The sequence below is a fragment of the Salvelinus fontinalis genome, chromosome 3 (genome assembly GCF_029448725.1).
Source record: "Salvelinus fontinalis isolate EN_2023a chromosome 3, ASM2944872v1, whole genome shotgun sequence".
Taxonomy (NCBI): domain Eukaryota; kingdom Metazoa; phylum Chordata; class Actinopteri; order Salmoniformes; family Salmonidae; genus Salvelinus; species Salvelinus fontinalis.
The window spans coordinates 52,423,604-52,495,440 of record NC_074667.1 but is presented as its reverse complement, the minus strand read 5'-3'; the positions used below and the strand labels follow the sequence as shown (position 1 = coordinate 52,495,440).

General features: G+C 44.3%; 3 protein-coding genes and 1 long non-coding RNA gene across 4 annotated transcripts; all 4 read right to left on the bottom strand.

Moving 5' to 3' along the window:
* Positions 1-5,768: 5,768 nt before the first annotated feature.
* LOC129851100 (red-sensitive opsin) lies at positions 5,769-7,839 on the bottom strand. Its single transcript, XM_055917345.1, has 6 exons — positions 7,721-7,839; positions 7,140-7,436; positions 6,797-6,965; positions 6,542-6,707; positions 6,164-6,403; positions 5,769-5,943 (listed from the first exon to the last, which is right to left on the bottom strand). The coding sequence occupies exons 1-6, from the start codon at positions 7,821-7,823 to the stop codon at positions 5,845-5,847; spliced, it is 1,074 nt and encodes a 357-aa protein (XP_055773320.1). The 5' UTR covers positions 7,824-7,839; the 3' UTR covers positions 5,769-5,844.
* A 779-nt stretch (positions 7,840-8,618) lies between these two features.
* LOC129851101 (red-sensitive opsin-2) lies at positions 8,619-11,795 on the bottom strand. Its single transcript, XM_055917347.1, has 5 exons — positions 11,334-11,795; positions 10,963-11,131; positions 10,727-10,892; positions 10,353-10,592; positions 8,619-9,324 (listed from the first exon to the last, which is right to left on the bottom strand). The coding sequence occupies exons 1-5, from the start codon at positions 11,563-11,565 to the stop codon at positions 9,226-9,228; spliced, it is 906 nt and encodes a 301-aa protein (XP_055773322.1). The 5' UTR covers positions 11,566-11,795; the 3' UTR covers positions 8,619-9,225.
* A 26,238-nt stretch (positions 11,796-38,033) lies between these two features.
* On the bottom strand, positions 38,034-40,408 carry opn1sw2 (opsin 1 (cone pigments), short-wave-sensitive 2). Its single transcript, XM_055917344.1, has 5 exons — positions 40,018-40,408; positions 39,546-39,714; positions 39,200-39,365; positions 38,479-38,718; positions 38,034-38,313 (listed from the first exon to the last, which is right to left on the bottom strand). Exons 1-5 carry the CDS (start codon positions 40,406-40,408, stop codon positions 38,215-38,217), a joined length of 1,065 nt encoding a protein of 354 aa, XP_055773319.1. The 3' UTR covers positions 38,034-38,214.
* Positions 40,409-56,913: 16,505 nt separating this feature from the next.
* On the bottom strand, positions 56,914-66,242 carry LOC129851098 (uncharacterized). The gene is made up of 3 exons (XR_008758934.1): positions 62,617-66,242; positions 61,594-61,643; positions 56,914-61,002 (listed from the first exon to the last, which is right to left on the bottom strand). It is a non-coding gene; the product is annotated as an uncharacterized LOC129851098 (long non-coding RNA).
* Positions 66,243-71,837: the final 5,595 nt, after the last annotated feature.

The following is a 71,837-nucleotide window of genomic DNA, read 5'->3' as shown; positions in this document are numbered from 1 at the left end:
ACACACACATAAACTTAAATTATGCTGACCCGGAAGAACTGAATCCAATGTTTGAATTTAAGGTTAATCCTTCTTGGATGAGAAGTGCTTTTGGGGTCATGTTACTCAGCAGTCAGGTGAAATTGCTTATCCTCTTCATGCTTAAAAAAGTAAATAGTTGACTTAAAAATTATTCTAATTACTTGTACATAAAGAAAATGCATTTTTACAATTAAAATTATTTTACTATAAAACAGTCAACAGGGAAGTATTTTTTATGGGGATAATCAGACGTTGATTTAATTTACTTCATTCTATGTTCTAGCTTTTCCTCATGTCACAACTTCCGCCGAAGTCAGTCCCTCTCCTTGTTTGGGCGTTCGGGGGCGGTCGACCTCACCGGCTTTCTAGCCACCGGCCGATCCACTTTTCATTTTCCATTTGTTCTGTCTTTGTCTTATCACACCTGGCTTCACTCACCAATCACTTGTTTATTATTTAACCCTCTGTTCCCCATGTTGTATTTGTGAGTGATTGTTATTTGTTACGTGGATGATTGTCAGGCTTTTGTTTTAGACTGTGTTTTTTGGCACTTGTGTTCGTTCTGTGCTGTCATTTGGTAACCGGTATTAAAGTGCGCCTGTTTATTATACTCCGCTCTCCTGCACTTGACTTCGCCTCCCATATACACGCAGTACAGAATCACTCACCTCAAGAATGGAGTCAGCAGGAGCAGAAGACCTCCCAGTTGCAGTGGAGGAGCACGTTCAGCAGACTATAGATCGTTGGGAGAGAGGAGGAGGTTTTTCAGTGCCTCCACTAGCCCCACTACAACAGGTCCCACTATCCACCCCTCTTTCACCTGGTCCCAGCGGGATTCGACTCACGCTCTCGAGGGAGTATGACAGGACGGATGCCAGGGGTTTCTACTACAGCTGGAGCTCTACCTGGCGACCGTCCACCCGGCTCCTTCGGGGCGTGAGAGTGTGTCCGCCCTCGTCTCCTGCCTCTCAGGCAAAGCCCTGGAGTGGGCCAACTCCGTATGGAGTAAGGGAGACGCGGCGTTGGACCATTATGCAGAGTTCGCCCGCCGTTTCGGGCAGTGTTCGACCACCCGCCTAAAGGTCGAGCGGAGGGTGAACGTCTGTTCCACCTGAGGAAGGGGACGAGGAGCGCGCAGGATTTCGCCTTGGACTTCCGGACCCTGGCCGCCAGCGCGGGATGGAACGACAGGGCCCTGATCGATCACTACAGGTGAAGTCTGCGCGAGGACGTCCGTCGGGAGTTGGCCTGCCGAGACACCACCCTCACATTGGACCAGCTGGTGGACCTGTCAATCCGGCTGGACAACCTGCTGACTGCCCGCGGATGTCCGGATCGGAACCTGTCAGTTCCATCCCCCAGCACCACCGCTCCGACGCCCATGGAGCTGGGAGGTTCTGCACTTAGGGCGACCGGAGGAGGTGCCATTCCCTGCACCATCTGTGGCCGCAGAGGGCACACTGCTGGTCGGTGCTGGGGGGGGGGGGGGGGGGGGGGGGGGGGGGGGGGGGTAGAGGTAGAGCACTATCGTGTCACCCCAGGTGAGTCGGCACCAGGCTCACCCAGAGCCCCCTGTTGCTCACATGTATGTGTTTATTTCATTTCCTGAGTTTTCCCCGCATTCCCAGCATAAGGCGCTAGTTGCTTCCAGCCTAGAAACAGAAAATAAAACAAGAAGTTCCCGCGCTCAGGTCTGTTCAACGCTGGTCCGACCAATCTGATTCCACGCTTCAAGACTGCTTCGATCACGTGGATTGGGATATGTTCCGCATTGCGTACAACAACATCATTGACGAATACACTGATTCGGTGAGCGAGTTCATTAGAAAGTGCATCAGCGACGTAATACCCACAGCAAAGATTAAAACATTCCCAAACCAGAAACCGTGGATTGATGGCAGCATTCGCACGAATCTGAAAGCGCGAACCACTGCTTTTAACCAGGGCAAGGTGACCGGAAACATGACCGAATACAAACAGTGTAGCTATTCCCTCCGCAAGGCAATCAAACAAGCTAAGTGCCAGTATAGAGACAAAGTATAGTCACAATTCAACAGCTCAGACACAAGAGGTATGTGGCAGGGTCTACAGTCAATCACAGATTACAAAAAGAAAACCAGCCCTGTCGAGGACCAGGATGTCTTGCTCCCAGACAGACAAAATATTTATTTTGCTCGCTTTGAGGACAATACAGTGCCACTGACACGGCCCGCTACCAAAACCTGCGGGCTCTCCTTCACTGCAGCCGAGGTGAGTAAAACATTTAAATGTGTTAACCCTCGCAAGGCTGCAGGCCCAGACGGCATTCCCAGCCGCGTCCTCAGAGCATGCGCAGACCAGCTGGCTGGTGTGTTTAAGGACATATTCAATCAATCCTTATCCCAGTCTGCTGTTCCCACATGCTTCAAGAGGGCAACCATTGTTCCTGTTCCCAAGAAAGCTAAGGTAACTGAGCTAAACGACTACCGCCCTGTAGCACTCACTTCCGTCATCATGAAGTGCTTTGAGAGACTAGTCAAGGACCATATCACCTCCACCCTACCTGACACCCTAGACCCACTCCAATTTGCTTACCGATCCAATAGGTTCCCAGACTACGCAATCGCAACCACACTGCACACTGCCCTAACCCATCTGGACAAGAGGAATACCTATGTGAGAATGCTGTTCATCGACTACAGCTCAGCATTTAACACCATAGTAGCCTCCAAACTCGTCATCAAGCTCGAGACCCTGGGTCTCGACCCCGCCCTGTGCAACTGGGTACTGGACTTCCTGACGGGCCGCCCCCAGGTGGTGAGGGTAGGTAACAACATCTCCACACCACTGATCCTCAACACTGGGGCCTCACAAGGGTGCGTTCTGAGCCCTCTCCTGTACTCCCTGTTCACCCACGACTGCGTGGCCATGCACGCCTCCAACTCAATCATCAAGTTTGCGGACGACACTACAGTGGTAGGCTTGATTACCAACAACGACGGGACGGCCTACAGGGAGGAGGTGAGGGCCCTCGGAGTGTGGTGTCAGGAAAATAACCTCACACTCAACGTCAACAAAACAAAGGAGATGATTGTGGACTTCAGGAAACAGCAGAGGGAGCACCCCCCTATCCACATCGACGGGACAGTAGTGGAGCGGGTAGTAATTTTTAAGTTCCTCGGCGTACACATCACGGACAAACTGAATTGGTCCACCCACACAGACAGTGTTGTGAAGAAGGCGCAGCAGCGCATCTTCAATCTCAGGAGGCTGAAGAAATTCGGCTTGTCACCAAAAGCAGTCACAAACTTCTACAGATGCACAATCGAGAGCATCCTGTCGGGCTGTATCACCGCCTGGTACAGCAACTGCTCCGCCCACAACCGTAAGGCTCTCCAGAGGGTAGTGAGGTCTGCACAACGCATCACCGGGGGCAAACTACCTGCCCTCCAGGACACCTACACCACCCGATGTCACAGGAAGGCCATAAAGATCATCAAGGACAACAACCACCCGAGCCACTGCCTGTTCACCCCGCTATCATCTAGAAGGCGAGGTCAGTACAGGTGCATCAAAGCAGGGACCGAGAGACTGAAAAACAGCTTCTATCTCAAGGCCATCAGACTGTTAAACAGCCACCACTAACATTTAGTCATGCCGTACGGGTTGATAAATGCTCCATCAGTCTTCCAGGCCTTTGTTGACGAGATTTTCCGGGACCTGCACGGGCAGGGTGTAGTCGTGTATATCGACGACATTCTGATATACTCTGCTACACGCGCCGAGCATGTGTCCCTGGTGCGCAGGGTGCTTGGTCGACTGTTGGAACATGATCTGTATATCAAGGCTGAGAAATGTCTGTTCTTCTAACAGTCTGTCTCCTTCTTAGGATACCGCATTTCCACGTCAGGGGTGGAGATGAAGAGTGACCGCATTTCAGCCGTGCGTAATTGGCCGACTCCCACCACGGTAAAGGAAGTGCGGACGAATGGTTCAAGCGCTCGGAGGAGACCTGGGCCGCCCATGTACACCTACAACGGGCTGTGAGGTGGCAAAAAGCGGGCGCCGACCGTCACCGCAGCAAGGCCCGGTGTTCGCACCGGAGGACAGGGTCTGGCTCTCGACCCAGAACCTGCCCCTCCGCCTGCCCTGCCGGAAGCTGGGTCCGCGGTTTGTGGGGCCATTTAAAGTCCTGAGGAGACTGAACGAGGTATGCTATAGATTACAGCTTCCCCCCAGATTTTCGCATGAATCCCTCGTTCCATGTGTCTCTTCTCAGGCCGGTGGTGGCTGGTCCACTCCAGGAAGCTGAGGTGCGGGAGGTTCCTCCGCCCCCTCTGGACTTCCAGGGGGCCCCGGCGTATGCTGTTCGAGCCATCCTGGACTCGAGGCGTCGGGCGAGGGGCCTTCAGTACCTCGTGGAGTGGGAGGGGTACGGTCCGGGGGAGAGATGCTGGGTGCCGGTGGAGGACGTCCTGGACCCTTCGTTGCTGCGGGATTTCCACCGTCTCCATTGGGATCGCCCTGCGCCTCGTCCTCCGGGTCGTCCCCGAGGTCGGTGTCGGCGCGCTGCTGGAGCCGCGCGTCAAAGGGGGGGTACTGTCACGACTTCCGCCGAAGTCAGTCCCTCTCCTTGTTCGGGCGACGTACGGCGGGCGACGTTCGGCGGTCGACATCACCGGCTTTCTAGCCACCACCGATCCACTTTTCATTTTCCATTTGTTCTGTCTTTGTCTTATTACACCTGGCTTCACTCACCAATCACTTGTTTATTATTTAACCCTCTGTTCCCCATGTTGTATTTGTGAGTGATTGTTATTTGTTACGTGGATGATTGTCAGGCTTTTGTTTTAGACCGTGTTTTTGGCACTTGTGTTCGTTCTGTGCTGTCATTTGGTAACCGGTATTAAAGTGCGCCTGTTTATTATACTCCGCTCTCCTGCACTTGACTTCGCCTCCCATATACACGCATTACACATCATGTAAATACAAACCAATCATGAGGAAAGTGGATCACTTCGATCCTTTAGGCTGATTGAGGAGATAACCTCTATCCTATCCGCTTTACCAGACAGTTCATTTTGGGTGTGGCATGTGAGTTTGGTCTTTAAACAATCATTGATAACAGGTGCAGTGAATAAACATTGAATGAACAGTGTATGAACATAGAAAGTGAGACCAGAGGGTATTTTCATTTTGCTGCATGCATGAAATGTATTTTAATCAGAAAAAAACATTGTTAAATACATTGTATACACAGTTATCTATTTACTAGTATTATTTTTTTCTTTTTTTATTTGCAAGAGGGATACAAAATGTTTACCTCATAAGTTACTTTAAAAGTAAGGGGTTTTCAAACCATACATTGTTCACATCATTTTGAGATGATCAGATTTCCATTGGCAGTTAATTTCAGTTTTCCTTAGCTGGGATGCTGTCTAGTTTAGCCACTGCAGAGTGAAGGGAATGCCTTACAAGACGCCAACTTTTTCTTGCCACTTGGACAGACATTGATAGTAGTAGTATATACATATTCCCATAATGTACCACTCAAATAGCTATAATATGCATATCAATTACCACACAACTCTCTGCTTGTTTAATCGAAGACCATGGATTACAAAAGCTCCAAGGGGTGGTTCATAGCAATTTAGTTTTGTGGTTAACATTTTTACACACATTGCACCTGTATGAGGTAAAGCTTAATAATCTCCTGAAAAGTTGTGGGAGAATATTTGTTAAAGAAAAACAAGAGGATGTACTGTACATTTGAAAAGTCCCATTTGGAAAATCTCCTCAGAACGTTCACGATTTGTTTCCAAGAGGTACAATGTTGTCTGGGGTTTATGCAGGTGCCACAGAGGAAACCTCTGTTTTTGATGTAGACACTTCAGTGCCATCATCTTCTGCCTTTCCAAAGAGCTGCATGATGCAAGTACGGAACTGGAGAGAGAGGAATAATTAAACATAAGACCTTCAAATGATATGTCTATCTCGAAATTGAGCGAAAACATTGTCAGCTGATGCTTTTTAAAATAAAAAAAATGTACTTCACAAGAAAGGCAATTGTGAAACATTTAGACAAATTAGTATTGTTAGAGCTTTGTTATATGAAATCAGTAAGATAAAAAAAACAGTGTCTGAGAATCCTGTTAAGACTTACCTGTTTGTTCATGAAGACATATATAACTGGATTGTAGATGGTCGCGCTCTTGGCAAAGTAGGCAGGAATTGCGGCAGCCAGAGGGTGGAAAGCATACCCAGGGTTAGCCGCAGCAAAGCAGGCAAAGCAGGTATAAGGTCCCCAGCATACACAGTAAGCTATAATCATGACAACAACCATCCTGGACACTTCCTTCTCGGCCTTCTGTGTTGACTCAGAGTCTTTCTGCTGCGCAGCAACCTGTGGTCATTCAGAAGGAATATCAAATGGTTAGATTTAACCCTTTTAATATGCCTTTTCAAAAGGTACACTTGACCATTACTGTTTTTAACAACATAGTTGCTTGCTACAGTATAGTATATTTAAAATATCACTTACAGCACGAATGGCTAGCCACACGAAAATGTAGCAGAAGATGATCACGAACAGGGGGAAGAAGCAGCATGTAATCATGAGAGTAATCATGTAGGACTTGACTCCAGGATCCTCATTGCCTCCGAACACATCAGGTCCGCAGGAAGTCTTCAGGCCATGAGGCCAGTACCTGGTGGAGGGAGAGAGATAAAGAAATGTGTTAAATAATTGAATCTTTTGAACTTGAATTCTCAGTAAAAGAAGAATAGAAATCCACACCTGCTCCAGCCAAAGATGGGGGGGGCACACCAGAAAGCAGCCCAGACCCAGGAGAAGATAATGCCTCCCATGGCCCATTTGGCATCAAACTTGACACTTCCAAAGGGCTTGCACACCACCACCCATCTCTCCCAAGAGATAACAGCCAGGGACCACAGAGCAGCAATACCTGCATAATATATACATATACTGTAAATTAGACAAAAGAGAAATTCTGATTACTGCCACTATGCTACGGGGTTCTAGCATCTGACAATTACTCTTTCTCAGCACCATGTAGCAATTTATAATTTTCTTGTTAAATATTAGATAATATTATAGTCCATGTAAAACTGCATCTTACCGCAAGTGGAGACTGTGTATCCCTCAAAGACACACATTGGATGTCCCAGAATGAAGTAGCCAAAAAACTGGTTGCAAACGCTGATGGTGCTAGCCAAAAGTGTTTCTCCAATGTCAGCAATAGCAAGGTTGACCAAGATCCAGTTCAGAGGGTGTTGGAGCTTCTTGAATTTTGCAGTGGCCACCAGTACCAGGCCATTGGTGAAGACTGAGAGGATGACCACTATGATCATCCAAAGTGTTGAGAGATTGTACACCCATCTTGGAGCAATGTGGTAGTTGGGGCCCTCAAAGGGATCTGAGATAAAACAGACAAAAGTATTTTTCTAAGAAGGAGAAAATGACAGGTGCAGGTGCCTGGTTAGATGATCTACATGCTTTTTAGATTATCATTTAAAATGCAAAAGTAATGCAAATTACATAAATTATACGTATAAAGTGCAATTTTACTTATACCATCTATGTTGTATATAACTTCCATAAAAATATTACTAAATATAGTTAACATAACCTCATGATTTAAATAAAATAAAATATATGAATTGGAAGTTTCAATCAAGGCAGATGTAGTTGCTCTCTCACCTTTGGTGTTATTGCTGTTGGTGAAGGTAAAGGAAGATTCTCTCGTTGTTTCTTGGTTTTGTCGCCTGGCTGCATAAGCAGCACTTCCCCAGCTTTCTGCCATTTCTGAGAAAGTATCTGAAGAATATACAAATAAAGACAACATATTATTTCCATTTCAGTCATCGAATTGTTCTAAAATTTTTACCTTGCCAGTTTGTTGCCATAGGTATGTTTTTGCCTTTACCTGTTGGTCGCTTTTTCTCTGTTCTTGTGGTTGGCTTCTGTTGTCTTGTCTTGCTGATCACCTGTTGTGGTGTTAGCAACCAACAAGATGGTGTACCCCAATCTGTGGGGTTTTATACCAGCCATGTCGTCATCGAGATTAAGATCTAACACACACACACCAAAAAGAACTTCAGTTATGCCGGCCAGTCGAACTGAAGCCAAGGTTTGAATTTAAGGTTAATCCTTCTTGGATAAGAAGTGCTTTTGGTGTCACGTAATTCAGCATTCAGGTGAAATTCCTTATCCTCTTCTTGCTTAGAGTAAATAGTTGACTTAACAATTGTTCTTGTTACTTGTAAAAGAAAACACATTTTGACAATATGAATGTTTTTACTATAACAAAGTAAACAGGGAAGTATTCTTTGAGGGGATAATCAGACATTGATTTAATTTACTTCATTCTGTTCTCTTTTCCTCATGTAAATACAAAACAATAATGAAGAAAGTGGATCACTTCGGCCTTTAGCCTGATTTGTGAGATAATCTCTATCCTATCCGCTTTACCAGACAGTTCATATTGGGTGTGTCATGTGAGTTTGGTCTTTAAACAATCATTGATAACAGGCATCAGTGAATAAAAATTGAATGAACAGTGTATAAAAATTGAAAGTGAGACCAGAGGGTATTTTCATTTGCTGCATGCATGACATTTATTTCAATCAGAAAAAAACATTGTATACACAATTCTCTTAATACTATATATATATTTTTTTTGCAAGAGGATTAGAACATGTTTACCTCATAAATTACTTTAAGGGGTTTTCAAACCATACATTGTTCACATCATTTTGAGTTATCAGATTTCCATTGGCAGTTCATTTCAGTTTTCCTTAGCTGTGATGCTGTCTATTTTAGCAACTGCAGAGTGAAGGGAATGCCTTCCAAGACGCTAACATTTTATTGCCACTTGAACAGACATTGATAGTAGTATATACATATTCCCATAATGTACCAAATAACTATAGTATGCATATTAATTACCACACAATTCTGCTTGTTTAATCAAAGACCATGGATTAAAAAAGCTCCAACGGGTGGTTCATAGCAATTTAGTTTTTGTGGATAATGATTTTACAAACATTGCACCTGTATGAGGTAAAGCTTAATAATCTCCTGAAAAGTTGTGGGAAATGATTTCTTTAAGAAACACAAGAGGATGTACTGTACATTTGAAAAGTCCCATTCTGAAAATCTCCATAGAACGATTTGTTTCCAAGAGGTATGCCATTGTCTGGGGTTTATGCAGGTGCCACAGTGGAAACCTCTGTTTTTGATGTAGACACTTCAGAGCCATCATCTTCCTCCTTGCCAAAGAGCTGCATGATGCAAGAACGGAACTGTGGAGAAAGAATAAGAATGGAACATGAGGAAAGAGCTTCAAAATGTACAGTACGTCTACATTTAGGTAGACATACTGTAATTCCTTTGTTAACCACTTTATTATTGATGGGTCAAAATATACTTAACCCAAATGTAAAAGTAACATGTAAAGTGTTGGTCCCATGTTTCTGAAATAAAAGATCCCAGAAATGTTGTCGATATCTACAAAAGCTTATTTCTGTTACATTTTGTGCAGAAATGTGTTTACATCTGTTACTGAGCATTTCACCCTTTGCTAAGATTATCCAGCCACCTGACAGGTGTGGCATATCTGGAAGCTGATTAAACAGCATTATGATTACACAGGTGCACCTTGTGCTGGAGACAATAAAAGGCCACTAAAATGTGCAGTTTTCACACAACACAATGCCACAGATATCTCAAGTTTTGAAGGAGCATGCAATTGTCATTCTGACTGCAGGAATGTCCAACAGAGCTGTTGCCAGAGAATGTAATGTTCATTTCTCTACCATAAGCCACCTCCTTTTAGAGAATTTGGCAGTATGTCCAACTGGCCTCACAACCGCAGACCTCATGTAACCACGCCAGCCCAAGACCTCCACATCCAGCTTCTTCACCTGCAGGGTCATCTGAGAACACCCACCTCGACAGCTGATGAAACTGTGGGTTTGCACAACCAAAGAATTTCTGCACAAACTGTCAGAAACCTCAGGGAAGTTTATCTGCGTGCCTGTTGACATGTACAATATCCAGTAACTTCGCAAAGCCATTGAAGATGAGTGGTACAACATTCCACAGGCCACAATCAACAACCCGATCAACTCTATGCGAAGGAGACATGTTGCGTTGCATGACGCAAATGGTGGACACCAGATACTGACTGGTTTTCTGATCCACGCTCCTGCATTTTTTTAAGGTATCTGTGTCCAACAGATGCATATCTGTATTCCCAGGCATGTGAAATCAAGATATTAGGGCCTATTTTTGTTCAGTGTTCATGTAGCTATCAGACTAACACACTTACCTGTTTGTTCATGAAGACATATATAACTGGATTGTAGATGGTGGCGCTCTTGGCAAAGTAGGCAGGCAGTGCAGCAGCCAGAGGGTGGAAAGCATACCCAGGGTTAGCCGCAGAAAAGCAGGCAAAGCAGGTATAAGGTCCCCAGCATACACAGAAAGCTATAATCATGACAACAACCATCCTGGACACTTCCTTCTCGGCCTTCTGTGTTGACTCAGAGTCTTTCTGCTGCGCAGCAACCTGTGGTCATTCAGAAGGAATATCAAATGGTTAGATTTAACCCTTTAATATGCCTTTTCAAAAGGTACACTTGACCATTAGTGTATTTAACATAGTTGCTTGCTACAGTATAGTATATTTAAAATATCACTTACAGCACGAATGGCTAGCCACACAAAAACGTAGCAGAAGATGATCACGAACAGTGGGAAGAAGCAGCATGTAATCATGAGAGTAATCATGTAGGACTTGACTCCAGGATCCTCATTGCCTCCGAACACATCAGGTCCGCAGGAAGTCTTCAGGCCGTGAGGCCAGTACCTGGTGGAGGGAGACAGATTTTGAACAATGGAGTTTCACACATCAGTGAAATAAGAGACAAAAATCCCACCTGCTCCAGCCAAAGATGGGGGGGGCACACCAGAAAGCAGCCCAGACCCAGGAGAAGATAATGCCTCCCATGGCCCATTTGGCATCAAACTTGACACTTCCAAAGGGCTTGCACACCACCACCCATCTCTCCCAAGAGATAACAGCCAGGGACCACAGAGCAGCAATACCTGTGCAGGGTAACAGTTGTGCTGAAAGTTAGACACTCTAATTCTATGTGAAAACACAGCACCGTAAGAACATGCACCAAGGAAATGGCTATAGGGAGCACTTTGTGTCGATCAATTTCTCTATACATTAATCTACAATTTACACATATTACTGGTACAATAAATACAATTCAAATCTTTGTAAAACTGAGGAGTATCTTACCACACACAGACACAGTGTATCCCTCAAAGACACACATTGGATGTCCCAGAATGAAGTAGCCAAAAATCTGGTTGCAAACGCTGATGGTGCTTGCCAAAAGTGTTTCTCCAATGTCAGCAATAGCAAGGTTGACCAAGATCCAGTTCAGAGGGTGTTGGAGCTTCTTGAATTTTGCAGTGGCCACCAGTACCAGGCCATTGGTGAAGACTGAGGCAATGACCACAAAGATCATCCAAAGTGTTGAGAGATTGTACACCCATCTTGGAGCAATGTGGTAGTTGGGGCCCTCAAAAGGATCTGCATGTAACGTTCGTCATATGGAGGAAGAGAGGCCCAAAGCACAGCGTGGTTAGTGTTCATCATGTTTAATAAAGACAATAAACGTGAACACCACAAAATACAAAACAACAAATGTGGCAAAAACCAAAACAGTTCTGTCTTGTGCAGACACACGAAGACAGAAGACAGCCACCCACAAAACCCAAAACAAAACAGGCTACCTAAATATGGTTCCCAATCAGAGACAATGACTAACACCTGCCTCCGATTGAGAACCATATCAGGCCAAACATAGAAAAGGGAAAACTAGACACACAACATAGAATGCCCACTCAGCTCACGTCCTGACCAACACTAAAACAAAGAAAACACAAAAGAACTATGGTCAGAACGTGACACTGCAAAAGAAGAAGAGATAAAAATGTAATATAAATTCCTGACTTATTGATATAGTCATATGCAGTGGTGTAAAGTACTTAAGTAAAAATACTTTAAAGTACTACTTAAGTTGTTTTTTGGGGTATCTGTACTTTTATCTGTACAACTTTTACTTTCACTCCACTACATTCCCAAAGAAAATAATATACTTTTTACTTCATACATTTTCCCTGACACCCAAAAGTACTCGTTATATTTTGAATGCTTAGCAGGACAGAAAAATTGTCATATTCACACGCTTATCAAGAGAACATCCCCGGTCATCCCTACTGCCTCTGATCTGGCGGACACACTAAACACAAATGCTTAGTTTGTAAATTATAGGGGAGTGTTGGAGTGTGCCCCTGACTATGTTGAAAACAAGAAAATCGTGCTGTCTGTTTTGTTTTAATATAATTGATCCATACTTTTACTTTTTAGACTTAAGTATATTTTAGCAATTACATTTACTTTTGATACTTAAGTAGATTTAAAACCAAATACTTTTAGACTTTTACTCAAGTAGAATTTTACTGGGTGACTTTCACTTTTACTTTAGTCATTTTTAATTGAGATATCTTTACTTTTACTTAAGTATGACAATTGGGTACTTTTTCCACCACTGGTCATATGAAGACAGTAAACAAACATTTTGAACAGAATGTCGGCATCAAAAGTTATGACCAAGAAAAACACTACCCTGACACAAATGATTCAATGTATTGGTTGTATCATTGTGCGTACTGCTAATGCCAGTTACAAATTGTATGTCTGCGGTTTGTGAAATAACGTATGAGAGAACTACACTGCAACAAAAGACCTTCAGCAACATCAATTTAATTTAAAAAGGACACCATTACTCTCTGTAAATCTATAATAACTCCAATCTTTTGGGGGAATATACAGAATTAAGCTCTTTCAATAGTTCTACCAAATGATGTCACCCTCAGGCACTACACTGAACAAGATGTAACGTACCTTTGGTGTTATTGCTGTTGGTGTAGGCGAAACCTGAATCTCTCGTTGAATCGTCGTGCCGCCTGGCAGCAAACACTCCTAGCTCTGCCATCCTGGACTGCTTAACAGGAGTTTCTGATGTTGACTGCTGAAGTCCAAGCCGTGCTTCTCAAATATCCTAGGGTTTATATACCATCCTTTGGGTCTTTTGAAAGGATTATGGCCTTGGAGGAATTAGGGCACGGTTGGCACTGGGGCCATGGTATAATTTGTGCCATGGCATGGGCTGGACTGTCTTTTCTTAACTGTTAATTACCACCAACAACTAAGTAGGGTGGATTTCAGAGGCCCATAATCTTGTCTGAGAGGGCTTTGGTGGCAGAGAAGGTTAAAAGTAATTTAAATGCCATGCTGCTGTAACTGAGGCCCAGATTGGTCAGTTGACTGGCATTAGGGTAATTGGTTTTAAATGTGTAACTTAAAAAAATTAAAAGTTGTCTAAGAGAAATATGTATGATGACTGACTACACTTCAACATGAAAGATAGTTTCGAGAGAAATCCAGGTGCCAACATGCCATGTAGGCCCACAAGGCCCTATTGGAGCTGGAATGATTGATAAGTTTAAAAAATAAAAAGAAAGTATTTTTGGCTGTCTCAGATGCTTTATTTCGTTTCATCTGCTATTTTCCACATTGGGGGGGGAGCACCATCACTCTATCACTCTACAGATTGACAATACCTCATATCCATCATATTTCAATGAATGATAACTGATGACAAAAGTGCATCTGAAATGCATCGGAAACACTGACTTTATGAAAATCAATATCTCTTTAGAAGTACATTTTTGTAGTTAAACTGTTGAATGTACAGTATAGTGATATAGAATGCCACCCTAAACATTATTAGGCCTATTATATGTAACATGCCGAATGGGCCAGTTATCTGATATCTGGGTTAGACGGATTTGTCTTCTGACTAAAGCAGCTTATTCGGACAAGTGGGGTTCCGCAGGACTTTACCTATGAAAGTCTAATTAGTATTGACAAGAGTGCAGTCAGAAACGCCCTAATCTCTCCTGATTCATGGTTCATTTTGGGGAAGCAGGGTTTATCCAAAAACCTGAAGGGAGTCAAGTTTAATCCCTGACAGTAGTAAACCTGAAGGTTAAATTAAGGGTTTTATTTCACTCCTGGTACCTTTTTCCGGGAGCTGTTGAATGTGATGTTTAACTAACAGCCTTGAGAAGATCTCCATGAAGAGTGGAGGATGGAGCCAGCAAACATGATGATGTGCGAGAACAGTCTGTTGACGTGTTATGTCTCCCTCAGTGTTTTGTTTTATGTGCTGTCTTTTGGTTCTATTTTCACTATTCTTAACTGTTTGACTGTTTGACTGTTTGATGGTTGACAGATGATCCTCCTTTTATGCGCAAAATGTTTTAGACTATAGCACAACTGAACCATTCAATTGAAGGAACTTGGCTTTGATTGTAGCCTAGTCCCATTCTTATAAAGCCTACCTGCAATCTCCTAATCGTGCGCCTCTGTAAAATGCTGCATTGCTTCAAGGGTAAGTCTAGAATTCCGCTAGTTTTGAACTATTCATGATTGGTAAAAGTTTTCCACTAGCAGAACTCTGATTTTCTTCAAGAAAAGAATGCTCTTGTTTAAATTGGGATTTTGGTATTGAATGACTAATGTACAGGAATATACTGTGAATGAATTTATTTTTAATTATGTTAGTTGTGTGATATATACAAGAGTTGCAAATTGTATTTGTGTGGCCTTGAATTGATTTGGGGTGGCAGATAGCCTAGTGGTTAGAGCGTTGGACTAGTAACCGAAAGGTTAGAAGATCGAATTCCAGAACCGACAAGGTAAAAATATGTCCTTCTGTCCCTGAACAAGGCAGTTAACCCACTGTTCCTAGGCCGTCATTAAGAATAAGAACATGTTCCTAACTGACTTGCCTAGTTAAATTTAAAAAATAAATGTTACACTATTTCATGATTTAATTTCCTTCATATTACTTTGTTATTTTAATAAGAATAACTTAGCCTACTTTTGGTGTTATTACTGGTATTACTATTGCTGTCATAGCCTAATTTGTTGTTATTGTTTTATTTAGCATATTAATTTATGAATAACTATTCATTTTATAATTTTAAAATTTATAATCATTGTGTTGTTGTTGTTGTTGTTCTGGAAGGAAGGAACATCCTCCATAACCATCTATATCAAGGTATATATATTTTTTATTTATTTATTTGTAATACATTTTTTTTTAAATAATAAAAAAGTGTATTTTTCTTTCATCAAAATATAATTGAAATAGCCTCATTTATTAGGCTAAACATAGACCATTTTATCCCTTAACAATATATACCTAATGAGGGATGTATGATCCTATGTTCTTGCCTCTTGAAATCTATACTGTAGTCTACACACCTGTGGCTGCATGCAAATGTTTAATTAAGGACTGATAGCTGATAAGAACTAATTAAGTAATTAAGGGCTAAGAGTAATTAAAGTGCAGACCACACCAGGAGTTTTTTACTGTAAAGGAAGCATGAAGATAATGGTTTAACAGGTAATGCTATCTGTTTAGGGCGGCAGACAGCCTAGCGGTTAACCTCTACAGCAGGAATTCCCAAACTGGGGTACGCGCAACGCAGTCCGGGGTACGCCAAATAAAATGTGATTCACATTTTATATATATATACAGTATATAATATTTATATATATATTTGTATATATATATATATATTTCCAACATTTGTTTACAGACAGATTATTTCACTTATAATTCACTGTATCACAATTCCAGTGGGTCAGAAGTTTACATACACTAAGTTGACTGTGCCTTTAAACAGCTTGGAAAATGATGTCGTGGCATTAGAAGCTTCTGATAGGCTAATTGACATCATTTGAGTCAATTGGAGGTGTACCTATGGATGTATTTCAAGGCCTACCTTCAAACTCAGTGCCTCTTTGCTTGACATCATGGGAAAATCAAAGAAATCAGCCAAGACCTCATAAAAATAATTCTAGACCTCCACAAGTCTGGTTCATCCTTGGGAGCAATTTCCAAACGCCTGAAGGTACCACGTTCATCTGTACAAACAATAGTATGCAAGTATAAACACCATGGGACCACGCAGCCGTCACACTGCTCAGGAAGGAGACACGTTCTGTCTCCTAGAAATGAACGTACTTTGGTACGAAAAGTACAAATCAATCCCAGAACAATAGCAAAGGACCTTGTGAAGATGCTGGAGGAAACTGGTACAAAGTATCTGTCACGCCCTGGCCTTAGTATTCTTTGTTTTCTTTATTATTTTAGTTAGGTCAGGGTGTGAAATGGGGAATGTATGTGTTTTTGGATTGTCTAGGGGTTTGTATGTTAAATGGGTCAGTGTCTTGTCTAGGTGTTTGTATGTCTATGGCTGCCTAGATTGGTTCTCAATTAGAGGCAGCTGTGGTTCATTGTCTCTGATTGAGAGCCATATTTAAGGCAGCCATAGGCATTGGGTTTTGTGGGTAATTGTCTATGTAGAACGTTTGTAGCTTTTGTATTGCACTTACGTTTGTAGCTTCACGGTTGTTTGTTGTTTTGTTTTGTTATAAGTGTTCGTTTCGTGTTTCACTCGTCTCAAATAAAAGAGATGTATTTTTCACACGCTGCGCATTGGTCCACTCATTATCCTCAAGACGATCGTGACAGTATCTAGTTCCACAGTAAAACGAGTCCTATATCGACATAACCTGAAAGGCCGCTCAGCAAGGAGGAAGCCACTGCTCCAAAACTGCCATAAAAAAGCCAGACTACGGTTTGCAACTGCACATGGGGACAAAGATCGTACTTTTTGGAGAAATGTCCTCTGGTCTGATGAAATAAAAATAGAACTGTTTGGCCATAATAACCATCGTTATGTTTGGAGGAAAAAGGGGGATGCTTGCAAGCCGAAGAACACCATCCCAACCGTGAAGCACGGGGGTGGCAGCATCATGTTGTGGGGGTGAAGTTGCTGCAGGAGAGACTGGTGCACTTCACAAAATAGATGGCATCATGAGATAGGAAAATGATGTGGATATATTGAAGCAACATCTCAAGACATCAGTCAAGAAGTTAAAACTTGTTCGCAAATGGGTCTTCCAAATGGACAATGACCCCAAGCGTACTTCCAAAGTTGTGGTAAAATGGCTTAAGGACAACAAGGTCAAGGTATTGGAATGGCCATCACAAAGCCCTGACCTCAATCCCATAGATAATTTGTGGGCAGAACTGAAAAGTGTGTGCGAGCAAGGAGGCCTACACACCTGACTTAGTTACACCAGCTCTGTCAGGAGGAATGGGACAAAATTCACCCAACTTATTGTGGGAAGCTTGTGGAAGGCTACCTGAAACATTTGACCCAAGTTAAACAATTTAAAGGAAATGCTACCAAATACTAATTGAATGTATGTAAACTTCTGACCCACTGGGAATGTGATGAATGAAATAAAAGCTGAAATAAATTGTTCTCTCTACTATTATTCTCACATTTCACATTCTTAAAATAAAGTGGTGATTCTAACTGACCTAAAACAGGGACATTTTACTAGGATTCAGTAAAGGAATTGTGAAAAACTGAGTTTAAATGTATTTGGCTGTGGTGTATGTAAAATTCCGACTTCAACTGTGTATATACAGTACAGAGAATACTTACTTACAAGCCTTTAACCAACGATGCAGTTTTAAGAAAATAAAAATAAAAAAAGATCAGGAAAAAGTAAGATAAGAAAAACAAATAATTAAGAGAGCAGCAGTGAATAACAATAGCGGGACAATATACAGGGGGCACCGGTACAGAGTCAATGTGTCAATGTGCGGAGGCACTGGTGGCCAGGTAATTGAGATAATTTTGTACATGGAGGTAGGGTTGTTGTACCCCTTTCAAACATTTAACCTCCAGCTGCATACCTCCTGTAGCACCAAGATCAGCACACTCTCAAATGTTGTTTTTGCCATCATTGTAAGCCTGCCACACACACACTATACGATACATTTACTAAACATAAGAATGAGTGTGAGTTTTTGTCACAACCTGGCTCGTGGGAAGTGACAACGAGCTCTTAAAGGACCATTGCACAAATAATAATCAATCATTTTGCACTTCAATTAGCCATCTTACTTACAAAACTTTATTTGTTAATCGAAAATTGTGAATAACTCACCACAGGTTAATGAGAAGGGTGTGCTTGAAAGGATGCACATAATGCTCCAATGTTGTGTTGTATTGGAGAGAGTCTCAGTCTTAAATCATTTCCCACACTCAGTCTGTGCCTGCATATAGTTTTCATGCTAGTGAGGGCCGAGAATCCACTCTCACATAGGTACGTGGTTGCAAAGGGCATCAGTGTCTTAACAGCATGATATGCCAAGGCAGGATACTCCGAGCGCAGCCCAATCCAGAAATCTGGCAGTGGTTTCTGATTAAATTACATTTTCACAAAAACGCTTGTTGCAATTTCGATGAGGCTCTCTTGTTCAGATATTGGTAAGTGGACTGGAGGCAGGGCATGAAAGAGATAATGAATCCAGTTGTTGGTGTCATCCATTTCGGCAAAGTACCTGCGTAATTGTGCACCCAACTCACTTAGGTGCTTCGCTATATCACATTTGACATTGTCCGTAAGCTTGAGTTCATTTGCACACAAAAACTCATACAATGATGGAAAGACCTGTGTTTTGTCCTTGTTAATACAGACAGAGAAGAGCTCCAACTGCTTAACCACAGCTTCAATTTTGTCCCGCACATTGAATATAGTTGCGGAGAGTCCCTGAAATCCTAGATTCAGATCATTCAGGAGAGAAAAGACATCACCCAGATAGGCCAGTCGTGTGAGAAACTCGTCATCAGACAAGTGAAAAGGATGGTCCGTAAAGAAAACATTAAGCTCGTCTCTCAATTCAAAAAAACGTGTCAATACTTTGCCCCTTGATTTAAAAAATATACACTGCTCAAAAAAATAAAGGGAACACTTAAACAACACAATGTAACTCCAAGTCAATCACACTTCTGTGAAATCAAACTGTCCACTTAGGAAGCAACACTGATTGACAATAAATTTCACATGCTGTTGTGCAAATGGAATAGACAAAAGGTGGAAATTATAGGCAATTAGCAAGACACCCCCAAAAAAAGAGTGATTCTGCAGGTGGTGACCACAGACCACTTCTCAGTTCCTATGCTTCCTGGCTGATGTTTTGGTCACTTTTGAATGCTGGCGGTGCTCTCACTCTAGTGGTAGAATGAGACGGAGTCTACAACCCACACAAGTGGCTCAGGTAGTGCAGTTCATCCAGGATGGCACATCAATGCGAGCTGTGGCAAAAAGGTTTGCTGTGTCTGTCAGCGTAGTGTCCAGAGCATGGAGGCGCTACCAGGAGACAGGCCAGTACATCAGGAGACGTGGAGGAGGCCGTAGGAGGGCAACAACCCAGCAGCAGGACCGCTACCTCCGCCTTTGTGCAAGGAGGTGCACTGCCAGCGCCCTGCAAAATAACCTCCAGCAGGCCACAAATGTGCATGTGTCAGCATATGGTCTCACAAGGGGTCTGAGGATCTCATCTCGGTACCTAATGGCAGTCAGGCTACCTCTGGCGAGCACATGGAGGGCTGTGCGGACCCACGAAGAAATGCCACCCCACACCATGACTGACCCATCGCCAAACCAGTCATGCTGGAGGATGTTGCAGGCAGCAGAACGTTCTCCACGGGATCTCCAGACTCTGTCACGTCTGTCACATGTGCTCATGTGCTCAGTGTGAACCTGCTTTCATCTGTGAAGAGCACAGGGCGCCAGTGGTGAATTTGCCAATCTTGGTGTTCTCTGGCAAATGCCAAACGTCCTGCACGGTGTTGGGCTGTAAGCACAACCCCCACCTGTGGACGTCGGACCCTCATACCACCCTCATGGAGTCTGTTTCTGACCGTTTGAGCAGACACATGCACATTTGTGGCCTGCTGGAGGTCATTTTGCAGGGCGCTGGCAGTGCACCTCCTTGCACAAAGGCGGAGGTAGCGGTCCTGCTGCTGGGTTGTTGCCCTCCTACGGCCTCCTCCACGTCTCCTGATGTACTGGCCTGTCTCCTGGTAACGCCTCCATGCTCTGGACACTACGCTGACAGACACAGCAAACCTTTTAGCCACAGCTCGCATTGATGTGCCATCCTGGATGAACTGCACTACCTGAGCCACTTGTGTGGGTTGTAGACTCCGTCTCATGCTACCACTAGAGTGAGAGCACCGCCAGCATTCAAAAGTGACCAAAACATCAGCCAGGAAGCATAGGAACTGAGAAGTGGTCTGTGGTCACCACCTGCAGAATCACTCCTTTTTTGGGGGTGTCTTGCTAATTGCCTATAATTTCCACCTTTTGTCTATTCCATTTGCACAACAGCATGTGAAATTTATTGTCAATCAGTGTTGCTTCCTAAGTGGACAGTTTGATTTCACAGAAGTGTGATTGACTTGGAGTTACATTGTGTTGTTTAAGTGTTCCCTTTATTTTTTTGAGCAGTGTATATATATATTTCACCTTTACTTAACCAGGTAGGCCAGTTGAGAACAAGTTCTCATTTACAACTGCGACCTGGCTAAGAAAAAGCAAAGCAGTGGGACACAAACAACAACACAGAGTTACACATGGAATAAACAAACAAACAGTCAATAACACAATAGAAAAGTCTATATACAGTGTGTGTAAATGAGGTAAGATAAGGGGGGTAAGGCAATAAATAGGCCATAGTGGTCGAAATAATTACAATTTAGCAATTTAACACTGGAGTGATAGGTGTGCAGAAGATGAATGTGCAAGTAGAGATACTGGGGTGCAAAGGAGCAACAACAAAAAAACAGTATGGGGATGAGGTAGTTTGACAGGCTATTTACAGATGGGCTATGTACAGATGGGCTATGTACAGATGCAGTGATCTGTGAGCTGCTCTGAAAGCTGGGGCTTAAAGAGAGAGGGAGATGTAAGTCTCCAGCATCAGTGATTTTTGCAATTTGTACCAGTCATTGGCAGCAGAGAACTGGAAGGAAAGGCGGCCAAAGTAAGAATTGGCTTTGGGGGTGACCAGTGAAATATACCTGCTGGAGCGTGTGCTATGGGTGGGTGCTGCTATGGTGACCAGTGAGCTGAGATAAGGTGGGGCTTTACCTAGCAAAGACTTATAGATGACCTGGAGCCAGTGGGTTTGGCGACAAATATGTATCGAGGGCCAGCCAACGAGAGCATACAGGTCGCAGTGGTGGGTAGAATATATTGGGCTTTGGTGACAAAACGGATGGCACTGTGATAGACTGCATCCAATTTGCTGAGTAGAGTGTTGGAGGCTATTTTGTAAATGACATCGCCGAAGTTGAGGATCGTTAGGATAGTCAGTTTTACGAGGGTATGTTTGGCAGCATGAGTGAAGAATGCTTTGTTGCGAAATAGGAAGCCGATTCTAGATCTAATTTTGGATTGGAGAAGCTTAATGTGAGTCTCGAAGGAGAGTTTACAATATAACCAGACACCTAGGTAATTGTGGTTGTCCACATATTCTAAGTCAGAACCGTCCAGAGTAGTGATGCTGGACGGGCGGGCAGGTGCAGGCAGCAATCGGTTGAAGAGCATGCATTTAGTTTGACTTGCATTTAAGAGTAGTTGGAGGCCACAGAAGGAGAGTTGTACGGCATTGAAGCTCGTCTGGAAGTTAGTTAACACAGTGTCCAAAGAAGGGCCAGAAGTATACAGAATCGTGTCGTCTGTGTAAAGGTGGATCAGAGAATCACCAGCAGCAAGAGCAAAATTATTGATGTATACAGATAAAAGAGTCAGAGAATTGAACCCTGTGGCACCCCCATAGAGACTGCCAGAGGTCCGGACAACAGGCCCTCCGATTTGATACACTGAACTCTGTCTGAGAAGTAGTTGGTGAACTAGGCGAGGCAATCATTTGAGAAACCAAGGCGGTTGAGTCTGCCGATAAGATTGTGGTGATTCGAAAGCCTTGACAGAGTCGAAAGCCTTGGCCAGGTTGATGAAGACGGTGGCACAGCATTGTCTCTTATCGATGGTGGTTATGATATCGTTTAGGACCTTGAGCGTGGCTGAGGTGCACCCATGACCAGCTCGGAAACCAGATTGCATAGCAGAGAAGGTACGATGGGATTCGAAATTATCAGTGATCTGAATGTTAACTTGGCTTTCGAAGGCCTTAGAAAGGAAGGGTAAGATAGATATAGGTCTGTAACAGAGTCTAGAGTGTCTCACCCTTTGAAGAGGGGGATGACCGCGGCAGCTTTCCAATTTTTGGGGATCTCAGACGATACGAAAGAGAGGTTGAACAGGCTAGTAATAGGGGTTGCAACAATTGCGACGGATAATTTTAGAAAGAGATGGTCCAGATGATCTATCCCGGCTGATTTGTAGGGGTCCAGATTTTGTAGCTCTTTCAGAACATCGGCTATCTGGATTTAGGTGAAGGAGAAATAGGGGAGGCTTTGGCAAGTTGCTGTGGGGGGTGCAGGGCTGTTGACCGGTTTAGGGGTAGCCAGGTGGAAATCATGGCCAGCCGTAGAAAAATGCTTATTGAAATTCTCAATTATTGTGGATTTATCGGTGGTGTTTCCTAGCCTCAGTGCAGTGGGCATCTGGCAGAAGGTGCTCTTATTCTCCATGAACTTTACAGTGTCCCATAACATTTTGGAGTGTGTGCTACAGGGTGCAAATTTCTGTTTGAAAAAGCTAGCCTTTGCTTTCCTAACTGACTGTGTATATATTGGTTCCTGATTTCCCTGAAAGGTTGCATACGCGGGGGCTATTCGATGCTAATGCAGAACGCCACAGGATGTTTTTCTGCTGGTCAAGGGCAGTCAGGTCTGGAGTGAACCAAGGGCTATACCTGTTCCTGGTTCTACATTTTTTGAATGGGGCATGCTTATTTAAGATCCTGAGGAAAGCACTTTTAAAGAATAACCAGGCATCCTCTACTGACGAAATGAGGTCAATATCCTTCCAGAATACCCGGGCCAGGTTGATTAGAAAGGCCTGCTCGCTGAAGTGTTTTAGGGAGTGTTTGACAGTGATGAGGGGTGGTCGTTTGACCGCAGACCCATTACGGATGCAGGCAATGATCACTGAGATCCTGGATGAAGACAGCAGAGGTGTATTTGGAGGGCAGGTTGGTTAGGATGATGTCTATGAGGGTGCCCGTGTTTACGGATTTCGGGTTGTACCTGGTAGGTTCATTGATAAATTGTTTGAGATTGAGGGCATCTAGCTTAGATTGTAGGACGGCCGGGGTGTTAAGCATGTCCCAGTATAGGTCACCTAACAGTACGAGCTCTGACGATAGACGGGGGGCAATCAATTCACGTATGGTGTCCAGGGCACAGCTGGGGCAGAAGTTGGTCTATAGCAAGCGGCAACGGTGAGAGACTTGTTTCTGGAAATGTGGATTTTTGTGGATTTTTAAAAGTAGAAGCTCAAACTGTTTGGGCACAGACCTGGATAGTATGACAGATCTCTGCAGGGTATCTCTGCAGTAGATTGCAACTCTGCCCCCTTTGGCAGTTCTATCCTGTCGGAAAATGTTATAGTTAGGAATGGAAATATCAGGGTTTTTGGTGGCCTTCCTAAGCCAGGATTCAGACACGGCTAGGACATCCGGGTTGGCAGAGTGTGCTAAAGCAGTGGATAAAACAAACTTAGGGAGGAGGCTTCTAATGTTTACATGCATGTTTACATGCATGAAAGCAAGGCTTTTTGCTTTTACGGTTAATAACCAGCGCATGTATGTTGTAAAAGCATTACATGGCCGATGCCCATAACATTGCATATTGCAGAAAATACACAAGAGTTCAGGGGCCTTGCTTTAACAAAGTTAACCATTTTCTCTGTAATGTCCAAAATGTCTTTGAAGCTGTCAGGCATTCCATTGGCAGCAAGAGCCTCTCGGTGGATGCTGCAGTGTACCCAAGTGGCATCGGGAACAACTGCTTGCACGCGCGTTACCACTCCACTATGTCTCCCTGTCATGGCTTTTGCACCATCAGTACAGATACCAACACATCTTGACCACCAACGTCCATTTGATGTCACAAAGCTGTCCAGTACTTTAAAAATAGCCTCTCCTGTTGTCCTGGTTTCCAGTGGTTTGCAGAAAAGGATGTCTTCCTTAATTGACCCCCCATAAACGTAACGGACATATACCAGGAGCTGTGCCAGGCCCGCCACGTCTGTTGACTCATCCAGCTGTAACGCATAGAATTCACTGGCTTGTATATGAAGCAGTAATTGTTTCGAAACATCTCCTGCCATGTCACTGATGCGTCGTGAAACAGTATCGTTTGATGAAGACATTGTCTGTATAGTTTCTTTGACCTTTTCCCCCATCATTGTCCCAGCCATATCCGCGGCAGCAAGAAGAATTAAGTCCTCCACAATAGTATGGGGCTTGCCTGGCCTAAACCCTCGGTAGATCACCATATAAGACGCTTCTAGTAATTGTAATTGTTGCTTTTATACATGTCTTACTACTCGAAAGTCATCTTAATTCTCGCTCAAAAAACTCCTGTGGCTTATTTTTCAAATTGGCGTGTTTTGTTTCTAAATGTCTGCACAAGAGTGAGATAGCACTTTTGCACACTGTGGCTGAGGAAAGGAACTACTCCCACTATAAGTGAATTACAAATCAATGTAGTTCTCATCATATTTGCGCCCTTTCGATGGTCCAACGTCCCTATCTGTTGTTTGGTGCTTTCCCGGGTAAGAGGGCAGTAGCCCTTCGGCTGCATCAGATTCACATCTGTCAGTGTCCATGCTAGCTGGGCTAACAACAAATGTAGAATTACTGATGCTAGCATTGTATGTGCTCGTGGAAGCAGAACAACTTGTGTTGTTGACAGATGCAAGTGTAGTACTGCTGGTAGAGCTGGTAGTGAAACGAGGCTACTCAGGCAAGAAAAAAACCTCACCCAAATGTATAGCCCTGTTGGAAAATATAAATGGACTGTTTGAAAATGTGAATGTATTTTTTTTTTTACAAATGTTTTTTTATTTTATTTTTATGTTTAGTAAATTATTTAAAAAAATATATATATATATACACTGCTCAAAAAAATAAAGTGAACACTAAAATACATCCTAGATCTGAATGAATGAAACATTCTTATTAAATACTTTTTTCTTTACATAGTTGAATGTGCTGACTACAAAATCACACAAAAATTATCAATGGAAATCAAATTTATCAACCCATGGAGGTCTGGATTTGGAGTCACACTCAAAATTAAAGTGGAAAACCACACTACAGGCTGATCCAACTTTGATGTAATGTCCTTAAAACAAGTCAAAATGAGGCTCAGTAGTGTGTGTGGCCTCCACGTGCCTGTATGACCTCCCTACAACCCCTGGGCATGCTCCTGATGAGGTGGCGGATGGTCTCCTGAGGATCTCCTCCCAGACCTGGACTAAAGCATCCGCCAACTCCTGGACAGTCTGTGGTGCAACGTGGCGTTGGTGGATGGAGCGAGACATGTTGTCCCAGATGTGCTCAATTGGATTCAGGTCTGGGGAAAGGGCGGGCCAGTCCATAGCATCAATGCCTTCCTCTTGCAGGAACTGCTGACACTCCAGCCACATGAGGTCTAGCATTGTCTTGCATTAGAAAGAACCCAGGGCCAACTGCACCAGCATATGGTCTCACAAGGGGTCTGAGGATCTCATCTCGGTACCTAATGGCAGTCAAGCTACCTCTGGCGAGCACATGGAGGGCTGTGCGGCCCCCCAAAGAAATGCCACCCCACACCATGACTGACCCACCGCCAAACCGGTCATGCTGGAGGATGTTGCAGGCAGCAGAACGTTCTCCACGGCGTCTCCAGACTCTGTCACGTCTGTCACATGTGCGTGTGAACCTGCTTTCATCTGTGAAGAGCACAGGGCGCCAGTGGCGAATTTGCCAATCTTGGTGTTCTCTGGCAAATGCCAAACGTCCTGCACGGTGTTGGGCTGTAAGGCGTCGGGCCCTCATACCACCCTCATGGAGTCTGTTTCTGACCGTTTGAGCAGACACATGCACATTTGTGGCCTGCTGGAGGTCATTTTGCAGGGCTCTGGCAGTGCTCCTCCTAATCCTCCTTGCACAAAGGCAGAGGTAGCGGTCCTGCTGCTGGGTTGTTGCCCTCCTACGGCCTCCTCCACGTCTCCTGATGTACTGGCCTGTCTCCTGGTAGCTCCTCCATGCTCTGGACACTACGCTGACAGACACAGCAAACCTTCTTGCCACAGCTGGCATTGATGTGCCATCCTGGATGAGGTGCACTACCTGAGCCACTTGTGTGGGTTGTAGATTCCGTCTCATGCTACCACTAGAGTGAAAGCACCGCCAGCATTCAAAAGTGACCAAAACATCAGCCAGGAAGCATAGGAACTGAGAAGTGGTCTGTGGTCACCACCTGCAGAACCACTCCTTTATTGGGGTTGTCTTGCTAATTGCCTATAAATTCCACCTTTTGTCTATTCCATTTGCACAACAGCATGTGAAATTTATTGTCAATCAGTGTTGCTTCCTAAGTGGACAGTTTGATTTCACAGAAGTGTGATTGACTTGGAGTTACATTGTGTTGTTTAAGTGTTCCCTATATTTTTTTGAGCAGTGTATATTAGGCGTACCCCCCACAGCATTGTGCGTACCCCTGTTAATACCCCTGTTAACTTCTTGACAAGTTAATAGGCAATTTATTGTATTTTAAAAGTGATACAGAATTTTGTTTGGTTGTCAATACATCCAAATATCTGTAACGGCAGCCTTCCTCCTCTTCGTCTGAAGAGGAGGTGTAGCAGGGATCGGACCAAGACGCAGCGTAGTTGGTGCTCAACATATTTAATAATACGAACTGTGAACACTACAACAATACAAAAATAACAAAATGTGGCAAACCGATACAGTCCTAGCTGGTGCAGAGAAAACACAGAGACAGGAAACAACCACCCACAAACCCCAACACAAAACAAGCCACCTATATATGATTCCCAATCAGAGACAACACAAAACACTTGCCTCTGATTGAGAACCATATTAGGCCAAACATAGAAACAGACAAACTAGACACACAACATAGAATGCCCACCCAGCTCACGTCCTGACCAACACTAAAACAAGTAAAACACACAAGAACACTGGTCAGAACGTGACAGTAACCCCCTCCTGAGGTGCGGACTCCGAACGCACCTGCTAAAACTCTAGGAGAGGGTCTGGGTGGGCATCTGTCCACGGTGGCGGCTCCGGCGCTGGACGAGGACACCACTCCACCATTGTCTTTGTCCCCCTCCTTAGCGTCCTTTGAGTGGCGACCCTCGCCGCCGACCTTGGCCTAGGAACCCTCACAAAGGGCCCCATCAGACTGAGGAGACAGCTCCGAACCGAGAGGTAGCTCAGGACAGAGAGGTAGCTCAGGACAGAGAGGTAGCTCAGGACAGAGAGGTAGATCAGGACAGAGAGGTAGCTCCGGACAGAGAGGTAGCTCCGGACAGAGAGGTAGCTCCGGACAGAGAGGTAGCTCCGGACTGAGTGGCAGCTCATGACTGGAGGGCAGCTCATGACTGGAGGGCAGCTCATGACTGGAAGGCAGCTCAGGACTGGAGGGCAGCTCATGACTGGAGGGCAGCTCATGACTGGAGGGCAGCTCATGACTGGAGGGCAGCTCATGACTGGAGGGCAGCTCATGACTGGAAGGCCGCTCTGGCAGCTCCTGACTGACTGGCGGCTCTGGCAGCTCCTGACTGGCTGGCGGCTCTGGCAGCTCCTGACTGGCTGGCGGCTCTGGCGGCTCCTGACTGGCTGGCGGCTCTGGCGGCTCCTGACTGGCTGGCGGCTCTGGCGGCTCCTGACTGGCTGGCGGCTCTGGTGGCTCCTGACTGGCGGACGGCTCTAATGGCTCGGGACAGACGGATGGCTCAGACGGCGCTGGGCAGGCAGGCAGCTCAGACGGCGCTGGGCAGGCAGGCAGCTCAGACGGCGCTGGGCAGGCAGGCAGCTCAGACGGCGCTGGGCAAGCAGGCAGCTCAGACCTGCTGAGGCGCGCAGTAGGCCTGGTGCGTGTTGCCGGAACTGGTGGTACCGGTTTGTAGACACACACCTCAAGGCTAGTGCGGGGAGCAGGAACAGGGCACACTGGACTCTCGAGGCGCACTATACACCTGGTGCGTGGTACCGGCACTGGTGGTACCGGGCTGAGGGCACGCACCTCAGGGCGAGTGCGGGGAGAAGGAACAGTGCGTACAGGGCTCTGGATACGCACAGTAAGCTTGGTGCGTGGTGCCGGAACTGGTGGTACCGGGCTGGAGACACGCACTACAGGGAGAGTGCGTGGAGGAGGAACAGAGTTCTGGAGACGCACAGGAAGCCTGGTGCGTGGTGTAGGCACTGGTGTTACTGGGCTGGGGCGAGGAGGTGGCGCCGGATATACCGGACCGTGAAGGCGTACAGGAGCTCTTAAGCACCGAGCCTGCCCAACCTTACCTGGTTCAATTCTCCCCGTAGCCAGGCCAGTGCAACGAGGTGGAATAGCCCGCACTGGGCTGTGCTGGCGAACCGGGGACACCATGCGTAAAGCTGGTGCCATGTACACCGGCCCGAGGAGACGTACTGGAGACCAGATATGTTGAGCCGGCTTCATGGCACCTGGCTCGATGCCCACTCTAGCCCGGCCGATACGTGGAGCTGGGATGTAGCGCACCGGGCTAAGCACACGTACAGGAAACACCGTGCGCTTTTCCGCACAACACGGTGTCTGCCCGTACTCTCGCTCTCCACGGCAAGCCCGGGAAGTTGGCGCAGGTCTCCTACCTGACTTCGCCACACTTCCCTTTAGCCACCCCCCCCCCCAAGAAATTTTGGGGGTTTCTTCTCTGGCTTCCTGGCCAGCCGTGTTTCCTCCTCATACCACCGCTCCTCGGCTTTAGCTGCCCCCAGTTCTTCACGAGAGCGGCGATATTCTCCAACCTTAGCCCAGGGTCCTTTACCGTTCATAATTTCCTCCCATGTCCAGGAGTCCTGTGTACTGGGCCGCTGCTGCTGCTGTCGCTGCTGCCCGTTACTACGCTGCTTGGTCCGAGTTTGGTGGGTGGTTCTGTAACGGCAGCCTTCCTCCTCTTCGTCTGAAGAGGAGGTGTAGCAGGGATCGGACCAAGACGCAGCGTAGTTGGTGCTCAACATATTTAATAATACGAACTGTGAACACTACAACAATACAAAAATAACAAAATGTGGCAAACCGATACAGTCCTAGCTGGTGCGAAGAAAACACAGAGACAGGAAACAACCACCCACAAACCCCAACACAAAACAAGCCACCTATACATGATTCCCAATCAGAGACAACACAAAACACCTGCCTCTGATTGAGAACCATATTAGGCCAAACATAGAAACAGACAAACTAGACACACAACATAGAATGCCCACCCAGCTCACGTCCTGACCAACACTAAAACAAGTAAAACACACAAGAACACTGGTCAGAACGTGACAATATCAAATAAAAAAATAAAAAAAGTATTTATAAAGCCCTTCTTACATCAGCTGACATCTCAAATTGCTGTACAGAAACCCAGCCTAAAACCCCAAACAGCAAGCAATGCAGGTGTAGAAGCACGGTGGCTAGGAAAAACTCCACAGAAAGGCCAAAACCTAGGAAGAAACCTAGAGAGGAACCAGGCTATGAGGGGTGGCAAGTCCTCTTCTGGCTGTGCCGGGTGGAGATTATAACAGAACATGGCCAAGATGTTCAAATGTTCATAAATGACCAGCATGGTCAAATAATAATAATCACAGTAGTTGTCGAGAGTGCAACAAGTCAGCACCTCAGGAGTAAATGTCAGTTAGCTTTTCATAGCCGATCATTGAGAGCATCGCTACCGCTCCTGCTGTCTCTAGAGAGTTGAAAACAGCAGGTCTGAGACAGGTAGCAAGTCCGGTGAACAGGTCAGCATTCCATAGCCGCAGGCAGAACAGTTGAAACTGGAGCAGCAGCACGGCCAGGTGGACTGGGGACAGCAAGGAGTCATCATGCCAGGTAGTCCTGAGGCTTGGTCCTAGGGCTCAGGTCCTCCGAGAGAGAGAGAGAAAGAAAGAAAGAAAGAAAGAAAGAAAGAGAGAATTAGAGAGAGCATACTTAAATTCACACAAGACACCGGATAAGACAGGAGAAATACTCCAGATATAACAGACTGACTCTAGCCCCCGACACATAAACTACTGCAGCAGAAATACTGGAGGCTGAGAGGAGGGGTCAGGAGATACTGTGGCCCCATCCGATGATACCCCCGGACAGGGCAAAACAGGCAGGATATAACCCCACCCACTTTGCCAAAGCACAGCCCCCACACCACTAGAGGGATATCTTCAACCACCAACTTACCATCCTGAGACAAGGCCGAGTATAGCCCACAAAGATCTCCGCCACGGCACAACCCAAGGGGGGGCGCCAACCCAGACAGGAAGACCACGTCAGCAACTCAACCCACTCAAGTGACGCACCCCTCCTAGGGACGGCATGGAAGAGCACCAGTAAGCCAGTGACTAAGCCCCTGTAATAGGGTTAGAGGCAGAGAATCCCAGTGGAGAGAGGGGAACCGGCCAGGCAGAGAAAGCAAGGGCGGTTCGTTGCTCCAGAGCCTTCCGTTCACCTTCACACTCCTGGGCCAGACTACACTCAATCATATGACCTACTGAAGAGATGAGTCTTCTGTAAAGACTTAAAGGTTGAGACCGAGTCTGCGTCTCTCACATGGGTAGGAAGACCATTCCATAAAAATGAAGCTCTATAGGAGAAAGCCCTGCCTCCAGCTGTTTGCTTAGAAATTCTAGGGACAATTAGGAGGCCTGCGTCTTGTGACCGTAGCGTACGTGTAGGTATGTACGGCAGGACCAAATCGGAAAGATAGGTAGGAGCAAGCCCATGTAATGCTTTGTAGGTTAGCAGTAAAACCTTGAAATCACCCCTTGCCTTAACAGGAAGCCAGTGTAGGGAGGCTAGCACTGGAGTAATATGATCCCCCAAAACATTCAACACTTGAAGGAGATTTTTCTTCTGCTTGGATAGTTCCATTTGTGTCACCGTGTGGCTTTAATTCCAGTTTGTCCACAAATTAATCATTTATATGTTGGATTTACGTCTCCATCTCAACCAAAAACCAACTAAATCAAATTAAATCAGACTTTAAATGCACTTTAAATAAAGTTTGATTTGATTTAGTCCTATTCTTTAACCTTGATTTTTGGTTGAGATGGACATGTGAATCCAACATATCAAACTCGAATTAAAGTCAGGCTAAGTGAGTGGCACAGATGGAACTATCCAAGCAGAAGATACATCTCCTTCAAATGTTAATTTTTGGTTGTGTCGACAACCAAACACAATTCAATATCACTAAATATCATTACACTTGAAATCAACCAGTGCTTTAAACCCTGGGCCTATGTATTGTCTATTTTAGTTGAATCCGAGGTTGAATTGAAACAATAGCTGTTGATGACTTTGCAAATGCTATATAGTCCTAAATAACATAATTGATAATACATGAATGATAGAGTATGGTCACATTTCATTTGCTCTGCTAAACCTACCCTTTGGAATGACTTCGATAGCAACAGTAATTCTAATTCGTTTTTAAGTGGAGGTCGCTCCAAAATCATTCTCACAATAGCACATTGGTAATAGCTGTAGCATCTCCGGTAGTAGGTGGTGTCCAGCTTATTGTTTTTTAAATTCTTCTGATAGTGGATAAAACATTGAAGATTGACTTTGTTTAAAAGGAACAAATTCAACATATTGAATACAAGCTTTATCTATATTTAAATTTGGTTATCATGATGACATAATCCTATGGTTAACATTTTACCCTCAAAACAACAGTTTAAGTTGATTACCTTTTTCGAATCCAATGTTTTTTCTATGTAGATTCCACATCACAATACGTTGACAAAACAACGTTGATTCAATCAGTTTGTGCACAGTGCGTTGATACCATGGATAGTGTCAGTTACATCTCACCAACAGACTAAATCCTTAACATGTTGGGTCCGTACTTGCGAACATTAAAACTCTTTCTCCATCTCAAAATGCACATTTTAAAAATTTTAATTGTTGATGTAGTTGCATGTGATAAAAAGCTACATGTTAGCTGTTCCCATTACATAACTTGGCACATTCAGCCCTATGCTAATCTGAGTAGGTGGCAGTGAATAATTCCTGTAACAAATTCTGCATGTCATAGCTGTCGCTTTCCTCATCCTCAGATGAGGTGAGGAGAGAAGGATCTTCTGACCAAAATGCGGAGTCTGGGAAATATGCCATCTTTATTTTATAACGAACACCGATGACAACGAAAACAAACACTTTCAAAACTTACAAAATAACAAACGACGTAGAACGGAACCTGAACATAAACTCACATAACAAACGTAAACTCACGGACAGGAACGGTACATCGAAACACACGAACAGCCAAACAGTCCCGTAAGTGAAACACATCGACAACGACGAAGACATCACAGGAGACAATCACCCACAAACACACAGTGATAATGCCCTACCTAAATATGACTCTTGATTAGAGGAAAATGCAAACCACCTGCCTCTAATCAAGAGCCATACCAGGCAAACCGAAACCAACATAGAAACAGGTAACATAGACTGCCCACCCAAAACACATGCCCTGACCAAAAACACATAAAAACTAACATAAATAGGTCAGGACTGTTACAGTACCCCCCCCCCAAGGTGCGAACGCCGGGCGCACCAGCACAAAGTCCAGGGGAGGGTCCGGGTGGGCAGTTGACCACGGTGGTGGTTCCGGTTCCGGACGCTGTCCCCATACCACCATAGTCACTCCCCTCTTCTGTCTACCCCTACCACTGACCACCCAAACATTACCTTCCCCTAAATAATCAGCTAGCACCGGAACAAGGGGCAGCACCGGGACAAGGGGTAGCACCGGGACAAGGGGCAGCACCGGGACAAGGGGCAGCACCGGGACAAGGGGCAGCACCGGGACAAGGGGCAGCACCGGGACAAGGGGCAACACCGGGACAAGGGGCAGATCCCGGCTGAAGGACTCTGGCAGGTCCTGTTTGGACGGCTCTGGCAGGTCCATGCTGGCTGACGGCTCTCGACGCTCATGGCAGACTGACGGCTCTCTACGCTCATGGCAGGCTGACGGCTCTCGACGCTCATGGCAGGCTGACGGCTCTCGACGCTCATGGCAGGCTGACGGCTCTCGACGCTCATGGCAGGCTGACGGCTCTCGACGCTCATGGCAGGCTGACGGCTCTCGACGCTCATGGCAGGCTGACGGCTCTCGACGCTCATGGCAGGCTGACGGCTCACGACGCTCATGGCGCTCTGACGGCTCTGGCTGCTCATGGCTCTCTGACGGCTCTGGCTGCTCATGGCTCACTGACGGCTCTGGCTGCTCATGGCTCTTTGACGGCTCTGGCTGCTCATGGCTCACTGACGGCTCTGGCTGCTCATGGCTCACTGACGGCTCTGGCTGCTCATGGCTCACTGACGGCTCTGGCAGATCCTGTCTGGTTAGCGGCTCTGGCAGATCCTGTCTGGTTGGCGGCTCTGGCAGATCCTGTCTGGTTGGCGGCTCTGGCAGATCCTGTCTGGTTGGCGGCTCTGGCAGATCCTGTCTGGTTGGCGGCTCTGGCAGATCCTGTCTGGCTGACGGCTCTAGCGGCTCCTGTCTGGCTGATGGCTCTAGCGGCTCCTGTCTGGCTGACGGCTCTGTAGGCTCATGGCAGACGGGCGGCTTTGCAGGCTCATGGCAGACGGGCGGCTTTGCAGGCTCCTGGCAGACGGATGGCTCAGATGGCGCTGGGAAGACGGATGGCTCAGATGGCGCTGGGAAGACAGATGGCTCAGATGGCGCTGGGGAGACGGATGGCTCAGATGGCGCTGGGGAGACGGATGGCTCTGGCCGGATATGGCGCACTGTAGACCTGGTGCGTGGTGCCGGAACTGGAGGCACCGTGCTAATGATAAGCACCTTCCTACTAGTGCGGGGAGCAGAGACAGGGCACACTGAACTCTCAAAGCGTACTCTATACCTGGTGCGTGGTACCGGCACTGGTGGCACCTGGCTGAGGGCACGCACCTCAGGACTAGTACGGGGAGAAGTGACAGTGTGTACAGGACTTGGGAGACGCACAGGTGGCTTAGTGCGTGGGGCCGGAACTGGAGGCACCGAACTGGATACACGCACTATAAGGAGAGTGCGTGGAGGAGGAACAGGGCTCTGGAAATGCACTGGTAGCCTAGTGCGTAATATAGGCACTGTAGGTACTAGGCTGGGGCGGGGAGGTGGCGCCGGAAATACCGGACCGTGCAGGCGTACTGGCTCTCTTGAGCATTGAGCCTGCCCAACCTTACCTGGTTGAATGCTCCCGGTCGCCCTGCCAGTGCGGCGAGGTGGAATAGCCCGCACTGGGCTATGCAGGCGAACCGGGGAAACCATGCGTAAGGCAGGTGCCATGTATGCCGGCCCGAGGAGACGCACTGGAGACCAGACGCGTTGAGCCGGCCTCATGACACCTGGCTCAATGCCCAATCTAGCCCTACCAGTGCGGGGAGGTGGAATAACCCGCACTGGGCTATGCACACGTACAGGAGACACCGTGCGCTCTACTGCGTAACACGGTGTCTGCCCGTACTCCCGCTCTCCACGGTTAGCCTGGGAAGTGGGCGCAGGTCTCCTACCTGCCCTTGGCCCACAACCCCTTAGTCCCCCCCCAAGAAATTTTTGGGAGTTACTCACGGGCTTTTCGGGCTTCCGTGCAAGACGTGTCCCCTCATAATTCCGGTTACGAGCTTGAATCTCCGGCTTCCATCCACGTCTCCTAGCTGCCTCCTCATACCAGCGCTCCTGGGCTGTGGCTGCCTCACTCTTCTCACGAGAGCAGCGATTTCCTCCAGTTTGCGCCCAGGGTCCTCTACCAGACAGGATCTCCTCCCAAGTCCAAAAGTCCTTGTTGCTCCGTCGAGCATTTTTCCCATACCGCTTGGTCTCTGTATTTTGGTGGGTGATTCTGACATAGCTGTCGCTTTCCTCATCCTCAGATGAGGTGAGGAGAGAAGGATCTTCTGACCAAAATGCGGAGTCTGGGAAATATGCCATCTTTATTTTATAACGAACACCGATGACAACGAAAACAAACACTTTCAAAACTTACAAAATAACAAACGACGTAGAACGGAACCTGAACATAAACTCACATAACAAACGTAAACTCACGGACAGGAACGGTACATCGAAACACACGAACAGCCAAACAGTCCCGTAAGTGAAACACATCGACAACGACGAAGACATCACAGGAGACAATCACCCACAAACACACAGTGATAATGCCCTACCTAAATATGACTCTTGATTAGAGGAAAATGCAAACCACCTGCCTCTAATCAAGAGCCATACCAGGCAAACCGAAACCAACATAGAAACAGGTAACATAGACTGCCCACCCAAAACACATGCCCTGACCAAAAACACATAAAAACTAACATAAATAGGTCAGGACTGTTACACTGCATCAGCCTATGAAAGATCTTAGACTTTATATCCACATACCAATGGCATTTCTGGAAAATAGGGCAACTTGGCCATCAGAGAGATATTTTAAACCTCCAAATTGAACGTTTACTTTTGTTCCACTTGGTCTGTCTCAAGTGTAGAGTGCAAATAATTGAATGATGCATCCTTGACTAGGCTACTAGCTACTAACGTTAGACAAAATAAAAAAATGCACGTTTTCACATATCTGACCATGTTTTTACTCATCCATTTCACACACACATCCATGTGCAATTACGGAAAAGAAATGGTTGACTCCAAAACAACAGTGCACTTTAACTGCGCCAAGTATTCTGTTGAGGAAAACACTGTCCACTGCTGGTCCTCGATGCTCGATTCAAATAACGCATTTGTGACCAAGTGAATGATTATAATAATGCATATAAAATGTTGTAAATGTACGTGTCGGCCTACACGTCTACGTAATAAATGTAAGCGATAATCAACGAGGAAAATGGAAAATAATGGAAAATAATGCAAAATGCAGCTCCTTATTAAATGTATTCTTAATCTACATTTTCAAGATTTTGGTGGGATTTGAACAATCCATGGCAATAACGAGGGGGTACCATATGAGGTTGGTGGTACTATAATTGGAGAGAACGGGTTAGTGGTATTGGCTGGAGTGGAATCAGTGGAATGGTATCAAAATATTATTATGAGCCTTCCTCCCCTCAGCAGCCTCCTGTAATTTGAACAGTCAGTCAAACACACGTGATCTAGTTGCTTTGATTATCAGAATGTGCCATTGGACTTCTGTTAAAGATGCTTTCATAAACAAGTGTTGGATTACATCTACAGATTTAGATCGACATTGCATCTTTGTATCTGTCCCATTATGGCTTCTGTGAGACATTGGGCAGCGCCACTGAAGCATCCCCATTTTGAAGTAGTCTGTTTTCTTCTTTTACTTCTTCTGTGAGTTGGCAAACAAACTGAAAGGGTTCACTGCCACCTAGAGTGTGTTGTTTGAATAGGTATAAAGCCAAGGTTGGCGATTTGCTGCCACCTGCAATTATAGAATGTTTCCTCATAAATATAATTAATTGGCTGATCCCTCCTAGTCACCTGGATGGAATTATGTTATCCTTCCTTAACCTATTGGAAGTCCCACCCAGTTGACAACTTAAAACATGGTGAAAGTCCTCAATGGCGCCGCCCATGCTAAAACAGGTTTTTGGGCACTAGGGTCCTCTATCTCTTTGATCACGTCCAACAAAATCAACAAATATAATTTTCTCATATGGAATTTGTCACGGGGATATAATCACGGCCAGCTGTGCAGGTTAGCATAGGGCTAAATGTGTCAGGTTAATGTGTCAGGTTAATCTAATGGGAAAAGCTAACGTGTAACGTTTGATCACGTGCATCTACTGTACTTCAACGATTTGAATTGGCTGATGCACATTTTGAGACGAAGAAAAAGTTTAAACTTAAACTTTTTCTAATGTTCACAAACATGGACTCGTTATGTAATCCAATGAGATTGTAGACTTTGGTGAAACAGATAATTAGAATCCAATAAATTTCTGTTAAACTGTCAACATATGTTCGATGGGCTTCCCCAGTTTTCTCACAGTAAATCCTGTTTATCTCCATGTTCTATGTAGCATTAAGTTCAGTTCAGAAGTAGCCTTACTAGTCTAAGCCATATGATTGTAAATAATAGGCTTCAGGAAATTACAATTGCTATCAATACCCTTTTATTTTTCAACACTTGTGTCTTAGTCTTAGTGCAGTATTGTGAAACATGCTCCCTGAAAAAAATTGACATTGTAGGATTGTGGAACATATAATGTGTATAAATATAGTCACATTACACTATGCATTATATAGTACATTCGTAGTAAAAAAAGAGTTCCAAAATGTCTCTTTGGCTATCCCTATAGGAAACCCCTTTTTGGTTCCAGGTATACACCTTTAGGGTTCCATGTAGAGCCCTCTGTCGAAAGGGTTCTACATGGAACCCAAAAGGGTTCTACCTGGAACCAAGAAGGGTTCTTCAAAGGGTTATTCTAGAGGAGAGCTGAAGATCCATTTAAGGTTCTAGATAGCACCTTTTTTTATTTACTGTATGATATGATGTATATGATGATATATGAATTCAAGATTGTTGGCAACTATTTAGAACAGCTGTGCTGCTACTGAAGTCCAAATTGTAATACTAATTTTCTGGCTACCAACTTATAGACCTATGTAAAGTGTATTTGCCCACTTAAACATTGAAAATGTACCTTTTGTGTTTTATTGTCTTGTTTTGAACCACGTTGAAGCAATGCATCATAATGCACTCTATTTAAAGTGAGTATAGCGACACAAACACCCAAACCAGTAAATTAGCTTTTTTTGTGTGCATTTATTCTCATCTCTCTTTAATGCAGTTAAATTGTTATAGCTACTCTTATAAGATTATCATACCACATATTTTTGACAACACCTTCAAGGACAAAACGTCCTGTTTAGTGCACATTCAATATTATTTACAATATACAAATGATCATACAGTAGCAACAGTTTAGCAAGTAAAATAAAAATAGAGATGCCCTCTTTAACCAGCAGAAGACACTTGAGTGACTGAGGATGTTGATGATGCTTCCTCATCATCCCCGGACTTCAATCCCAGCAAATTCATCATGCATGAGCGGAACTGAAAGTGAGGAGGAAGACAATCACTGATGGGGAAAATTATCATATGAAAACAATCATGTGACTAAATAAGGAAAAATTATTTACGGTATTAAGGTAACCATTCAACCTGTTAATTGTTCCAGTGAATACTCTTCCACAAGACACTTAAAAACTATAAACATACCAGCTTATTCATGAAGACATAAATGAGAGGGTTGTAGACTGTGGAGGCCTTGGAGAAACAGGAAGGTATGGTGGCCAATCTGAGATCAAAGGGTGCCCCGCGGTTTTGTACAACCCAGACAGCAAAGGAGGCGTAGGGCATCCAGCACACTAGGAAGCCCACCACCATCACCACCACCATCTTGGTGACCTCCTTCTCTGCCTTCTGGGTGGAGGCAGAGTCTGCCTGTGCCGCGGCAGCCTGTGCGGGGAGTTAAAGAGGACATGATTCCAGTGCTGTAGCAACAGCCTACTGATGTCTGTATCTCATCCCAAAGGTTTCCACTAATAATCACTATGACATGGATAGATTCCAAAATAAGCAGAAGAAAGCATGTTCTCAATCTAGAATGTCGCTAGGTTGATTCATTAAGATGGTGGTTAGTGTTTTGAAATGTTTATTTTCCTACCTTTCCTTTGAACCAGTTACCCTTTTTCATGTAGGCTTTTTCGTATACATTTTGCTAATTCCACTCGTCATTACTTAGATTACCATATTATATGTTATGTTAATCCTTGTATTGTAACTAAATATGTGCTACTTTATGACAATGAACTTGCCAAAAAAAAACTTCTGTGACTACATTGTTTTCTATGTATTGTTTCCCAGTGATTAACAATGCCCATGTTATCACGTAGCAACTAATTCAAAGAATCTCTTCCTATGTGTAACTTGCACATACCGCCTTCATCATGAAGAGCAGCTGGGCATAGCAGAAAACAATGACACTGAATGGGACTCCGAAGCAAAAGAAGAAGAGGAACATGACATAGGACTCATTGTTGTATTTGTTGTTTGTGGTGTACCAGTCTGGTCCACAGGAGCACTGGAGACCTTCTGGAATGTATCTGGGAAGAGAATGGATCACAGTCCTCACCTTCAAATTCAGGAACAGTGTTGCACAAGTGTTGTATCACATGTACAAACCAAAATTATTTGTGTGTGTGTGTGCGAACTTGCGTATGTGAGGTGTTTGTACACACAGAGAGAGAAAGAGACAGAGAGATAGGAGTGAAAATGACACTGACCTACTCCAGCCAAACAGAGGGGGAAGACTGGCAGCCAACCCAAACACCCAAGTGATTGCACAGCCAATTATTGCATGTGTGCTCTTGAATTGAAAGTTACCGACTGGCTTACAAATAACCAACCATCTTTCAAACGCCACTACTGAGAGAGACCATAAGCTCACCATACCTGCAATGACACAGAAAATAAAAGCACATACATGAATGGTTTATAGGGAGATGTGAATATCCTTTTTACTATGAGGAATTGCTAAAGCACTGCTACAGATGATCAATTTACCAAAGGATTGAAGCATACAAACTGTCAAAATAGATGTGAAATGACTAAATGAAAAGAAATGTGTGACACCAATACATTAATTTCAAATTGTACATATTAAGCTTGTATATTAATAGACAATAAAAAAGATGTTCAGATGCAATTGTGCTCATAGTATTTGTAGTCTATATATTTTCTATATATTTTTCTTACCGCCAAGAGTAGCTGTAAATCCCTCAATCTGGCATGCAACCGATCCCATGATAAAGTATCTGTAGCCAAAGGACAAGCTGGCGGTGGAGGATCCAAACATGGACACCAGCAGGTTAGCTATTGCCAAGTTCACCAGAATGTAGTTGAGATGGGATCGCAGCTTCTTGAACTGGATAGTACACACGATGGTAAGGACGTTGATAGCAGTGCCGGCAACAAATAGAAAGAACATGAAAAATGACATGCCATAGAAGATAGCACTGCCCGCCAGGTGGTCCTGAGGAACCAGGAAGGGGCTGAGTGAAGTGATGTTGTTGGTATCCAGCGCGATAGGGATGTAGAATCCCTCCTGGAGCTCCACGGGGCGAGCATTCGACCTCATTGTGTTCATTTTATTTGATAACAAATTTGTTTTAATATAATTTGTTTCCCCACTACCAAGGTCTTATAACTACAAAGATCTATTCCATTAAAAGGAGAAAAAGTAATTCAAAATGCGTTAATTGCCTGGTGTCTACCTCAGGAGCTGGAAGGTTGACCGCATGTCCTGTTGGGGAACTAAGTGGACTTTTATAAGGCCTTAAGAGTGATATCACAGTGCCCCACCCTCAAATGAAAGATGTCAAGTCATTTCCTCAACACACAAGTCTTCTCATACAACCACACACACCTGCACATGTATATAAGACACAGTCCCTGAACTTAATCTTCTTTCCGTGCAGAAAAACCTGGATGATAAGGATGATCCCATTTACATAGATAGCAGTTCAGTGTTACTGCAACCAGCTAATCTTCTTTCCAATGCTGTTAAGCCGGCTAATGGTACGCATTTCAGCCTTTTGTAATCTGCACTCTGCTGGTTTAACTCTGGCTTTGTGCTGGATGTCTTGGTCTTTAGGGACTTATCCATAAATGCTTTTGACGGAGTTATCCTGCAGTGCCATCAACACTTTCTTCAGAAACAGAGGACTGAATCGCACAAACAATTGAAATAGGGTAACATGAAAAAATAGCTCACACAGAGGTCTTTGGTGTTTATCTAATAAGCTTACAACAGCTATCCTGACTGTTTGTAACCTTTAAACATTTGTGAATTACTTTGACAAATTCCTACAAATGGATATTTTGTTGCTAATGTTTACCTCAAATGTTGACTTGATTGTTGGCTTGACTGCTTGATTAATCCTTAGTTTAATGCTACAAAACGTTTGCAATACAACCTTCTGCTTATGTACTGATGTAATTATTTGACAATGTTTTTGTCCATTTAGGGGAGCTTTTTGGCTCAAGAGGCAAATATTCTGTATAGAATTCAGGTATAGGCCTTCACGCTTAAGCAAACAAAAGAAGTAGGAGGGCTGCTTAACAAAAATTACAGGAATCTAATAATGATTTTTTGAAAAGTGTAAAGGGAGATATGCACGAAAATGCAAGAGGTCATCCAGACAAATAAGACTAAATTCATCGGAGACTTCTCAAATGATTCTGATAAAGACCAGCATGGTTTAAGTTGTTTTATTATTTACAGATAAACTTGTTCTGGCTTTTGTTGAGGTGAAAAATCCAATAATGTCACTAAAATAATCAAAGAATATTTACATAACAGCTTCTAAAAAGCTATTTTCTGTCAATAAATTAGGATTATTAAGTATGAAGAACATATTTTAAGTTGCATCATTATATTCAAATAGTTCATTTTTCAACTATTAGCAATTTATTGCTGGGCTGAGTGAGAAATGTTTAACCAGGAAAAGGACAAATGGTAAACAGGTGTTGGAGCACTCAAAAACCAGGCATATACTGTATACTGTATATAACTCTTCTTACACTCAGGCATTATTCCATTATGAATACAGGTTGAAATTAAATTTCATGATTATGAGAAATGTCAAAAAATCTTGCCGCTTAGGAGTAATTCTCATCGATAACAAGTTTGAGAAATACATGCCCTTACCTATGACCCAGCCACATACATAAAAAAAATCAAAATTTTAACAATATAATTATGAAGCCAAATCAATTGTTTTAAATGAGAGCAATGCATTGGGGGAGGAGCTATGGTTATGCTGCGCTGCCACTGAGGGAGGTTTCAACCGTTGACACAGCAGCAGATCTGTAAACCAACTCATAATGGCACTTTACATTTAATGCGTTCTGTTTTAAAACCGACCTTAAAGGAGAAGTAGGACTTTCATCCACAAATGTACCTGCATTTTTATTAAATGTAAATGGTTTATAAGTGAATATCATAATGTAGTTATGTTTTTAGATTCTTCTTCCAGTTAGTGGATATCTTATTTTTTTCAAAGACATTTTAGCTGAATCTAGCGTAGAATCATGGGAACTTGTTGCACTATATACTGAAGTTGCCTCCGTGCCAAGGCACGTGTTCCTAGGCAACCTCCCTGGACTTGCCCTGGCAGGCTTGCTCCCCCCTTGGGCCGTGGCTGAAGCCAGTGTGAGAAACTTGCTAGCAAACTAAGCTAAATAAATACTGACCTCAACCACATTGAAACGCTTTGGGATGAATTGAAACGCCGACTGCGAGCCAAGCCTAATAGCTCAACAGCAGTGCCCGACCTCACTAATGCTCTTGTGGCTGAATGGAAGCAAGTCCCTGCAGCAATGTTCCAGCATCTAATGAAAGACTTCCCAGAAGAGTGGAGGCTGTTAGAGCAGCAAAGGGGGGACCAACTCCATATTAAGGCCCATGGTTTTGGAATGAGATGTTTGACGAGCAGGTCTCCACATACCTTTGGTCATGTAGTGTATGATAGACAGTAGTCAGAGCACGTCTCCAGAGACGATGAGCATGAGGTGAGCATGTTAATCCTTCTGTAGGATTCATTGCAGCCAGCATGTCGAACCCCTAAAATCAATGAGTCACTCTGAAAAACTCATTATGACTATCAAGTCTGTAAAAAGAGTAATTCAAAAAGAATGAATCATTCACGAACTGCACATCACTACTCCGAACCAGAAAACCTCTTTGCTAGATCCAAGATTCTTTAAATAGACAAAGCAAGGAAAGTAAACTTCAAAATGTGATGTAGTTTTTGGTAGATTTCCAGCAGTTGTTTGTAAATAATGCATCCTGCAATGTTCAAAAACAACTTACTCAACCTTTACTTCTTCTTCTATTAACGGTGGTTGGCATCCAATTTGATGCATTACCGCCACCTACTAGACTGGAGTACAACTCCCTTATACTTTGATTGAAAAATAAAAATGCACTAAATAAATACCCTACCATCTAACACTACACTCACTCATTTCAACATTATATACAATTTTATGAACACCACCCTACTCCACTAATTAAATGTATTCATTGCTACCTCATGCCATCATCCTGAAAGGATGGGACATCACCACTTAACACACCCTGTAACTCTTCTGATGTCAAGTCTTGCACACCCAAATACCTCTCTGCAGCTGCCACCACAACCTCAATTTTCTGTGACTTCCGTTCCATCCCTGCAGTACAGTTGATAACCATTGCTATAAATGCTAAAAATCCAATCTTACTGAAACTTATATCACATTTTTTCCTATTCCTCTGTACTGGTATATCTCAACTACTCTCACCACTCCTCCCCCTTAACCCATCTTCCTCTACTTTCTTCACTGCCGCAGCAAAAGACAACTTCTGCACTACTCTAACCCTGGAAACCTCAACCTGCCTCTCTCGCACGCTCCATGGGCACCGCTACAATTAACACATTCCACCACTTTCCCCAATACTACACCTTCCTTTGTCTCATGCCCTTCTGCACATTTATAACACCTTGGACCCTACATCCTACACACTGCTGCCACATGCCCATAAGCTTGACACCCGTAACATCGTAATGTATTCGGCACATGTGCTCGTACAGGATAACTTATACAGTTGAAGTCGAAATTTACATAGACTTAGGTTGGAGTCATTAAAACTTGTTTTTCAAACACTCCACAAATTTCTGGTTAACAAACTATAGTTTTGGCAAGTCGGTTAGGACATCTACTTTGTGCATGACGCAAGTAATTTTTCCAACAATTGTTTACGGACAGATTGTTTCACTTATAATTCACTGTATCACAAGTCCAGTGGGTCAGAAGTTTACATACACTAAGTTGACTGTGCCTTTAAACAGCTGTAAAATTCCATAAAATGATGTCATGGCTTTAGAAGCTTCTGATAGGCTAATTGACATAATTTCAGTCATGGAGCTGTACCTGTGGATGTATTTCAAGGCCTACCAAACAATAGTACGCAAGTATCAACACCATGGGACCACGCAGCCGCCATACCGCTCAGGAAGGAGATGCGTTCTGTCTCTAGAGATGAACGTACTTTGGTGCAAATCATTCCCAGAACAACAACAAAGGACCTTGTGAAGATGCTGGGGGAAACAGGTACAAAAGTATCTATATCCACAGTAAAACGAGTTCTATATCGACATAACCTGAAAGGCCGCTCAGCATGAAGAAGCCACTGCTCCAAAACCGCCATAAAAAAGCCAGACTACGGTTTGCAACTGCACATGGGGACAAAGATCATACTTTTTGGAGAAATGTCCTCTGGTCTGATGAAACAAAAATAGAACTGTTTGGCCATAATGACAATCGTTATGTTTGGAGGGAAAAGGGGGAGGCTTGAAGCACCGGGATGACAGCATCATGTTGTGGGGGTGCTTTACTGCAGGATGGACTGGTGCACTTCACAAAATAGATGGCATCATGAGGCAGGAAAATTATGTGGATATATTGAAGCAACAAAACAGTCCAAGATGGCGTAGCAGTGCAGACGTTGTTTGTCGTTGTAAATGTATATACTTTTTTTGTATATATTTCAATCTCTTTTTCCATTTTTTAAATTAAATATACCTTCCGGCAACCCGCCTCACCCAATGTGATACTATTTTTAGACCTTATAGCTAGAACCTCCATCAGAGGCTAGCCATCAGCAGCTAACCAGCTAATTAGCTACTATCTATTTAGTCATTGTTAGCCACTGCTAGTGGCCTTTACCTTTAGCTCAGACACCAGCCTCTTTTAGCCTGGATAATACTTGCCAGTCTGCACAGTGCGATATCAATCCTGAGCATACCGGACTGCTTTCCTCCACTACAACACCGGATTCCTGCCGTAAGCCATGGACCATTACTCCTGATCATCGCAGCTAGCTAGCTGCTACTGAGCGGCACAGCCCCAAAGCTAGCCTTGAGCCAGGCCCATTTCCCGGCCTGCTCAGTGGACCCTATGATCACTCGGCTACACAGCTGATGCCTCGCGGACTCTTCACTAACACAACTAGAATACACTACATCACCGGATTCCTGCTGTAAGCTCTGGACCTTTGCATCGGATCATCACAGCTATCTAGTTGCTACCGAGTGTTTATAGTGGCTAACGCCCTTGTCCTGAAGCTAGCACCAGTTATCCTCGAGCCAGACATATCTCCCTTTTAGCAAACAAAATTACTCCAACTACAAACCTCTTTTGCCAATTAGCCTGGACCCTTTGTCGACACGGAACTCCGACTGATCTATCACGACTGGTCTGCTGACGTAATTCCGTCCAATGTGCCCTCAATCGGCCTTTACCGGACACCGGTGAAGACGTTTCTGCTAGTCCCAGTCTGCTAGCTCGCTGTGTCTCCCGCTTGCTAGCAAAGTAACGACTACCTAGCGGCTTCCCTGTTTCATCTATTGGTGTTCACTGGACCCTATGATCACTTGGCTACATAGCTGATGCCTGCTGGACTGTTCATTAATCACGGTACTCCATTTTGTTTATTTTGTTTATCTGTTGGCCCCAGCCTCGAACTCAGGCTGTGTAGTTAACTGATCCTCTCTGCCCATTCATCGCCATTTTACCTGTTGTTGTTGACTTAGCTGATTAGCTGTTGTTGTCTTACCCGTTGTTGTCTTAGCTATCTCTCCCAATCAACACCTGTGATTGCTTTATACCTCGCTTTATGGCTCTCTCTAATGTCAATATGCCTTGTATACTGTTGTTTAGGGTAGTTATCATAGTTTTTTGTACTGCGGAGCCCCTAGTCCCACTCAACATGCCTCAGATACCTATTTTGTCCCACCTCCCACTCATGCGGTGACCTCACCCAGCATAACTAGTGCGTCCAGAGATGCAAACTCTCTTATCGTCATTCAATGCCTAGGTTTACCTCCACTGTACCCGCACCCTACCATACCCTTGTCTGTACATTATGCCCTGAAACTATCCTACAACGGCCAGAAATTTGCTCCTTTTATTCTCTGTCCCCAACGCACTAGACGACCAGTATTGATGGCCTTTAGCCGTACACACATCCTACTCCTCCTCTATTCCTCGGGTGATGTAGAGGTTAAACCAGGCCCTGTGTGTCCCCAGGCACTCTCATTTGTTGACTTCTGTAACCGTAAAAGCCTTGGTTTCATGCATGTTAACATTAGAAGATTCCTCCCTAAATGTGTTTTACTCACTGCTTTAGCACACTCCGCCAACCCTGATGTCCTTACCGTGTCTGAATCCTGGCTTAAGAAGGCCACCAAAAGTCCTGAAATTTCCAACTCCAACTCCAACTTTTTACATCAAGATAGAACTGCCAAAGGGGGAGGAGTTAGCCTGCAAAGTTCTGTCATACTTTCCAGGTCTGTGCCCAAACAGTTCAAGCTTCTAATTTAAAAAAATATTCTCTTCAGGAATAAGTCTCTCGCGGTTGCCGCCTGTTATAGACCCCCCTCAGCTCCCAGCTGTGCCCTGAACACCATATGTGAATTGATTGCCCCCCCATCGATCGTCAGAGTTTGTACTGCTAGGTGACCTAAACTGGGATATGCTTAACACCCCGCCGGGTGTCCTACTATCGAAGCTAGATGCCCTCAATCTCAAACAAATGATCAAGGAACCCACCAGGTACAACCCTAAATCTGTAACCATGGGCATGCTCATAGATATCATCCGTTAAACGCTACTGTCAAACGCTCCCTAAAACACTTCAGTGAGCAGGCCTTTCTAATCGACCTGGCCCTGGTATCCTGGAAGGATATTGACCTCATCCCGTCAGTAGAGGATGCCTGGTTGTTCTTTCAAATTTATTTCTTCACCATCTTAAATAAGCATGCCCCTTTCAAAAAATGTAGAACTAAGAAAAGATATAGCCCTTGGTTCACTCCAGACCTGACTGCCCTCGACCAGCACAAAAACATCCTGTGGCAGGGCCTCCCGGGTGGCGCAGTGGTCTAGGGCACTGCATCGCAGTGCTAACTGCGCCACCAGAGTCTCTGGGTTCGCCCCCAGGCTCTGTCGCAGCCGGCCGCGACCGGGAGGTCCGTGGGGCGACGCACAATTGGGCTAGTGTCGTCCGGGTTAGGGAGGGTTTGGCCGGTAGGGATTTCCTTGTCTCATCGCGCTCCAGCGACTCCTGTGGCGGGCTGGGCACAGTGCGCGCTAACCAAGGGGGCCAGGTGCACGGTGTTTCCTCCGACACATTGGTGCGGCTGGCTTCCGGGTTGGAGGCGCGCTGTGTTAAAGAAGCAGTGCGGCTTGGTTGGGTTGTGCCTCGGAGGACGCATGGCTTTCGACCTTCGTCTCTCCCGAGCCCGTACGGGAGTTGTAGCGATGAGACAAGATAGTAATTACTAGCGATTGGACACCACGAAAATTGGGGAGAAAAAGGGGCTAAAAAATTTATAATATATATATTTTTTTTAATAAAAAAATAAAAAACATCCTGTGGCGGACTGCACTTGCATCGAATAGTCCCTGCGATATGCAACTGTTCAGTGAAGTCAGGAACCTGTAACAGTCCTGACCTATTTATGTTAGTTTTTATGTGTTTATGGTCAGGGCGTTAGTTTTGGGTGGGCAGTCTATGTTATCTGTTTCTATGTTGTTTTTGGTTTGCCTGGTATGGCTCTTGATTAGAGGCAGGTGGTTTGCGTTTTCCTCTAATCAAGAGTCATATTTAGGTAGGGCATTCTCACTGTTTGTTTGTGGGTGATTGTCTCCTGTGATGTCTTCGTTGTGTTCGATGTTATTCACTATCGGGGCTGTTTGGCTGTTCGTACGTTTCGATGTAACGTTCCTGTTCGTGAGTTTACGTTTGTCGATGTAAGTTTATGTTCAGGTTCCGTTCGTTACGTTTTGTTATTTTGTGTAAGTTTTGAAAGTGTTTTGTTTTTGTTTAGTGGCCGTCGTATTTGTAATAAAGATGGCTTATTTCCCTGATTCCGCATTTTGGTCTGAAGATCCTTCTCTCCTCACCTCATCTGAGGATGAGGAAAGCGACAGCCGTAACAGAATCACCCACCACGCTAAGACCAACAAACAGAGACCAAGCGGTATGGGAATGCTCGACGGCGCAACAAGAACTTCTGGACTTGGGAGGAGATCTTGGACGGTAGAGGACCTTGGGCTCAACCAGGGGAATATCGCCGTCCAAAGGAGGAATTGGAAGCAGCGAAGGCTGAGCGGCGCTGGTATGAGGAGGCAGCGCGACGACGCGGTTGGGAGCCCGTGAGTCAGACCAAAAAATTTCTTGGGGGGGGGCACACGAGGAGTGTGGCAAAGCCGGGTAAGATACCCGAGCAAACTCCCCGTGCTTACCGTGGAGGTAGAAGGCGTCGTACTGGTAAGACACCGTGTTATGCGGTAAAGCGCACGGTGTCCCCAGTACGCGTGCTTAGCCCAGTGCGGGCTATTCCACCTTGCCGCACTGGGAGGGCTAGGTTGGGCATCGAGCCGGGTGCCATGAAGCCGGCCCAACGTAGCTGGTCTCCAGTACGTCTCCTCGGGCCGGTGTACATGGCACCAGCCTTACAGGTGGTGTCCCCGGTTCGCCTGCATAGCCCAGTGCGGGCTATTCCACCTCGCCGCACTGGCAGGGCTACGGGGTTCATTCAACCTGGTAGGGTTGGGGAGGCTCGGTGCTCAAGAGCACGTGTCCTCCTTCACGGTCCGGTAGACCCGGTGCCACCTCCATGTACCAGTCCTCCGGTGGCAGCCCCCCGTACCAGGCTGTCTCTCCGGGTTCTCTCTCCTGCTGTTTCCTCCTCTCCAGCGCAGCCGGTGCCTAGACCACGCACCAGGCTGTCTCTCCTTCTCCTCCCTACAGAGCTATCCGTCTCCCCAGCGCCATCTGAGCCATCCGTCTCCTCAGCGCCATCTGAGCCATCCGTCTCCCCAGCGCCATCTGAGCCATCCGTCTCCCCAGCGCCATCTGAGCCATCCGTCTCCCCAGCGCCATCTGAGCCATCCGTCTCCTCAGCGCCATCTGAGCCATCCGTCTCCCCAGCGCCATCTGAGCCATCCGTCTCCCCAGCGCCATCTGAGCCATCCGTCTCCCCAGCGCCATCTGAGCCATCCGTCTCCCCAGCGCCATCTGAGCCATCCGTCTCTCCAGCGCCATCTGAGCCATCCGTCTCCCCAGCGCCGTCTGAGCCATCCGTCTGCCATGAGCCTGCAAAGCCGCCCGTCTGCCATGAGCCTGCAAAGCCGCCCGTCTGCCATGAGCCCACAGAGCCATCCGCCAGACAGGAGCCGCTAGAGCCGTCAGCCAGACAGGAGCCGCTAGAGCCGTCAGCCAGACAGGATCTGCCAGAGCCGCCAACCAGACAGGATCTGCCAGAGCCGCCAACCAGACAGGATCTGCCAGAGCCGCCAACCAGACAGGATCTGCCAGAGCCGCCAACCAGACAGGATCTGCCAGAGCCGCCAACCAGACAGGATCTGCCAGAGCCGCCAGCGAGCCATGAGCAGCCAGAGCCGTCAGAGAGCCATGAGCAGCCAGAGCCGTCAGAGAGCCATGAGCAGCCAGAGCCGTCAGAGAGCCATGAGCAGCCAGAGCCGTCAGAGCCGTCAGCCTGCCATGAGCGTCGAGAGCCGTCAGCCTGCCATGAGCGTCGAGAGCCGTCAGTCTGCCATGAGCGTCGAGAGCCGTCAGCCTGCCATGAGCGTAGAGAGCCGTCAGCCTGCCATGAGCGTCGAGAGCCGTCAGCCTGCATGGACCTGCCAGAGCCGTCCAGCCAGGACCTGCCAGAGCCGTCCAAACAGGACCTGCCAGAGTCCTTCAGCCGGGATCTGCCCCTTGTCCCGGTGTTGCCCCTTGTCCCGGTGCTGCCCCTTGTCCCGGTGCTGCCCCTTGTCCCGGTGCTGCCCCTTGTCCCGGTGCTGCCCCTTGTCCCGGTGCTGCCCCTTGTCCCGGTGCTGCCCCTTGTCCCGGTGCTGCCCCTTGTCCCGGTGCTGCCCCTTGTCCCGGTGCTGCCCCTTATTCCGGTGCTGGTCCTTATCCTGGTGCTGCCCCTTGTTCCGGTGCTGCCCCTTGTCCCGGTGCTACCCCTTGTCCCGGTGCTGCCCCTTGTCCCGGTGCTGGCTGTTTATTTTGGGGAAAGTAGTTTTAGGGTGGTCAGTGGAGGGGGTAGACAGAAGAGGGGAGTGACTATGGTGGTGTGGGGACAGCGTCCTGAGCCGGAACCACCACCGTGGTCAACTGCCCACCCGGACCCTCCCCTGGACTTTGTGCTGGTGCGCCCGGCGTTCGCACCTTGAGGGGGGGGTACTGTAACAGTCCTGACCTATTTATGTTAGTTTTTATGTGTTTATGGTCAGGGCGTTAGTTTTGGGTGGGCAGTCTATGTTATCTGTTTCTATGTTGTTTTTGGTTTGCCTGGTATGGCTCTTGATTAGAGGCAGGTGGTTTGCGTTTTCCTCTAATCAAGAGTCATATTTAGGTAGGGCATTCTCACTGTTTGTTTGTGGGTGATTGTCTCCTGTGATGTCTTCGTTGTGTTCGATGTTATTCACTATCGGGGCTGTTTGGCTGTTCGTACGTTTCGATGTAACGTTCCTGTTCGTGAGTTTACGTTTGTCGATGTAAGTTTATGTTCAGGTTCCGTTCGTTCCGTTTTGTTATTTTGTGTAAGTTTTGAAAGTGTTTTGTTTTTGTTTAGTGGCCGTCGTATTTGTAATAAAGATGGCTTATTTCCCTGATTCCGCATTTTGGTCTGAAGATCCTTCTCTCCTCACCTCATCTGAGGATGAGGAAAGCGACAGCCGTAACAGAACCAATACACACAGTCAGTTACGAAGGCAAAGGCTAGCTTTTTCAAACAGAAATTTGCATCCTGTAGCTCTAACTCCCAAAAGTTTTGCAACACTGTAAAGTCTATGGAGAATAAGAGCACTTCCTCCCAGATGCCCACTGCACCTAGGCTAGGAAACACTGTCACCACCGATAAATCCACGATAATCGAGAATTTCAATAAGCATTTCTCTACAGCTGGCTATGATTTCCTACTGGCTACCCCAACCCCGGCCAACAGCTCTGAACCCCCCCCCCCCCCCCCCCCCCGCAGCTACTTTCCCAAGGCTCCCCAGCTTCTCCTACACCCAAATCCAGATAGCAGATATTCTGAAAGAGCTGCATACCTGGACCCGTACAAATCAGCTGGACTAGACAACCTGGACCCTCTTTCTAAAATTATCCGCCGCCATTGTTGCAACCCCTATTACCAGTCTGTTCAACCTCTCTTTCATATCATCCGAGATTCCTAAAGATTGGAAAGCTGCCGCGGTCATCCCCCTTATTAAAGGGGGTGACACTCTAGACCCAAACTGTTACAGACCTTTATCCATCCTGCCCTGCCTTTCTAAAGTCTTTGAAAGCCAAGTTAACAAACAGATCACTGACCGTTTCGAATCCCACCATAACTTCTCCGGTGTGCAATCTGGTTTCCGAGCTGGTTACCTCAGCCACACTCAAGGTACTAAACAATATCATAACCACCATCGATAAAAGACAGTACTATGCACCTGGCCAAGGCTTTCGACTCTGTCAATCACCGTATTCTTATCGGCAGACTCAACAGCCTTGGTTTCTCAAATGACTGCCTCGCATGGTTCACCAACTACTTCTCAGATAGAGTTCAGCGTGTCAAATCGGAGGGCCTGTTGTCCGGACCTCGGGCAGTCTCTATGGGGGTACCACAGGGTTCAATTCTCGGGCCGACTCTTTTCTCTGTATATTTCAACGATGTCGCTCTTGCTGTGGGTGATTCCTTGTTCCACCTTTACACAGACAACACCATTCTGTATACATCTGGCACCTCTTTGGACACTATGTTAACAAACCTCCAAACGAGCTTCAATGCCATACAACACTCCTTCCGTGGCCTCCAACTGCTTTTAAACGCTAGTAAAACTAAATGTATGCTCTTCAACCAATTGCTGCCCGCACCCGCCCGCCCGACTAGCATCACTACTCTGGACGGTTCTGACTTGGAATATGTGCACAACTGCAAATACCTAGGTGTCTGGCTAGACTGTAAACTCTCCTTCCAGACTCATATTAAGCATCTCCAATCCAAAATTAAATCTAGAATCGGTTTCCTATTTCGCAACAACGCCTCCTTCTCTCATGCTGCCAAACATACCCTCGTATAACGGACTATCCACTAATCCTCGACTTCGGCGATGTCATTTACAAAATAGCCTCCAACACTCTACTCAGCAAAATGGATGCAGTCTATCACAGTGCCATCCGTTTTGTCACCAAAGCCCCATATACCACCCACCACTGCGACCTGTATGCTCTCGTCGGCTGGCCCTCGCTACATATTCGTCGCCAGACCCACTGGCTCCAGGTCATCTATAAGTCTTTGCTAGGTAAAGCTCCGCCTTATCTCAGCTCACTGGTCACCATAGCAACACCCACCCGTAGCACGCGCTCCAGCAGGTATATCTCACTGGTCATCCCCAACGCCAGCCCGTCTTTGGCTGCTTTTCCTTCCAGTTCTCTGCTGCCAATGACTGGAACGAATTGCAAAAATTGCTGAAGTTGGAGACTTATATCTCCCTCACTAACTTTAAGCATCTGAGCAGCTTACCGATCGCTGCAGCTGTACACAGCCCATCTGTAAATAGCCCATCGAACTACCTACCTCATCCCCATATTGTTTTTAATTTACTTATTTTGCTCTTTTGCACACCGGTATTTCTACTTGCACATCATCATCTGCACATCTATCACTCCAGTGTTCATTTGCTAAATTGTAATTACTTCGCTACTATGGCCTATTTATTGCCTTACCTCCTTACTCCATTTGCACACACTGTATATAGATTTTTCTATTGTGTGTTGACTGTACTTTTGTTTATCCCACGTGTAACTCTGTTTTTGTTTTTTGTTGCACTGCTTTGCTTTATCTTGGCCAGGTCGCAGTTGTAAATGAGAACTTGTTCTCAACTGGCCTACCTGGTTAAATAAAGGTGAAATAAATGAACATCTCAAGACATCAGTCAGGAAGTTAAAGCTTGGTCGCAAATGGGTCTTCCAAATGGACAATGACCCCAAGCATACTTCCAAATTTATGTCAAAATGGCCTAAGGACAACAAAGTCATATTGGAATGACCATCACAAAGCCCTGACCTCAATCCCATAGACAATTTGTGGGCAGAACTGAAAAAGAGTGTGCGAGCAAGGAGGCCTACAAACCTGACTCAGTTACACCAGCTCTGTCAGGAGGAATGGGACAAAATTCACCCAACTTATTGTGGGAAGCTTGTGGAAGGCTACCCAAACGTTTGACCCAAATTTAACAATTTAACGGAAATGCTACCAAATACTAATTGAGTCTATGTAAACTTCTGACCCACTGGGAATGTGATGAAAGAAATAAAAGCTGAAATAAATAATTCTCTCTACTATTATTCTGACATTTCACATTCTTAAAATAAAGTGGTGATCCTAACTGACCTGAGACAGGGAATTTTTACTGGCATTAAATGTCAGGAATTGTGAAAAACTGAGTTTAAATATATTTGGCTAAGGTGTATGTAAACCTCTGACTTCAACTGTATATCCTAACTTCACTTTGTCGGGCAAAGGCTCAACTTCAAAACTCAAAAGAGCAATGACTCTTCTGTTTCCCCACTCTTGCCACCCTGTCTGCGTCGTATCAAATGAAGAGCATCACATACACCGGGAATCTTTCCCTTCAGCTGGTCAACTTTTATATTTACTGCTAGCCCAGTTATTTCTCCTTTCATTGGTGCCCTTTTCTTGAAAACGAAACAATTCACTTATCTTGCCATTCGTTTTACTCTGAGAGCATTCTCCCTGCGACCAACAGAAACAAACAATTATCACTAGACCACTTCTGGTTACCCTCACCGATTCCACATTACCCAATTATTTTTTCACCCACCGTGAAACCAGAAATGGATCAGCCAAGAGGCAAGAGTCCACTTTTTCCATTAACTTCACTCCTACTGTCAGACTCAGCTTTTTCCTGATCCTCGGTGCATACCTCTGTCTCGGTGCATAACTTCACCACACCTACCACCTCCGATACTTCACCCTCATTCACTTCCATTTCTCCTCCTGTCTCCAGCTCCCTCTGCTTACACTTTCTACCATTCTTCTTTAACAAACCATCTCCCTTTTCCCACCATTTTTATCCGACTCAAGCTCACCCTCTTCTTCCCTCTCTCAGACCTCCTCTCCCTCTCTTTTTCCCTCCATTCCTTCTCGGTTTTCCAAGAACACGTCTCCTTATGATAATACTGCACTACTCCTGACAACCATCTTGTTCTTGCTTTCTCTAGGGACTCCATTTCCGAGGCGTCCCTCGCCCATAAACAACTACAGGACAATACTTTATCCTTTATTAAAATATAACCCGCCTCGTTGCTTCGCTCCGCCAGCAAACTTTCTCAAAACATTTTTCATCAGCTGACTGCGATCTTTAGAGGGAGGGAGGACAGAGTTGGGTTCATCACACCTCCTTTCTCGCTACCTCGGTGTTGCCTCTCACTCAGAACAGGGTTGCTTACTCAACCTTTAACCTTAATTTTCTCCTTTTACTGAAGGTGCTTCAACAGGCACTCCCACAATCTCATTAATTAACACATTAGCTAATTAACAGGTGCGTCACCATAATTAAAGGTCTAATTCTGGCATACCAGAATTCTTGGAACTTACGTTGTAAAGGCTTAATTTGTGCTAATTACATGATACATTGATTTGATTAAGGTATCAAGGCTTGATTGTTTAGCACTTGGCTTGAGAAGGTTTACTGACCTCTTGAGAAGGTACATTTATACTTTAAAGAGCAAGGGCAAAAACTGAATAACAGGATATAAAAATTTTACTGAGTAATTTCTTACAGAAAATATATGAAATCTTAAAAAAACATATCCCAAAAATAAATTGCTTCTCAGAAAAAATATAATCTCAGAAAAATGCTACAATGTATATGTAGTGAACTCATGTCAAATTAAGAATGATGAAATTGTATTGATTTTAGGCAACCAAAGCTTATCAAAGTTTGGATAAAAAAGCTTAATCTGTGGAAAATATTAACAATTAACATGAGATGCATTTCACTTTTCACTTATCTGTTTTGTTCACTGAAAGTCAGGAAGTCATATGGTTAACATGTTTAATCAGGCTCTACACCCCCAGTAGCTTGACTTTCTGCTTAGATGTTCTTTTCTTTTACCTCTTTTGCGTCTAATTTAAATTGTCCACACTGCTGAATTTGTGTGATTTATGACCACTAGGGGAAGTTACTCAACAAGCATTTTGGGCTTTCCCCCTCCCTCCTGCACATACTGTTGTTTTTTCTAATTGTGCACAAACTGTCTTTCTATTTGAGCAAATAAATCAATTAATAAGACTGTCCTTTTGAAGTCTATTAGCGTACCTTGCTGTTATCTTAATTTGTTAATTGGCTAAGTAGTTAATTGGTTAATTACTCTCCTCCTTAGCACATCACACAGCCCCTCTCTCACACGTAGGCTACACATGCTCAAAGACACGCTAGTTTTCTTTACCTGTAGTTCTGGAACAACCATGAGCTCATAAATGTTTTAATATCAGATCTGCACATATAACTGACATTTGTTGTTCAAATATCCTATTAACGTCTTTTAAAAATGTTAGTTGCACGTGCATATCTATTTGGCCAATATTGAGTAACCTGACAGAGGAATTTTGTTTAACACCTAACTTTTTGTTTTTTTGCTTGTGTTTTGCTGCATTATACATTCCAAATGGCATATTGTGAAAGTAATGTACTTTAATATTTGTGTGTAACCGCTTAGTTCCTTGGTAGGTCAATATAATTAGCCATTCCCCCCCTACCGCCCCATTCACCTCATTCCCTCTCCTGCCTTCTTTGTCTTAATCCTTGGGACTTTCGACTTGTGTGACCTGTAGTAATCGCTTTAGCTGCTCAGCTCTTTCCAGAAACATGCCTAAGGCTCTTAACAGGGATAGTGGGAAGCTGCTAAGTGGGATACCTAAGGTGAGGATGCCTCACCTTGTGTAACAGTCCTGTCTGTGCTGCATTCCCATTCGGAAGGAGGCACATACATATTTTGATGTTCATTTGTTTGACGAATAGCTTATAATAATCAATAGTAACAACATGATGTGAAGATGGTAAAGGTTAGAAGGGTTACATGCTTGTCGTATTCGAAAATACAGGTGAAAGTGCTGGGTGGTTCATACATCACACATAGGAGCTGTCTGTGTGCTATAGGGTTCAGGTAGGTCTACAATGTTGGAAACCTTATCAAATATATTATGAAGAAAATATGTACATATGATGAGAAGTAAACCTACAATATTTACTCGCTGTTCCCGACAAACTATCAGCTATCACTGCTAAGCTTATCCAGTCCAACTGATCTTCTTCCGTCACTAAATCCATTGCAATCCACAACCTGTCTGTGCATAACACAAGTCATCCAATTAAAACATCTATTCTCCAGCTAAGACTACCCTCCATTACTGTAAAACATGCTTGATGCACGTTCCAAGTCAGATGCATGATCATCTGGATGTCACATAATGTTCTGTCATGATATGTTTGACATATTAAAACTAAATCAAATGACTGGTATCAGACAGGTTCACTTTTCTTTTTATTGAGATTGGTAATGTTGTTTTACAAATAATTTTATAATGCAAAGTAATGCTGGTAATTTCCAGGTGAAACATATCTGAACACATCTGAACACCAACATGTGATGTTCAAAGGAGCATATCCAATTGGGTGTCAAATGAAAGCTAAGAGTTGATATGTTTTGGGGGAAAAAACACAAAAATGTTCCATGTATAAAATTAAGCATCTGGTCAAACAGAAGGAAAACGGGTCTTAGAAAAACCTTACAGAAAAAGTCTTAAAAGGTATTAGAAATACACCAAAACACAATAATACTGAAGTAAAGACCCCTGCCAACTAATATCAACACTTAGTTTTGGAGAAATTATTTGACTTCTATAAGTTTAAGAAACATTGCCTTGTGCCTTGTAATTCTGTTACTAAAAACACACATATCTTAAAGGTATTTTTGAATTTCTCTCCCCCATGAGGGAGGATAATGACATTTCACAGAGGTAACAAGTAAAGGTAGACCTGCCAATTATATTTTTTTTCTGGTATCATTTTTGGTTTATGAATTACAAAGTTCTGTTAGCAAATCAGTTACAGAATTACCTAAAAATCACTAACGGATTTACTGCAATTGAAATGGCAACAATGGGAAATCATAGTAGTCACAAACCACAGTTGGGTCACCTGCTACTGTCCTCTCTTCCACTTGCATACTGTTATGTTCAGTTCATAACTGTTTTCCTTCTCTTTCTGTCGTCTGGTGGTCAAATTGAGTGTGAAAACAGTCTGGACAATCCATCCCTCCCTCTGCGTATTTCCAGTTAATGTTACCTCTCCCTGCTCTTACTGACACCTACCCATGAGCTCCCTGTCTTTCCATTTACTGTAACCAGCATCCACACCCACTGAGCACCGACTGACACCGGATGTCCATGGACGTTGAAAAGTAGTCCAAATTTGGTGAGTCTGCCCTGGCCTTAATTTCAACATCCACAGACTTTGTTTTTCAGGCCGGTCTGGACGGGCCCTGATTTCAACATCCACAGACATTGTTTTTTGGGTCAGTCCAGACCGGCCTTAATTTGGCACTAATATAGAATTCCATGATAGGTGACCGGACCAAATCTGAACCAATCATAGACGTCTATGTTACACAAGTTTGGACAGCACAGTACAATACAATGAAGCACTGTATAGTAGAGTACATTAGGGCTCCCGAGTGGAGCAGCGGTCTAAGACACTGCATCTCAGTGCCAGAGGAGTCACTACAGATCCTAGTGCGATCCCGGGCTGTATCACAACCGGCAGTGATTGCGAGTCCCATAGGGCGGCGCACAATTGGCCCAGCGTCGTTAGGGGTGGTTTTGGCCGGGGAAGGCCGTCATTGTAGAACATGAATTTGTTCTTAACTGACTTGCCTAGTTAAATAAAGGTTAAATATTATTTACATTTTTAAAAATAATTATTATGTACTGTACAATAATGTACTGAACTCTACTCTACTGTGATGTACTGTACTCTATTGTGCTCGACTGTGCTGTACTGTGATGTCAAAACTTGTGAAACAATCTATGATTGGTTCAGTTTTGGTCCGGACTAACCAAATTTGGTCTTGTTTGGGGGCAGAGTTCATTTGAATAATAGCCAGTGTGTAGAATACACATATACAGTGCATTCGGAAAGTATTCAGACCCCTTCACTATTTCCACATTTTGTTATGTTACAGCCGTATTCTAAAATGGATTAAATAGTTTTTTCCCCTTTATCAATCTACACAACAACCCATAATGACAAAGCACAAACATAAAATGTTTAAACTGAAATATCACATTTACACAAGTATTCAAACCCTTTACTCAGTACTTGTTGAAGCAACTTTGGCAGCAAACAGCCTCGAATCTTCTTGGGTTTGATGCTATAAGCTTGGCACACCTGTATTTGGGGAGTTTCTCCCATTCTTCTCTGCAAATCCTCTCAATCTCTGTCAGGTTGGATTGGGAGCGTCGCTGCACAGCTATTTTCAGGTCTCTCCAGAGATGTTAGATCGGGTTTAAGTCTGGGCTCTGGCTGGGCCCCTCAAGGACATTCAGAGACTTGTCCTGAAGCCACTCATGCGTTGTCCTGTTAGAAGGTGAACCTCGCCCCAATTTGAGGTCCTGAGCGCTCTGGAGCAGGTTTTCATCAAGGTTCTCTCTGTCCTCTGTTTCCTTTGATCCTGACTAGTCTTCTCGTCTCTGCCGCTGAAAACATCCCACAGCATGATGCTGCCACCACCACGCTTCACCGTAGGGATGGTCACAGGTTACCTTCACGCTTGGCATTCAGGCCAAAGAGTTCGATCTTGGTTTCATCAGACCAGAGAATGTTGTTTCTCATGGTCTGGGAGTCCTTTAGGTGTTTTTGGCAAACTCGAAGCGGGCTGCCATGTGCTTTTTACTGAGGAGTGGCTTCCGTCTGGCCACTCTACCATAAAGGCCTGATCGATGGAGTGCTGCAGAGAGGGTTGTCCTTCTAGAAGGTTCTCCCATCTCCAGAGGAACTCTGGGGTTCTGTCAGAGTGACCATTGGGTTCTTGGGGTCCCCATTTACCAAGAGTCTTGGTGGTTCCAAACTTCTTCCATTTAAGAATGATGGAGGCCACTGTATTCTTGTGGACCTTCAATGCCGCAGACTTTTTTTTGGTACCCTTCCCCAGATCTGTGCCTCGACACAATCCTGTCTCAGAGCTCTACGGACAATTCCTTCGACCTCATAGCTTGATTTTTGCTCTGACATGCTCTGTCAACTGTGGGACCTTATATAGACAGGTGTGTGCCTTTCCAAATCATGTCCAATCAATTGAATTTACCACAGGTGGAATCCAATCAAGTCCAATCAAGGATGATCAATAGAAACAGGATGCACCCGAGCTCAATTTCGAGTCTCATAGCAAAGGGTCTGAATACTTATGTAAATAAGGTATTTTTGATTTTAATTTGTAATATATTTGCAAACATTTCTAAAAACCTGTTTTCGCTTTGTCATTATGGGGTATTGTGTGTAGATTGATGAGGGAAAAATGAATTTAATACATTTTAGAATAAGGCTGTAACGTAACAAAATGTGGAAGAAGTCAAGGGCTCTGAATACAATTCAAATGCACTGTATACAAAGGATGATGTTGCATATTTCTACCTTTGTGTACCTATTCAAGATACATCACTGTGAAAAGAATGACATTCATATCCATAATCATGCATTTCTTTGTAGTACAGGGACCATTGATGTAATTACATTACCGTAATTCTGTTACCAGGTGTAAATCCACTACACTTACTGTAGTTCAATAACCAAAATAGATTTTTTAAACTCAAGGTATCATGTCATAGATGACACCCCATTCTTTCTGCACACCTCTTTGAATCTTAATTTGGAGCAGTTATTTAACAGTTTCTGAAAAATGTGGTTGCATAAATAACTGAGGGAGATTTTACCATCATTTCATCCCCAAACTTTGCATCTCCACAGTTCTTCCAGTAAATGTGTTTTGTGGTCATTTCTGTATAGATTTTAGTAGTCCTTGTGCGTAGAGTTGTATGTTTTCTTCAACTTTGACATTTTAAAGTGGAAAATCAGTCTCAGCCTAATTATGTTATTGTGGAATTGCCCTGCTACCTTTTCCATTACTCATACCATAATATGCATTCTCAAAAATTGACATGCACATGTCAATGTCTGCGTATACTATGTACAAAATATATATAAGTAAGTGCAAATATACATTGAGTGTACAAAACATTAAGAACACCTGCTCTTTCCATGACATAGACTGATCAGGTGAATCCAGGTGAAAGCTATGATCAATTATGCAACTCAATATTAGGAAGTTGTTCTTCATGTTTTATACACTCAGTGTATAATGCAAATGTATTTTGTTTCACATCGTAGATTACATGACAGAGGAAGGCTAATGGTAAAACAGTCAGATAAGTCAAATAAGAAAACACTGTAACCAGAAATCCTGAGACAAAGAAGACCAGGTCAGGGAAGGATTTTAAACACTGAGGTGAAAACAGAGGAATTGAAGCCAGCCGTAGAGAGAGGAGGAGCATCTGCTTACTATAAAAAGAAGAGTGCAAGTTGGTTAGCTGGCAGAAATGTTGCTCCATAATGCTCTCCGTTCCTTCATCTACATTATGTGAATGAATTTAATTAACAGGAGAAAACAAATCACTGTTCTATACATTTCCCATAAAAGACTGCACAGGCAATGTGAAAAGGTAAGCTCATTTGCACTGACCTCAAATTGCAATTGAGTGCAAAGCAAACATGGTTTAAGTAAATCATGCTGGATGCCTAACGGAATTGATTTTACATTTCATAAATGTGGATGAAGGAACAGAGATGAGGAAAGAATGCACTCTAAGTAGGCTTTCATACCAGAGACATTTTGATTACACTGCCCCCTGCCAACCTTTTGCTAGCACAACAGAAAATGCAGTTCTGTTCCACGGAGGAAAGCGCCCCCATTAGGCAGACGATTAGAATGTAAGCCTATGGCCCACTAAAGACCAAGAGCAAAAGGTTGGCAGGGGGAACAATCCACACTTTTAATATTTAACTTTTTTTTGCAGATTGAAATCTGAACTAAAACATAAACAAAATAAACAAATTCACACAAAATAAGATGTTGATTGTTCTCCATCATACCTGATTCAGAATATACAATTTTTATTGTCATTGCTTGCTTGGTTCAATAGCTGTTGACAAGACAAAACTGAATATCAAATATAAAACACATTTTACCACCAAACCATAACCACCTGCTTTCTAAAAAGTTAGTGGTAGAAAAACTGGTAGAATAATGTATTTTTATTAAACATTCTGGCTTGTAAGGAACATTTAAATTTTTTTGCAGGCATTAGTTTCAGGATGTAGGGTGAATTCAGAAAAAGTGGGACACTTTTTGAATTTACGTCTGCCGTAGCCTCTTTCGACATATATCCAACATATTAGCCCAACACATGATACATTTCTGAAATATTTAAGATGTTTCCTAATCACACAAAAAGGACACATGTTGATATCATATTCCCAGAACACCCATTTGTGTACAATGAGCCAAAAACATATTTTAGGACAGCATGGTTATTTAAACTGGGACACCATTATGACAGTCCTAATTGTATGGCGGCTAGTGCTGAGCGATTAGTGCTTTTTGAGGTCGGTTCGGTTTCAGTTCAATTATGAAAAAAACAATCACGGTTATGGATTTCTGTTTGATAATTGTTAATGAATTATGAAATAATGACATTACAATAATTTTAGAACTGTTTAATGGAAATTCCAAAGCCCAAAATAATGAACATTCAATTTCCAAAAACGTAAAAATATTTTATTGTCTCTGTCAGGTCCACATTTTGTAGACATCAATAGAAAAATAGGAAATTACAATGAAATAATAAAAATTTCAGTTGTGTATATTACTTAGTTTTATTTGATAATTTTTCATTGCTTAATAAAGTCATCATCTCATCTCTGCTCAAGCGGTAGCAGTCAGTAGCAGTCTAAGCGTAGCAGGCGTAAAAGTGTATCCAGCCAGAGATTTTCTTCTTCTTTGATATGATGGCGGTCCGCAAACAAATGTAATAGGTGCATGTCGCCTCCTACTGTATTGGCTGTGTATCAGAAAAATTTCCCTACCAAATAACAATGCACCTGTTAAAACCTCACCATTATTCCACTACTTTGGCCCCCCGTCTGATTCTACTCCAGGCCAGCAGCTTGGGAGGATGGGACACTGGGAGGACGGGAACTTCTGCAGTAAAATCTCATACACCCAAGTACTTTCGGGGTGGCAGGTTGCCTAGTGGTTAGAGCATTGGGCCAGTAACTGAAAAGTTGCTAGATTGTATCCCTGAGCAGACAAGGTAAAAATCTGTCATTCTGCCCCTGAACAAGGCAGTTAACCCACTGTTCCCTGGTAGGCTGTTATTGTAAATAAGAATTTGTTCTTAACTGACTTACCTAGTTAAATAAACAAAGTCTATGCAGTTGCCACCACAACATCTATCCTCTGTGATTTACTTCCATTCCTACAGTACAATTGACATTCAAGGCCATGAATGCCAAAAAAACACAAGCTATTTCTATCACTCTCTATTGGCCTCGGCCTACTCACAGGGATCCTCTTAAAATCCCTCACCCTGGACCCATCTTCCTCTACTACTCTCTTTAATGCCTCAGAATATTACACCTTAAACTGATACTGGCAACCTCACCCTGCCTTGCTCTCACCGGACACCTCTGATTTCTAGCACCATGAAACAGCTGTGTGTGTAAACCCTTACAGTTTACACACACAACTTTTTCCACCGATACTACACATTCTTTTGTCTCGTCCTCCTGCACACTTCTCATATCTAGAAATCTCTCTCCTACACACTGCTGCCACATGACCATAAGTTTGACACCTAAAACATCGTAATGGGTTTGGGACAAAACCTCTCACGTGATAACTGACTCATCATAACTTGAATTTATCTGATAAAGACTCTGCATCAAAACTCAGTAGTATAGACATTGTCTTCTCTGTTTCACCACGTTCTCTACCGGGTCTGCGTTCCACCAAACGGTGGATGTCACAGACACCGGGAAACTTCCATTTCAGTTGGCCCTCCTCAACACTTAACACCACTCCAGTTATCATTCCTTTTAATGGCGCCCTGCTACGGAGAGGACAACTAGTCACCGTTTTTATCCTATCTTGTGCACAACACACTTTCCACATTTTTTCCCTTCTTGCCATATTCTCCTTCATCAGATCTTCCAGAAGGCTTGTGCATTCCCCCATTCCATATTTATTTATAACGTGTTCCACTTTTCTCCTTTTTTCCCCCCTGTCCGCTATCTTACCCCCGCCTCATGGCCACAACGGCAGTCATTCCTGTGCTGAGATCTGTGTCTGAGCCTGAAAAAACAAACAGGAGCAATGGATTATGGTCATTGTAAATAATTACCAAGTTTCTGCGCTGATCTGGGTTCAATATTTGCTTAATGAAAAGTCCCTTCAGCCCAGTGTCCCACATACAGTTGAAGTCGGAAGTTTATATACACCTTAGCCAAATACATTTAAACTCCGTTTTTCACAATTCCTGACATTTAATCCTAGTAAAAATTCTCTGTTTTAGGTCAATTAGGATCACCACTTTATTTTAAGAATATGAAATGTCAGAATAATAGTAGAGAGAAGGATTTATTTCAGATTTAAATTTATTTCATCACATTCCCAGTGGGTCAGAAGTTTACACACATTCAATTAGTATTTGGTAGCATTGCCTTTAAATTGTTTAACTTGGGTCAAATGTTTCGGGTAGCTTCCCAAAATAAGTTGGGTGATTTTTTTTGCTCCTGACAGAGCTGGTGTAACTGAGTCAGGTTTGTAAGATTCGGAATTATGCTTGGGTCGTTGTCCATTTGGAAGACCCATTTGCGACCAAGCTTTAACTTCCTGACTGATGTCTTGAGATGTTGCGTCAATATATCCACATAATTTCCCTTCCTCGTGATGCCATCTATTTTGTGAAGTGCACCAGTCCCTCCTGCAGCAAAGCACCCCCACAACATGATGCTGCCACCCCCGTGCTTCACGGTTGGGATGGTGTTCTTCAGCTTGCAAGCCTCCCCCTTTTTCCTCCAAACATAACAATGGTCATTATGGCCAAACAGTTCTATTTTTGTTTCATAAGACCAGAGGACATTTCTCTAAAAAGTACGATCTCTGTCCCCATGTGCAGTTGCAAACCGTAGTCTGGCTTTTTTTATGGCAGTTTTGGAGCAGTGGCTTCTTCCTTGCTGAGCGGCCTTTCAGGTTATGTCGATATAGGACTCGTTTTACTGTGGATATAGATACTTTTGTACCTGTTTCCTCCAGCATCTTCACATGGGCCTTTGCTGTTGTTCTGGGATTGATTTGCACTTTTCACACCAAAGTACGTTCATCTCTAGGAGACAGAACGTGTCTCCTTCCTGAGCGGTATGATGGCTGCGTGGTCCCATGGTGTTTATACTTGCGTACTATTGTTTGTACAGATGAACGTGGTATCTTCAGGTGATGTCGTGGTACCTTCGTGGTACCTTCAAATGATGTCAATTAGCCTAGCTTCTAAAGCCATGACATAATTTTCTGGAATTTTCCAAGCTGTTTAAAGGCACAGTCAACTTAGGGTATGTAAACTTCTGACCCACTGGATTTGTGATACAGTGAATTATAAGTGAAATAATCTGTCTAAAAACAATTGTTGGAAAAATGACTCGTGTCATGCACAAAGTAGATCTCCCAACCGACTTGCCAAAACTATAGTTTGTTGACAAGAAATATGTGGAGTGTTTGAAAATACGAGTTTTAATGACTCCAACCTAAGTGAATGTAAACTTCCGACTTCAACTGTAGTTCCTGACTTGATTTCTCTCTAGAGAAAACGGTGTGCTGGGCTCACAAAAAAACTGAACTAAATTGAATTCAAGTAATTGAACCAATGTCAGTCAATTAGTTGTTTAATAACCGGGAAAAAAACAAAATGTTGGTTAATCGCTTAGCACTAACGGCAGCTGTTAGCCAAGTGGTTTGCCAGTAACCAAAATGTTGTCAGAGTCAGAGTAGGTGAAAAATCTGTCGATGTGCCATTGAACAAAGCACTAAATTGCTTTGGATAAGTCTTAAATGTAAATCAAATCAAATGATATTTGTCACATGTGCCGAATACAATAGGTGTAGACCATAAAATGAAATTCTTACTTACAAGTCCTTAACCAACAATGCAGTTCAAGAAATAGAGTTAAGAAAATATTTACTAAATAAAGTAAAAAATGTTATTAAAAGCAACACAATAAAATTACGCAACCGTAACAAGGCTATATAGAGGGGGTACCGGTACGGAGTCAATGTGCGGGGGTACTGGTTAGTCGAGGTAATTTGTACTTTTAGGTAGGAGTAAAGTGACTATGCATATGTAGCGTGGTTCGTTCTGCGTTGTGTAATTTTAATTAGGACGCTGCCACAACTGACGGTCTGCTCGTTGAAATATTTTTATTTGCCCTGCACACGAAGAGACAACACACATGTTACCCTTGGCGCAGTCACAGCTCTCGGGCACCTGCGCGAGCACATGGACACTCACTCAACCACTGTCACAAGTACTCACAAGTTACAACAGATACCTCAGTCAGTGAACTCTGTGAAACTTGTTAACATAAATTCCTACACTGTCCACACTATAACAAACTTATGGTTGCAAAACAGTACATTGTATAACCTTATGACGGTTGTATATTAAACAGTTTCAGAGCCAAGGACAACATACCTTGCTAGCCGAAGGTCAAGAAAAAGAGAACGATAAAGAGGTATGGAAATTCAGATAACCCGCGATGGGCCAAACCAAAATATACAAAACTTTTACAATCACATGTATGTACAATATTGGTATGAAAAAATGTTTGTACACCAAATAAAAACATTAGCTATGCAGCTGTAATTAAATAAAAAATTACACTGAATTATTATTATTATTATCAAATTATTAACATCCCCTCTTGACCTGGCCTATTTGAATTGGTCCTTGTGTGCAATTTGGTGCGTAATCTAGGGGAACAACATCACACTGCTACACATAGATAATAAACAGTGAGTAGCAGCAGTGTAAGAACAAAGGGGGGGGGGGGGGGTGTCAATGTAAATAGTCCGGGTGGCCATTTGATCAATTGTTCAGCAGTCTCATAGCTTGGGGTTAGAAGCTGTTAAGGAGCCTTTTGGACCTAGACTTGGCGGTCCGGCACCGCTTGCCGTGCGGTAGCAGAAAGAACAGACTATGACTTGGGTGACTGGAGTCATTGACAATTTTTGGGCCTTCCTCTAATATAATATATAACACGTTGTTGTTATATTATCATATTGAGGATTTCAGAAATATATCATGTGTTGGGAAATATGTTGGATAGTTATCGAGGTTACAGAAGATGGAAATGCAAAAAGTGTCCCACTTTTTCTGAATTGACCTTTTCTGTCTGGTGCCATTGTACTCTGGAATACATGTAAATGAATCAGGATAACAGTACCACAAGAACCAGAGTCCTGCCTAAGCTAAGCACAGGGGCATCCCTAATGTAAACTGGATCTCTTACCTCCATTGGAAAAGCCTATAACACTGTCACACGTAGCTACTTCATGTTGTCCTACTTTAGCTAGCTGTGGTTGGTAAAGCAACAAAATGACAGAATTACAAAATGTTAACATAATATTGCCAACTTGTTTTTTTGACCAGTATAGAATATGCACATTTATATCACAATTTGGCACAGTGCATTATTTGTGACAGTTTTATAATTAAAGCACGACCGCCTTTAAAAAGCAACAAATCCCTTTGAAAATGGCCTATGTGGCATCAATATGAGTCAGAAACAGTTATTCTAGTGTCAAAATTGACTATAAAGTGTAAATAGGATAATTTTGGCAGTAGTCTCATCTTAAACTGAGTTTGATTTGATGATGTCCATTTACCCACTAACATGTGGTGAACAGCTTGGGTGATTGCTCTCTATCCAACAGCATTGATAGATGGTGAGACACATCTGCCCAGCAGCCCGACTTTGTTTATGCACATTCTTTTACTTGAGAAATACTGCACCAAACACCTTAGTTAGATGTCAAATTGCGCAACTAAAACATCTTCTGCAAAAACGTCTAAATTAATTACAGATTTCTTGAGTTATCTTGGGGATTTTGAGGAAGTGAAATAGGCTTCCCCTGTGTACAGTGTCTCATGGGGGACAAACTTCATTAAAAAATGCGGAATCGAAACACTAAAATCCCCTTTTTCTAATGAGCAACCGAAAACACACGTGCTCACAGAGTGGCTCTTTAACATCAAAGCTGAAAAAAACTATGTCACTGCTTTACAGTGTTCTTCGAGGGGTGAGCTTCCTGTTTGAAGCTTGCTTTGCCCCTCTCTCTGATTTCACACCAAAGAAGTGATGTGATTTTTATCATGTGGTTTCTCTGCAAGGGATTAGTAACAATGGTTTTGATTTTCACTTTTCTGACCAAGAAGTACATCAGGACTAAGCTGTCCTAGTTTATATGATATCCCACGTTTTCTGAATTCACCCTATATACCAAGTATTGTGTATTACAGCCTGATTAATCAGACTAGGACAAAACTAACCACTGGGGAGAAGGCAGAATGCTGCCTAGGGTTTACGAGAGGTAGTGCATGCATAGCCTACACAGCCTATCCCTGTTTTTCCCCTTGTGTTACTTGAATGAAGTGACTGTCTCCGTATGGCATAGGGTGTACTGGTAGGCTATTTACCTTTTTTAGTGTGCAATGCATTGAAAGATGCGCCAAAACACTTGTCTGTAGGTCGGGTGAGCGACTAACACCAGTGTTACGCTAGAGCAGTGGTTCCCAAACTTTTTAAAGTCCCATACCCCTTCAAACATTCAACCTCCTGCTGCGTACCCCCTCTAGCACCAGGGTCAGCGTACTCTCAAATCTTGTTTTTTCCATCATTGTAAGCCTGCCACACACACATTATACGATACAGTTATTAAACATAAGAATGAAGGTGAGTTTTTGTCACAACCTGGCTCGTGGGAAGTGACAAAGAGCTCTTATAGGACCAGGGCACAAATAATAATATAATAATAATCAATAATTTTGCTCTTTATTTAACAATCTTACACATAAAACATTATTTGTTCATCAAAAATGGAACGGAAATCTCCTGAGACGATCCACAGTCCGGAACCTCCTGAGACAGTTCACAGTCCGGAACCTCCTGAGACGGTCCACAGTCCGGAACATCCTGGGACGGTCCGCAGTCCGGGACCTCCTGAGACGGTCCGCAGTCCGGGACCTCCTGAGACGGTCGGCAGTCCGGAGCCTCCAGAGACGGTCGACACCTCTTTGGCCGCCTTTCCTTCCAGTTCTCCGCTGCCAATGACTGGAACGAATTGCAAAAATCGCTGAAGTTGGAGACTTATATCTCCCTCACTAACTTTAAGCATCTGAGCAGCTTACCGATCGCTGCAGCTGTACACAGCCCATCTGTAAATAGCCCATCCAACAACCTACCTCATCCCCATATTGTTTTTATTACTTACTTTTTTTTTGCTCTTTTGCACACCAGTATTTCTACTTGCACATCATCATCTGCACATCTATCAGTAAAGTGTTTAATTACAATTTAGCGAATTCTTCGCTACTAAGGCCTATTTATTGCCTTACCTCCTTACTCCATTTGCACAAACTGCATATAGATTTTTCTATTGTGTATTGCCTGTACTTTTGTTTATCCCACGTGTAACTCTGTGTTGTTGTTTTTTTATCTTGGCCAGGTCGCAGTTGAAAATGAGAACTTGTTCTCAAATGACCTACCTGGTTAAATAAAGGTGAAATTAAAACAATTAAAAACAGACGGAAGGCAATTAAGGTCACAGTTATGAAAACTTAGGACACTAACCTTAACCATATCTACATGTACATACTACCTCAATCAGCCTGACTAACCGGTGTCTGTATGTAGCCTCGCTACTTTTATAGCCTCGCTACTGTATATAGCCTGTCTTTTTACTGTTGTTTTATTTCTTTACCTACCTATTGTTCACCTAACACCTTTTTTGCACTATTGGTTAGAGCCTGTAAGTAAGCATTTCACTGTAAGGTCTACACCTGTTGTATTCAGCAGACGTGACAAATAAACTGATTGATTTCACTGATTTGATTTAAAGAGGCCTTTCTACTGACTCTGAAAAATACAAAAGGAAAGATGCCCAGTCCCTGCTCATCTGCGTGAATGTGCCTTAGGCATGCTGCAAGGAGGCAGGAGGACTGCAGATGTGGCCAGGGCAAAAAATGGCAATGTCCGTACTGTGAGACGCCTGGGACAGCGCAACAGGGAGACAGGACGGATAGCTGATCGTCCTCGCAGTGGCAGACCATGTTTAACAACACCTGCACAGAATCGGTGTATCCGAACATCACACCTGCAGGACAGGTATAGGATGGCAACAACAACTGCCCGAGTTACACCAGGAATGCACAATCCCTCCATCAGTGCACAGACTGTCCGCGAGAGGCTGGACTAAGGGCTTGTAGGCCTGTCGTAAGGCAGGTCCTCACCAGACATCACCGGCAACAACGTCGCCTATTGGCACAAACCCACCGTCGCTGGACCAGACAGGACTGGCAAAAAGTGCTAATCACTGACGAGTCACGGTTTTGTCTCACCAGGGGTGATGGTCGGATTCGCGTTTATCGTTGAATGAATGAGCATTATATCAAAATCAAATCAAATCAAATTTTATTTGTCACATACACATGGTTAGCAGATGTTAATGCGAGTGTAGCGAAATGCTTGTGCTTCTAGTTCCAACAATGCAGTAATAACCAACAAGTAATCTAACCTAACAATTCCACAACTACTACCTTATACACACAAGTGTAAAGGGATAAAGAATATGTACATAAAGATATATGAATGAGTGATGGTACAGAACGGCATAGGCAAGATGCAGTAGATGGTATAGAGTACAGTATATACATATGAGATGAGTAATGTAGGGTATGTAAACATAAAGTGGCATAGTTTAAAGTGGCTAGTGATACATGTATTACATAAAGATGGCAAGATGCAGTAGATGATATAGAGTACAGTATATGCATATACATAGGAGATGAGTAATGTAGGGTATGTAAACATTATATTAAGTGGCATGTTTAAAGTGGCTAGTGTTACATTTTTACATAATTTCCATCAATTCCATCAATTCCCATTATTAAACTGGCTGGAGTTGAGTCAGTATGTTGGCAGCGGCCACTAAATGTTAGTGGTAGCTGTTTAACAGTCTGATAGCCTTGAGATCACCAGGGGGCTCTCACCTCCTCCCTGTAGGCCGTCTCGTCGTTGTTGGTAATCAAGCCTACCACTGTAGTGTCATCCGCAAACTTGATGATTGAGTTGGAGGCGTGCATGGCCACGCAGTCGTGGGTGAACAGGGAGTACAGGAGAGGGCTCAGAACCCACCCTTGTGGGGCCCTAGTGTTGAGGATCAGAGGGGTGGAGATGTTGTTACCTACCCTCACCACCTGGGGGCGGCACGTCAGGAAGTCCAGGACCCAGTTGCACAGGGCGGCGTCGAGACCCAGGGTCTCGAGCTTGATGACGAGTTTGGAGGCTACTATGGTGTTAAATGCTGAGCTGTAGTCGATGAACAGCATTCTCACATAGGTATTTCTCTTGTCCAGATGGGTTAGGGCAGTGTGCAGTGTGGTTGCGATTGCGTCGTCTGTGGACCTATTGGGTCGGTAAGCAAATTGGAGTGGGTCTAGGGTGTCCGGTAGGGAGGAGGTGATATGGTCCTTGACTAGTCTCTCAAAGCACTTCATGATGACGGAAGTGAGTGCTACAAGGCGGTAGTCGTTTAGCTCAGTTACCTTAGCTTTCTTGGGAACAGGAACAATGGTTGCCCTCTTGAAGCATGTGGGAACAGCAGACTGGGATAAGGATTGATTGAATATGTCCGTAAACATACCAGCCAGCTGGTCTGCGCATGCTCTGAGGACGCGGCTGGGAATGCCGTCTGGGCCTGCAGCCGTGCGAGGGTTAACACGTTTAAATGTTTTACTCACCTCGGCTGCAGTGAAGGAGAGCCCGCAGGTTTTGGTAGCGGGCCGTGTCAGTGGCACTGTATTGTCCTCAAAGCGAGCAAAAAAGTTATTAAGCCTGTCTGGGAGCAAGACATCCTGGTCCGCGACGGGGCTGGTTTTCTTTTTGTAATCCGTGATTGACTGTAGACCCTGCCACATACCTCTTGTGTCTGAGCTGTTGAATTGCGACTCTATTTTGTCTCTGTACTGGGACTTAGCTAGTTTGATTGCCTTGCAGAGAGAATAGCT

Bases quoted from the DNA above. Each gene is read 5' to 3' on its own strand.
- LOC129851101 (XM_055917347.1), bottom strand. From the start codon at position 11,565: ATGATCTTTGTGGTCATTGCCTCAGTCTTCACCAATGGCCTGGTACTG. The intron at 11,132-11,333 runs GTAAGATACTCC...TACCCTGCACAG, and splicing joins ATACACTGTGTCTGTGTGTG to GTATTGCTGCTCTGTGGTCC. The intron at 10,593-10,726 runs GTAAGTGATATT...GAATGACCACAG, and splicing joins TGTGGCTAGCCATTCGTGCT to GTTGCTGCGCAGCAGAAAGA.
- LOC129851100 (XM_055917345.1), bottom strand. From the start codon at position 7,823: ATGGCAGAAAGCTGGGGAAGTGCTGCTTATGCAGCCAGGCGACAAAAC. The intron at 6,708-6,796 runs GTGTGGATTTCT...TCCCTCCACCAG, and splicing joins CCCATCTTTGGCTGGAGCAG to GTACTGGCCTCATGGCCTGA. The intron at 5,944-6,163 runs GTAAGTCTTAAC...CTCTCTCTCCAG, and splicing joins ATGTCTTCATGAACAAACAG to TTCCGTACTTGCATCATGCA.
- opn1sw2 (XM_055917344.1), bottom strand. From the start codon at position 40,408: ATGAACACAATGAGGTCGAATGCTCGCCCCGTGGAGCTCCAGGAGGGA. The intron at 39,366-39,545 runs GTCAGTGTCATT...TTCTCTTCCCAG, and splicing joins CCTCTGTTTGGCTGGAGTAG to ATACATTCCAGAAGGTCTCC. The intron at 38,314-38,478 runs GTATGTTTATAG...CCTCACTTTCAG, and splicing joins ATGTCTTCATGAATAAGCTG to TTCCGCTCATGCATGATGAA.